Genomic DNA, 72,089 nt, shown 5'->3' with positions numbered 1-72,089 from the left:
TTCCAAGGTAAAAACAAAAGTAATATTCTTAAAAATAATGTAAAAAGAATCAAATAATTACCTACTATTCCTTATTATAGTGCCGTCTTCAGACTTCGCCTAAACCTCAACTATTTCTGTACTCAATCTTCATGCTTTTGAAGTCGGTACCAGCGTACCTTAGCGTAAGTTCTATGTCAAGGATCTCAGAACTTTTCCGGGCTGGTAGCGACTTCAAAAGTACGAAGATTGAGTACAGAAATAGTTGAGGTTTAGGCGAAGTCTGAAGACGGCACTATTATAAGGAATAGTAGGTAATTATTTGATTCTTTTTAGATTATTTTTAAGAATATTACTTTTGTTTTTACTTTGGAAGTCGATTTTAATTTTTTGTTAAAAAATAATAATTGCTCAGCTGTAAACAAAATATTCGCCAATAACCCTGATATTATGATGTTTCAATTAATTTTTTATCGCGACTGGTATTGATTGTCAGTAATTGGTGTGGCGCCGCGGCTACATATTTCCAGTCGGCCTAGATCTTTAGAATTCATTGTCTAGAATCTAGATAGACTAAATAATTCAACGTACATAAAAAAATGGATATCTAGTATACACAAACCCATAGTTTAAATAATATTATATTACTGATGAAAACATTTGCACACCGTATAACTAAGTACTATCGAAATTCGTTGTCTTTGTCTGATTTAAGAGCCCATATGACCCTAACTTGACTACATACTTAAACCTAGATCTCAAAATCTGTAAGGTCTAGAAAACTGATTTTTTGACACAAGTAACTTCAGTTCATAAAGATTAAATGCTCAAGACGAAAACACGATTACTCAAAAAATGCTCGATAGTTTCTTTTTTACAAAAAACCTTGTTTTAGACACATTTTTGCTTGGATCTTCGAAGTTTGCTGTCTTTTCTTTAATATTTTTTAATATCTAAAAAGGTATTGATAAAACCGAAATTTGCTCAAAACACTTTTTTCATAATCATTATAGTTCGTCTTTTATTCAAGTAAAACTAACTCGGCGATGATTCCGCGCCGTCCTTTTTCACCTGGCATATGAAAGACGGGCGTGAGTGTGAAGAGAGAAGGGCGATGTTTGACTTAGCTCTTAATATGGATTTTTAAGCCTTGAATAGTTGATCTCTGAGTAAATAAGCTTTTGCATAGGTTTTATTGTTCGCGGGCTTTGAGTGCGGCGACCAAATCAAGAAATTCCGTAACGAAAATAAACTTAACATCATAACTCCGACACACCGTGCGTGCATCGACACTTTGCAAATTTTGATTGCATATGTTGATAAATAATGCTATGCAATAGCTACAGCCTACACCGCGGCAGTCCGCGAGTGCCACACGTATTTGTTATTAGTAAAGAATACTAATAAAATAAAAAAAATAGTAATTAATAAATACGTGCGTAAATAGTTAGTCAATAATAATTATATTCTGCGAAACGACACTCAAACGGTGATTCAAAATTCGTATCTGAAATCTGATGATACGGATTTATTATTAATTAGGCTATTTATTATTTATTATTAATTAGGTAGTGTATAGTGATCTACATATTACCTTAATTATAACTAAAGATCGTCCAATGGTCGAAAATCGACCTAAAATAAAAAATTAAATTATAAGTTTCAAAATGGTTTCAAATTTCAGCGCTTTTCTATTGATATTCTATTGTCAAAATATTTACTTTATTATTTTTAGACATAATTCCTGCGACAGTCTCAGATTAATGATGAAATGACTGAGTAGGTACTGCCCATCGACCAAGGAGCAAAACTAGCATAAAATAACATTAAACTTAACCCAGTCCCCAGACAAAGTTGTTTAGTAATAAAAAAATCTTGTTTAGGGAAAAATTATGTACTACTTTTCAAAAATTTATGCAGGCATAGAAGAATCGTACGCCCGCGCCAACTCGCCCAACGTACAACATAGTTTTTTCAAGGGTCAAACAGTAGAGTATGCATAAATTGTCCTACCAGACCTTTTTCATGTTTCCATAAAAAGCTGCTCTTATCATCTATTCTATGTGAAATATCAGATTTTTTACAATTTTTTTATTTTATATTTGAAAGACAAACACACCGAGAAGTAGGTAAATGTACATTATATCATGTAATTTATACACGATATTATATTTTGTGATTCATCATAATCTATTAAATATCATAATATATTATATTTTTAGGGTTCCGTACCCAAAGGGTAAAAACGGGACCCTATTACTGAGAATTCGATGTCTGTCCGTCTCTCCGTCTTTAACTCAAGAATGGTAATAGCTAGAGAGTTGAAATTTTCACAGATACCAGATATACACATATCTGGTGTCGCTATAACATTAAATACTAAAAACACAATAAAGTTCATATTTAAGGGGGGCTCCCATACAACAACGTTATTTTTACACACATCTGTGCGAGTGGGCATACCGCATAGGCATAAGACGCGTAAGAGCACTATGAGTAACAAAAACTATTGACGTATATTTACCCGTATCTATTACTGTCCCAGGGAAATAAAAAACTAGTTTTTATTATTCGTAGAAACAAGGTATATTTTTTTCATGTAGGTTTTCACTAACCCCCTTACTAATAAACGTTGTATAAGCTTTGAATAGTTATACAGTGTTTTGTTCCTGTCACACAAGTGACATTTTTAATTGGATTGAAGAAGACAAAACACTGTATAACTATTCAAAGCTTATACAGCGTTTATTAGTAAGGGGGTACATGTATAGGTCCTATCCTATACCTACTACCTACATAGTGTTTAAGAATAATAATAATAACGGGATGACTTAAGGCTTCATTAATTTGGAAAAAATATATTTTCAAAGTACATATTTTTACATTATTATAATTTGGAGAGGTATAGTTACACTAATCGCGAAATACTTGATTTTTTACTTTTGTGTAAAGATAATAATAAAATTTTTCATAGGATAGTAAGTTTACATAATCGCACCTACTTTTGTAAAGAAAGCAAAACTAAAATATCCTTTCCAAGGAATGCGAACAATGTTTTTATGTTAGTGTGAGTGCACACTGCAGCAGACGACACAAACATACATCAAAGTAACGGTAGTGTGGCCACGAAACAAGCGATATAATTGAGCGATTTTGACAGATCGCGATAATCATCGTGCCGATGAGCGCCACCAATGCTCTTTCTTTGCTGGTTTTAATGCTCCCAAGTTTCAACGTACCACTTGCGAGTTGCGACACATGTACGCAAATCACTAAGAAAATCGAAAGTCTAAATCACAAATTAGACACTTCTGACATTAACAACTTACTGGTGGATGATTGAATTTTTAACACATCGCATTTGCCATGCGGTTAAAGTCATCCATATACCATAATATGTAACCTGCATAAAATTTTATTGTGCTAGAAATTCAAATTTATTTATTTGCATGAATGTACATAAAGTAAAGGTCTTAAAAGTAATAATATGAGCTCCATACATTGTGTGAAGCAGAAATATTGTGTGAAGCAGAAAACTCAAAAAATCAAAATGACCGAGAAAATAATAATATTGATATAATTAGTCAACCAACTACCAAGTTTTACAGGTTTTGATAGTCCAGAAGGGATATGTAATTAAATTACATTATTTAAGCACTTCAGTCCATTTTCCAGTTGTATGGCAATAAACATAAACTGGATTATTAAAAAAACGCAATAAAGCTACATTAATGGCCCGATATGATTGTGCAAATTAAATAAACTTAATGGCGTCTGGCGCCGAGGCTGTGGCGAATCTACAATTTATTTATCTGCTCTAGCGCAAGTAAAGCCTAATTACCTTTTACCTGTACCTTTTGTAAAAGTCTTCGCTGCAAAATCTTATCTCTACCATACCAATATAGACTTTACGACACACACAACATATAATTCAAAATAAACCAATTTATGTTATAATTTTACAGGTACAAAAATGAATTATGTTGGCATTAAGTCCTAAGGCGCTTAATATTGAAAACATAATATTTTTTTAACAAAAAATATGACGTAGATGTAATGACTAATGTACAATAGTAAAAAGTTTAGGTTCACATAATATTTGAGTAGAATTAAGCCCGGCCGCACACTATCCAAATTTTTGATCAGAAAAATTCGGACGCTCATACATTTTGACACGTCAGAATTCTGACAGTATGCGGGTCCACAAGAAAATGTATGAACAGAGTGCGTTCCGGCGGGGCGTCCGAATTTTTTTCTGATCAGAAATTCGGACAATGTGCGGCCGGGCTAAGAAGTTTGTAAGCACATTAAGGTTTAATTATTATTTTTTAACAAAAAATTGAAACCGACTTCCAAGGTAAAAACAAAAGTAATATTCTTAAACATAATCTAAGGAGAATCAAATAATTCTTATTCCTTATTATTTTTTGTTAAAATCAATCAATCGGTTTCAATTTTTTGTTAAAAAATAATAATTTTACGCTTTTTAGTTACCTATGAGACCACAAGGCTATATTACTTATAGCTTGTTGTCTTAGAGTTGTACATATTATTACTAGCGGTCGCCCGCGGCTCCGCCCGCGTGGATGTTGGTTACGGCTGCAAAAAGCCTACCCAGGAAAGACTCGGTCAGCAAAATGATTCCCAGGTCAATTCACAGACTCCAACACTGACATCGACGACGCGGACGCAGCCATTATCCGAAGGGATGCATATAGTGCACACTGCATAGATTGTTTTCCTCCCGCACACGCACCCCGCTTGGTGACGCCCACTATCGTTATATTTTAATTTCGCCATAATTTTAAAACTAAACGTCCAATTTTAATCATTCAAAGACCAAATGTTATCTACATAAGCTGTACTTAGTGATGAAATCATTTATTTTCATAAGGATTAATAGCATAAGTAAAATAAACGCGTTTAAATGTAGTCCAAAAAATATTTAAGATTTTTAAATAAAAAAATGGTTATTGTGCCTCACTCGACATAGACAAGTATAGTGTGTCGCGGACTTTTTTGTAGATATTTATAAGATCTACAATTACTTAGTACATTTATGGTTCTATCTTTTATAGTTTCGGCAGCGTACGCAAAATAAGTAACTTTTCTGGTTGATTTTACACCTGGCGTCAGAAAAACCCAAATATCTTACGAAACCCAATTTTTTCCAAAATAAAATTTAGCCTATGTTCAGCAGAAATAATGTAGAATTCATTTGCTTTTGCTTGGAGTAGTTTAAATAAAGCCAAAATCCTCGAACTTGTATCTATAAGGATTCAAAAGTTCTGTTGGGTACCTTCGGAACCAGGGTACATCCTGGTACAAAATCTTACTTTTTGGTAGTATATGCCTGAAACACTTCAGAAAAAATTGAAATCACTATATGTTTCCATATAAATTTTGAGGAGTTCCCTCGATTACTCATGGATCCTATCATCAGGTCACCACTTTTATGAACATGGTACCAAATTCGAGTCAAACCCTATACAACACAAAAAGAATTTTGTAAATCGGACCACAAACGGCTGAGTAATCGTTGAACATACATAAAAAAAAATACATACAGCCGAACGTATTACCTCCTCCTTTTTGGAAGTCGGTCAAAAATAAACAAATTCTTATGACACATTAAAAAGTTGGTCAGTTTTTTGCGATAAACATGGAGGTCATAAGATGATGCATTTGCGTACTCCTTTTGCGCCCTTTAACCGCTACGTTAACGGTTTAAGGCGGGGATTAATCTTAATCCAAAACGATAACTTTGCACACAACCAAAGACCAAGCGTATACGCATCGCAATAAGAATCATTTTAGCTTAGCATAAAACTGTAGTCACTCGAGCGGATCTTCTCTATTTTTCATGTTTTTTTTTAAATATCTTTGGAAATTAATATTAAGAAACAAAATTGTTCGGTTAAATAATTTTTAATATAGATTTACTAACAATTTATTCAAATAAAATGTATAATTATCCTAGTTAATACTTATATTTCGATGAAATAGATTTTTATCGGAGGTGAGTTTGTAAATTAATTACAGCCAAAGTATTACATTTTATTAAAATGTTTATGGTTTAAGGTATTTTAAATATTGTGCTTTATATGTCATATTTTTTAAAACTTCGTAATTATATTGGAACTAGGTAAACCGGAAGTCGCGGAATAACAATTTGAGGTTTATCCTCGCCTTAAGAATGTAACATTCATAATTTTAGATCCCAAGAACCCTTCCGAGAAAAGTTCTTTGAGTAATGTAAGCTGTAGAGTTCTGCAGAAACTTACAACTGAGTTAAGGTAATAGTATAAAAGCATCCGTGGCCTAATGGGTAGACCTTTGGTTGGCACTTGTAGAGGGTGCAGGTTCGATCCCGGGTGGAGGCGTGTGACCAATGAGACATTTCCCGATCTCAAGTACATAATACGAACGGTCATACGGTGAAGAAAACATCGTGAGGCCAAACACCCGCACATAGTTGGTCCCAGACGTATTGACTAGTTCTTTCGTCTAAACTAGGTTGCGAGAATGTTGTTTTTTTTTTTTTTATGAAATAAGGGGGCAAACGAGCAAACGGGTCACCTGATGAAAAGCAACTTCCGTCGCCCATGGACACTCGCAGCTTCAGAAGAGCTGCAGGTGCGTTGCCGGCCTTTTAAGAGGGAATAGGGTAATAGGGGAGGGTAGGGATGGGAAGGGAAGGGAATAGGGGAGGGTAGGGAAGGGAATAGGGTAGGGGATTGGGCCTCCGGTAAACTCACTCACTCGGCGAAACACAGCGCAAGCGCTGTTTCACGCCGGTTTTCTGTGAGAACGTGGTATTTCTCCGGTCGAGCCGGCCCATTCGTGCCGAAGCATGGCTCTCCCACGTAAAAATTGTATGTGTTTGGGCAACCATACAGACATTTACTTAAATCCTGTCCCAGGCACTACCGTATTTGCAGAGGAGTGGTTGCTTCGCTCTGAAAATACTGTATAAATCATCCACAACGGATGCAAAAGGCCTAGTTTTTTAAGGCAATAAATATTTCTAGCAATGCATTTAATTGGTCAGTTGAAAGTGACTTTTTACTTTCGTACATTATCCATAAACAAACTTGTAAAAGTAGCTATGCAAATGAAAGTAACCAAAAGTAGTCCGAAATAACGGAGCGATTGAGAGGACATCTCGTTTTATTCGGCTACAGTGCCTTTATTTCGTCCTTCATTTTACTGATTTTCGAAAAAAATAAGTTTTATGTAAACTGTAAAGCTATAGCTGCCAATACACTTTTTTTTGCAGCGATTTCAAGGAGCCCCGTCATAATCATGATTTATGAATTGTGATCGAAAATTTTGAAAATTACCTGACCCTTTCAATAATTACCTATTCACTGTATCGGTATAACTACCGTATACCATGTCATCTAGCCATTCTCAAAGTGTGCTGCGGACCCTTGCAAGGGTCGTCGCTCCGCGAGCGAAACATATATGAATTGTTTTTAAAAATGTTTTCAGATACCAGTATAGAGACAATTAATTTAAGGACACAATGTTCTTTTTTGGGGAGTCCGTCAAAAATGTCACTTCTTAATAGAGTTCCGCCATCAAAAAAGTTTAAGAACCGCTGATCTAATCAATAATACTATCAATAATCAATTAGCTAATCGGGTGAATCTCTCTGGCGACGCCGAAGGCGCCACGAAGGAGGCTGCTCCCTGTAACTAGTCACTAGAATGCATAAATTTACATAAAATCGACCAAGTGCGAGTTGGACTTGTTTACTTCCGTACCATTATAGAGCAAAAAGAGACAAAAAATTGTGTTTTTTGTATGGAGACCTTTATTAATTTTATTTTATTAGAATTTTATTATTAATTAATTATTATTAAAATATAGAATATACCTATAGATACAATTGAGTATTTTGTGAACATTTTCCAAATCCCAAAAGATGAAATTTGTTGTAAGTATGCCATAGATAGGTATTTAATTTATTTTCTTTTTAGTATATTTTGTTGTTACTTATAGTGGCAACAGCAATACATAATCTGTGAAAATTTTAACTCTCTAGCTATTACCATAATGGGGATTGTCCATGTTTTTTTAATTTTGCTCATTACAAAAACATTTCGAGGAATAGGGTCAGTGATCGTTTTTCTGTATATAAACGAAAAAAATACCCATTAGTTACTTATATTTTTGAACAAATACGTTTAACCTTTATTTGACCTTCAATGGCGTTAAATTAGCAATAAATTCGACCAACATTACGTTTCGAACTTTTTTTAAGCTTCTCGTATCACATAATGAGAACTTGCATTTGACGAAACAGCCATTATAAATAAGATTGAAAGGGAATTTAAAACATATGCAGAGGTCAATTGGCGGCCGATGATGACGTCAGAGCGAAACTTTAAAAATTTATTGAGAAAAAACTAGCCAATGAATTTCAAAATTATTTAATTTATATTCTTAAAATACCCTATTTTAACGAAAAAAAAAAGTACATGTGATTTTTTGGACAATGCCCATTGTTGAGATACAGCCTGGAGACAGACAGACGGCAGACATCAAAGTCTATTAGCAATAAGGTCCCGTTTTTACCCTTTAGGTACGGAACCCTAAAAACCGGGTACATCACGTGTCGTTTCGGATTCATTATTGAAAGTTATATATATTGGAATATTTTGCATTTATCCAAAGCACAAGGCAAAGCAAATTTTTATGAAAAACTACAAAATTTGTATGAAATGTTGAATTTAATCTCATGTTTTGGAGTGTTCCACTTATGTATGAAACTCAGACCTAAAATATCAGCGGGATTTGCAGGTAGGTCGCGATAATTTACACTTTTGAGACCAGAACATAATGAAAGTCCCACCAATTTTCATGAGTCGCACTGTAAGAATGGTATCGGGTCTCACGTAGAACCAAGCTTTTAAAGCTTTTACCTCTACGACCGAAGTTTACAAATTTTACACCCTAGTCAAAGTACTACACACATATTTCTAAATTTCGCATTTATTGTACAGACTAGATATTATGACCGACATGACCTGCTTGTAAATTACGAATTAAAAATAATTGAGTGGAATCTCTGTGAAACAATTTATTGGACAAAGCAAATCGATTGAACATTGTCTTTTACGATGTCATTATTCGTTAGCCTTTTAATTGCTCGTTAATAAACGATAATTATTTTTATTTCGTTCAAGGTGAGCCATTCATGGAATATTATTTACGTTTTCACGAGGGCAACGAACTTTAAAAGATTTATAAAATCTACTTGTAAGAACACTATTTAGGTACGGTAGGTTTACAGTAGGAACCTCTAGAGCAGCGGTAGGCAACAAGCGGACCGCGAAAGGTCGAATCCCGGACCGCGAAATATTGTATACTTACTAATGTCACAGAATATATGTATATTAGTAGTATCAACTAATGTATTTTATACCAAGTATCAATAATTATTACATAGATAAGGTATACTCGTAGGTACGTATACCTTTATTAATTAAAATAATATTTTTAAGCTACATAGGACAAGAGTGTTTCTTCTGGACCTCGTTAAAATTTTCCAACAGTATCCGGACCCCAGCAAAAATACTTGCCGACCCCTGCTCTAGAGTCTAGACTTTAGGGTTCGGTTGTTATAGTTTAATAAAAAAATGTTGGGAAGAAAAAAATGTGTTGCTAACGGGTAGTGGCAAACCAGCTTTCGAGGTTTAAAGAAGGCCATGCAAGTCCTGATTTCAAGGCGAAAACGTTGAGGAAAACACAGTAGCTGAATATGAAAATCTATCGAATGTTCGGTGATCATTTTCATGTTGATCGAATTGATTTATAAGGTCAAGCAAGCGACTGGCAAGCGAAGCCAGCATTCTTATCATAAATTAAACGAATTTCCTTAAAATAACCGGTACGTGCCAGATTTGTAAATATCAATTGTAACTAAATTAGAATTCCGTGAAAAGAGGATCAATGATCATGTTGAGATGCATGTAATCAAGTAATCAGTAAAAAATAATATTTATTTGTGGCTGTTAAGCTTCAAAATCGTTGAGCAAAAAATATAAATTGCAGTGATAGAATTCGACAACAACAAATAATAATTAATTAAAAATACGGAACACACAACAATTTGTTGTTTCTTCTTGATAAATAATAATAATATCTATGGACGCTTCACACCAATGGTTTGCAAACATTTATATTCATGTATAATTTCTGACCTTACACTTTTTGGTTTTGATTATTTTATGTAATATAATATGTAATACATACGATTCATAAATTAACTATTTATTATTTTAGCATTATGTACTGACGAATAAGATTTTTTTATGTTAATTTTTTTATTGCAATCTTGTCACAGTGCATAAATATTTTTTCGAGGTCGAAATATTTTATGTTTAATACTTATAATATAATTTTATGGGGTTTACTCGTATTCCGGCTTTATCGTTTAGGATTTTTTTAATGAAATAAGGGGGCAAACGAGCAAACGGGTCACCTGATGGAAAGCAACTTCCGTCGCCCATGGACACTCGCAGCATCAGAAGAGCTGCAGACTTGCGTTGCCGGCCTTTTAAGAGGGAATAGGGTAAGAGGGGAGGGTAGGGATGGGAAGAGAAGGGAATAGGGTAGGGGATTGGGCCTAGTAGCGCTGTTTGAGGCCTGTTTTCTGTGAGAACGTGGTATTTCTCCGGTCGAGCCGGCCCATTCGTGCCGAAGCATGGCTCTCCCACGCATAGGATTATTTAGGATTTATAAAAATGGAGGTTTGCAACTAAATTTTAGGACTTTTAAAGTATTAAGTAGACCTACTACCCGCAATTTTCGAGCAGTACTTGCAAGTGTTGTGTATTTTCTGTTCATATAACTTAGTTCTAGCTACTATCATTGTTTAGTGAATTTTGCGATTATCTTTGCATAATTAAGAGATATTTATATCCAATTTTTAAAACAATTAATCATGATAATGTGTAGTTTATGGGAGAGGATGATAAATTACTCCCGTGACTGATAAGAAGACAATGATTCTAGATATATACTATGACAGCTTGCCTAGTGTTTACGGCATAGAAATACCAATTAATCTCGAAAATCGAAATGTAAACAAAGCTTTTGCAGCTATGACGCTACCAATTTAAATAATATGTAACGATGAAGAAACACATTAGTTTAGTCGAGTTTTAATTTTTTTATTTACATGTGGATTAAAATAATTGTAGCAAAGTTTATATTCTGGAGACAAGGAGGATCGTTTAAAAGACACCACATATCATCTATGGTCGAATTTGCAAACTACAACTACAAAAACTACTGAAGGCGTCACTATTAATTCTTCGGCTGTCTCTAACTATCCTTTAGATCTTTCGATATTTAAAAAAGTTAAAAAACCCTTGGAGAATTCAAGCAGAAAGGTACATGTAGGCCACCCTTGCTTTGGTGGAAGTCCGATCCCTTTTGAGGTAGACCGGCCTATCGTGGGCCTGTATTTGACAGCTACAGGGACTATATACTTCTGTCTACTCTGACTAGGGCATTCCGACATATACGGCAAATGGCAAATCGCAGATGGTCTAGGACGGTTTTGGCGCTTCTCGCCTGTCAGTCCGGAGTCCCACATACCAGTAGACAATATGTTCTTAGCTAAACTTTTAATGCTTAAAAATTTTACTTTAATTACGGGCGATTTCTGTCCACAGGATCTCTCTGTATAATAAGTCATATAATGTTATTTGATTATGCGCGCTCTAAACCGCTGTCAATCAAAGTTTGCAGTCATGTGATATCTGATTAACTGCGCAATTAGCTGTGGTACTGTCAGGTATACCATGTAACATGAAACTTGGCTAAGAATAGCCCACAGATGTCTAGAACGGTTAGGAAAGAACGCAAAAAGTAAACTGTATTAGTAGTCCCGTTTTTGTTCTACACTCTAGAGATTTCTATTTGTGTCCTGTCTAATGAGTTAATGACCTGTGTCGTGAACTAGTTAGTATGAGACTGGGATGACGCTTCGTTGTTAAAGGTTCCGCAGAGTGATTCAGTCTGGAAAAAATAAGACATTCTACCATTGTCTTCAGCAATATAAACTTTTTTTTCACCTTGAAAAACTAATAGTACTTACAGGTTCCCTAGAGCTTTTTTGACCTTTATTACTATCAAGCTAATTTTTCGTGAGTAGCTTCATTTTGATAAGACGAACAACAATTTCCTCTGCGAAAATTCTCGAAAGTGGTAGCTAACAGAGACAGCAAGGATGGTTCGATTTGATGGTAATAAAATATGGGTTGTTTTATTTGTAGGACAATGTAACTGTTAAATTATATAAAGGAGATGAGAGGATGCAGAGGAAATTGTTGTTCGTCTTATCAAAATGAAGCTACTTACGAAAAATTTGCTTGATAGTAATCAGGTTAAAAAAATGTTCTAGGGAACCTGTACTTATAACCTCAGCTTATAAAAAGTAAGTAATTCTAATGTCCTATTGGCTTTTAGCTAAAGTGAAGGTTTATGAGATTAACGTGCCAATGTGACAGTCAGGTGCTACAAAGTGCAATCGATACAGTCGTCTAGACAACATAATTTATCAATGGAACGAAATTTCGTCTTTTTTCTTCTTCACGTTTAAATAATTGTATTATTCATAAATTATTTATATACCCACATTTTTGTAAACATAATATCAAAAATCCATAGTTTTAAATTGTTTTAAGTAATAATTTTCGTTTAAAAACTTTAGAAACCTCCTTTTTTAAAAGATTTTATCTAATCTTCGATAGAGAGGTTTGTTTGTCGATCTATTAAAAACATATTTTATAAGTTAAGTAACGTTAGCATAGCATTCACTTTTAAATCCTTCCGCATTAATACAAACCGACCTCGATTTCACTGTCGTGCGGGCAAAAACACTGACACACCTTAAAATACAACTTAAGATGATGGCAAATAATAAATTGAGTGTTTGCGAATTCTAAGAACAATTTGTTTTAGCGAAAATGTTTGAATTGCTTCTTTTATGGTATTCACGCACACTATCCTATAATAATAATAATAATAACTCCCACACCTGTTTCGGTGACGGTGGCCGGTTTCATTGAAACCAAGCCAGCTACGCAGGAGTAATTTTATAGTGCGCAAGTGTGTGCGCAGTACACAAGAGCACTCTCTATTCCTTTACTCTCATAACCCAGTGGGACGGAAGACCGACACGTCCGGCGAGAGATCAGGCGATCAGGCGAGATTTTACATGCCCATCCGACGCATGGATCATCTTACTTGTAAGACAATCAGGTGATCAGCCTGCATTGTCCTAACCAAACTTGGAAGTAACATGTTTCCAACGCGAGAATCGAACCCACGACCTCCGAGTCAAGAGCCGCGCTCTATACCACTAGACCACGGAGGCGTTAAATAAATGCGAAAGTGTCTCTGTCTGTCTGTTACCTCTTCACGATGAAACTTGGTATGGCACTTTAAGTCTCGGAAAGGATAAGATACTCTTCATCTCGGAAAATGTACGGTTCCCGCGCGACAACGACTTTTGGCGCAACGGAGATGCGGGCGTTATCTATTAAGATAAGACCTAACGAATTTCTTAGAAATCAATTAATTCTAATTAAATACCAATCCATCAAGATGTTAAAGATTGTTACGGTGGTATTTAAGATCAGGATCAGCGGTATTTCCCTAATAAGAACAAGTTATATTAATTAATAAGTATAGCATAACATTCATTATCTTAGAAATATTTTATAGAATTTTTGGTATGTTAATTTTATTATGACCAGGTTCTGGTTTCTGTATCTTTAGTTTTATTAATATTCCCTATGATGAAAGCGATAAGCTGCATTGTGTAATTAAAACTTTTAGGTACAGACTTTTGTTTTCTATTAGATACTTTAAAAATAAATTACTAAATCAAATTGAATCCTCTGTACTTTGAATCATTATATTAAAAGAATGTAATATATATAATATTTGTATTGTACTGGACAAAGTATAATTCATACTAGCTCTACGTTATTTTTAAAGTATTCTATACTTCATTTTATTATTATATATTTATAATATATATCACTGTTTTTTTGTTGTCCTCTTTTTGCTAACAATATATTTTTTTAGGGCATCATGTATTTCTAAATTATAGTCATTGATCGTTATAATTTGTAATTTATTGTTATTGCATTAATTTTATATCTCACGTGTCCTACGCGGTACATTTTTCTCTATTTTTTCTTACGTAGCGATAGAAGGTAAATAAATGACCAGCGGGGCTAAAATGGTCGCTTCGAAGAATCATGATATGAATCATTATGGGATTCATTTTTCTAAAATTGCAAAATGCAACTCTGCTTGCAATTCATTTCTGTATTTTTGTACTTTTTTGACATTTGTCAGTTTGACAGTTTTGACAATTCATTTGCTGAATTCATTGAGAGGAATTGCTAAATGTGACCATTTTAGCCCCGCCGCTTACATCATTTCATAGCAGTAGCGTAGAATAACTATTCCTGAGGCCTTAGCCAAAGTCCCTTTCGTTAAAAACGATGACGAAATTCTTTATCAAAATGTATGGGATTTGACATTAGTCTTCGCAAGCGAAATGTCATTTAGGGATGACGTATGTCAAACCGCATACATTTTAATAACGAATTTCGTCATCGTTTTTAACGATTATATGCTTTGTGTAGGGCCTCAGTATTGACTTCACCTACCTCCGACATATTATCGTCATCCATACTAGTATTATAAATGCGAAAGTGTGTCTGTCTGTCTGTCGGTTACCTCTTCACGGCCAAACCGCTGAACCGATTTTGCTGAAATTTGGTGTGGAGATACTTTGAGTGCCGGGAAAGGACAAAGGATACTTTTATCCCGGAAAAAGGTACGGTTCCAGCGCGATAAACGTCGAATTTTGGCGCAATGGAGTTGCGGGCGTCATATAGATATTTGTCTATAATATATTATGCAACCTGTATGCAAAACCTTTTTGAAAGTAACTACAAAATCTAACCAATTTTTTGTGAAAATCTATACAGGGTGTAACAAAAATAAGTGATAATACTTTAGGGTGTGTACGTGTTCCTTGTACAGAGTTCACTGTGAAAGTAGCAGCGCTGAAAGACCAATTTTTTTTTTCACTTGTGTATGGGAAAACTCGTGACGCTCGGGCCCTTGCCCATACAAAAGTGAAAAAAATATTTGGTCTTTCAGCGCTGCTACTTTCACAGTGAACTCTCTACAAGGAACACGTACACACCCTAAAGTATTATCACTTATTTTTGTTACACCCTGTATATATATAAAAATGGATTAACAAATGTGTTAGTCGCGCTAAAACTCGAAAACGGCTGGACGGATTGGGCTGATTTTAGTCTTAAAATATTCGTAGAAGTCCAGGGAAGGTTTTAAAGTGACACAAAGTTCACCGGGACAGCTAGTCTTATAAATAAAAATGGATTTTCAAATGTGTTAGTCGCGCTAAAACTCGAAAACGGCTGAACCGATTGGGCTGATTTTAGTCTTAAAATATTCGTAGAAGCCGAGGGAAGGTTTTAAAGTGACACGAAGTTCACCGGGACAGCTAGTTATTATATAATAATAATAATATTGTTAGTTTTTTTTTAGATTTTGAATTACTTACGATAGTTAAGCTCGTCCGTCCGTGGCCTAATGGGAAGGCCTTTAACCTTTGGTTCGCACTCGTAGAGGGTGCAGCTCGATCCCGGGTGGAGGCGTGTACCTATGAGACATTTCCTGATCTCAAGTACATAATACGGACGCTCGTACGGTGGTCGGTGAAGGAAAACATCGTGAGGAAACCCGCACATAGTTGGTCCCAGACGTATTGACTAGTTCTTTCCTTTGGACTAGGCTGACTATGTTGCGAGAATACCGTATGCACTTGGGCAACTATACGGACATTTAAATCTTGTCCCAGACACTACTGCAGTATTTGCGGAGTGGTTACTTCGCTCTGAAAACACTATATAAATCATTCACAACGGATGCAAAGGCCTAGATTTAGTTAAGCTCTTCGTATTTAAGGTGACGCCACGTTAAAGTAAACAACCGTGTTGGATATGTTTTAGATTGCTTGTTTTCTATTAAAGGCCGGCCCGGCCTGTCATACAAAACAAGCAATGGAACAGCAAAAAAATGGAAAGGGCGTAAGCGACAAAATGATTTTTGTCGCGTAATTTAAAAACCATAAATACATTTCATATAAGCTATGGGCAAATTAAAGAGTATGCTTGAACCAATATATGTACAAATTTTGGAAGCTTAAATCACTCTCCTCTGTTGGCAAAATAGGAATCCCTTTTTTTACAGAGGTCTTTTTGATTGATTATTCTGTGTTATAAAAGTTGACCAATCGTGTTATGCTATGGGTAATTCAAAGACAATGAATACTGACTGAGGTAATAACATGAGTTACTACAATATACATAATATAATGCTGTTCTATTTCAAAAGAAAAAATATGAACAATTCAAACGTGACAAGTATTTGTATTAGTGTGACATTCAGAATAGCTATTAATTTAACTCAATAATATTACACCTTGTTATAGATCCGTGTACAAAAATAAGTTTATAATTTATTGTATGGTCCTAAGTCCTAACTTTAGCGCGGCCGCAAGTCCTATTTTGAAAATAATTGCTTCTATCTGAAATAAAAGACATTTTTATTTTTATACCACTAAGTCATAAATAGAAGTAATTATGTAAGCATGTAGAGAAAATAGAAATGCATAACCTTTATGGTAATCCTATCTTTAATACATATTGAGTACAGCACCATTATGGAAAATAATTATATTAAATAACTGACGTCTGTATTCAATTATTGTTTGGTTAATTAATATTAATATAACAATTATTTAACCACGGATATCTCACGTGTTGCCGCCATGAGGTAAATAACGCCATGCTATGCTCACGGCATTTGCACGAGCCTTCTATTGTTTACTACATAATCAATTTATTGCCATAACGAGAAACTGTTTAAAAATTCTTTCAGTTTTCTTTACTTTCAGCTAATAATAACATAATAATAAGGCACGAGAAGGTACACAGTGGACTCTACATTCTACATGCATTCTAGTTCAATGTTTCATGTAGAGCCAATAGCAAAACCTAAGCGTAAACAATAAACATATCCAGCTATATTCTCCACAATTATAGAGATTGGATCCATATATTATTATGATTAGTTTAGTCTTAGTGTTAGTCTAAGGACTTAAAATGTCTTAAAAATCAACATTTCAGTATTATTCTTAACTTCACGTTGATTTAAGGGCTGGCCGCATACACGCGTTTTCCGTATTCGATTTTCTAATGTGGAATTTTGATTTGGAATTCCGTGAAACAAGCGCAAACGTTCCTTTTTTCTGTCGCGAACTCGCGAATGCGCTGGCTTGCACTCAAAACATACCCGTTTTGAAATTATTATTTTTAACAAAAAATTAAAACCGACTTCCAAGGTAAAAACAATAATAACATCCTTATAATATGAACTAAAAGGTATTAAATAATTTTTCCTATCTAATAGTGCCTTTTTCCGAATTCGGCTAAACCTCAACTATTTCTGTACTCAATCTTCATCATTTTGAAGTCGGCTGCGCCCCCCGAACCCCCCCTTTAGGGGGGGCTCTGCCCGGCCGTCCCCCCCCTTCGGTATCCGAGGTTGAGTAGTTAAGTAAGACCCACTTATCACAGCCTTGAGATTCCTTAAAAATACTTCGTAAACATCAGAAAACAGATGATCTTATCTGAAGATTACGAAAATCTCAAATGCGAATTTCTTCTAAACGGAGACTTTACTGGCGGTGGAAACGGTAAGTAGGAGTTTTTCTCACCCAAAACAATCCTCCTTAACCCATGTCACCAACATTTAATTGACGTAGGTTCTTAAACCTTAGCCAAATTTTTCTAAGTATGTTCGCCATACTAACAAGGGTCACATTTCAGCCTGTCATTCGACAGGGGTTGATTTTTGAGAAAAGTTTATCGGAGCTTTTTTGCTTCCCTTGGCGCCCCCTATCGATTGGTATAATAAAAAGGGGTGGTCATAGGGGGTTGTATTTTTGTCGCAAAATTTTTCAAAGTATTTTCGCCATACTAACGAGGTTCGTATATTGGCCTGTATCTGGCCGGGGGTTGATTTTTGAGAAAAGTTTATTTGAGCTTTCTTACTCCCCTTCGCGCCCCCTATCGATTGGTGTATTCAAAAGGGGTGGTTATAACAAAAAAAGGACATGGACGAACAGTCCATAGACGGCCACAATTTTATAATAAAAAAAAAGGGGTGGTTATAAGAGGTTGAAATTTTTGTCCAAATTTTTTTAAGTATTTTCTCCGTGCTAACGAGGGTCACATTTCGGCCTGTCTTTCGACAGGGGTTGATTTTTGAGAAAAGTTTATCGGAGCTTTTTTGCTCCCCTTGGCGCCCCCTATCGATTGGTATATTCAAAAAGGGTGGTTATAAGAGGTTAAAATTTTGACGAAAAATTTTTCGAAGTATTTTTTCCATAGTGCCCCGTTTCCTTCAGTCCAACCCAAATGTGTGCCTTACCTGGAGTAAAGGTTGAATTTGTTACTTATGTTCAATTTTGTGGTACTTGAAATATTATTAAACAACATTATGAAACAACATTAAGTATATTTTTTTATATTAAAATCGCTTTGAAATATACCAAATAAATAAGGACATAACGTGATGACTGATGATATTTTATGGTGTTGTGTGTATATTTATCCATATACAACCATATGGGTTGTGACATTGGTGACCCTGACATGGTAGTGATGATGATGATGATGATGAATGTAATTTGCATAGTAGCATATGCTTTCAGTTCTTAAAAACAACGCCTAAACCCCCAAACTTGTATCTATAAGGAATCCGGAGTTCTCTTAGTATCTTCGGATCCATAGTATTCCTTGGTACAAAATCTTGCGTTTTGGTAGCATATGCTTAGGATGCTTCTTATAAAACCAAAATCACCATATGTTTCCATATAAATTTTGAGGAGTTCCCTCGATTACTCATGGATCCCATCATCAGATCACCACTTTTGTGAAAATAGGACCAAATTGGAGTGAAACCTAATATAACAAAACAAAAATTTTGAAAATCGGTTCACAAACGGCGGAGTAGTGGTCGAACATACAAAAAAATAAATAAATATCCACAGCCGAATATATAACCTCCTCGTTTTTTGGAAGTCGGATAAAAAACGAATGTGTGCGTCAGTTAATGTATTTTCTACTGACTCCATGCATTCGAATTTTCAAATACAGAAAACGAATACGGAAAACGTGCGTATGCGGCCAGTCTAATTTGTTGATTTCACATCATTGAGTACAGCGGGGCTAAAATGGTCGCTTTGAAGAATCACGATATGAATCATAATATTATTCATTTTTTTTAATCGCAAAATGCAACTCTGCTTGCTATTCATTTCTCTATTTTTGTACTGATTTGACATTTGTCAGTTTGACAGTTTTGACAATACATTTGCTGAATTGATTGAGAGGAATTGCTAAATGTGACCATTTTAGTCCCGCTGTACTGTGCACTAGCTTTTAAGGGCGTTTACGTGCCGTTAATTTGTAATCACTTATCACCCCCTATAATTTTGTATCAGATGGTTGATAACACAATCTGCGTAATTTCTTTGCATTGCGACAACCTTGAAAGTTTTTTTAGATAATCATGCCGGTCATAATTTTTGCATGTCTGAGCACCGAGTTCGTAATACTTTTAACGTAACTGTAAGGGAGAGAGAGATCAGAGAGAATATATTTTTTAATAAAATGTGCCATATATACTCCATTTTAATCGTTAATTTATATTTACTCATCAATAGCAGAGCATAAGGGGAAATGACATAGGGACCTCTTCAGCATCTCGACATTCCTTTTCTCATTAAATTTTGTATTTATAAAAGTACTCTTAATCTATGAAGATAGAGATTTGTATTTTACTAAAATACAAATCTCTATCTTCATAGATGCTCTGCTTATGCTCTGCTATTACAAATACTATGCAATTTTTTGTTTTAAATCTTTCATTAATGATAATAATTATCGAGTCAATTTAAATTTTAATATTATTTTTACATTAAATATGACATTGTGTAGTTAAATTAATTGTAATAAAAACCGTCTACATTATCATGTAAAACAGTTTTCTGTTCTTCAGCACACGCGGACCTAACTATTAACTAGAAATAAAACTACATCTTAGAATACAGTATTTATTTACCAACTTATTTGCCCATGCGCTGTATGGACCATTCCTGCTGGCAGAGAGGGCAGCGGTTGTTCTGCTTCACCCAGAGTGACATACAGCAGAAGTGGAAGCTGTGGTTGCACTCGCCCCACACTACCACGCAGTCCTGCTTGCCGTAAGAGTCCTTCTTGCTCTCGCCCTGGCAACGTAGACACGCGTCTGTGGAAGAAAGAAATCATGGTAAACATTGGAAAAACGCGGGGCCTGCGGGTGAAACAATTGAGAAAATACAATATGAAAATGTCCGAAAACGAAGTTGTGGGTAAGCCCACTAGGCCTTACCCGCAACTTCGTTCTAGTCGTATTCGTAGCAAGTCGTAGTTAGAACTTAGAACTATCTTATATTATTATGTTTGATGATAATTATGTGACGTTAATTGCGACTTTGTTGCAACAAAATTCTTAGCTGGCAGGAACTCTACATTTTCCGGACTAAATACTATTGAACGTATTTTTCAGAATTCATCAAAATTGGTTTAGCACACAGTTAGAGACACAGGAGGCATGATATACAGGGTGTAACAAAAATAAGTGATAATACTTCAGGGTGTGTACGTGTTCCATGTAGAGAGTTCACTGTGAAAGTAGCAGCGCTGAAAAACCAATATTTTTTTCATTTTTGTATGGGGAAACTCGTGACGCTGAGGCTCTTTCCCAACTCGTCGTGACGCTCGAGCCTTTGCCCATACAAAAGTGAAAAAAATTTTCGTCTTCCAGCGCTGCTACTTTCACAGTGAACTCTCTACAAGGAACACGTACACACCCTAAAGTATTATCACATATTTTTGTTACACACTGTATAGGTAAAGATTTTCTTTATCAAAGTTAGGCCTCTAAATTTTTTTGTGCGTTAGGTACATTTATACATTATGATTCACTCTGCATAATAAAATATCTACACTTTACAGTTTACAGCATTGAATTTTAATAGTTTACGTCAATTTAATTGAGCGAAACTGATATACTATAATTTACACGGAATAAAATATGATACTAATAAGACGTAATAACTTTGTTTACAGAAAGTTAACAATTACACTTAAAGTTAATAATGTATCATAATATTCATAATACACCTAATAACTATTAAATAATACTTAACATTAACAAACTAATTAAATAAATAATTTATAGCTGGTGCCATTACATAATTATTTACTTATTAAATAATAACATACATATCTTGTTATGGCTTTTACATATTTATTAATCTCAGATTGGTATCCAGTTATTCTGCGTAGTTATACTTCGTTTTTAACCACTGGATTAAAATTTGCTGGATGGATTGGATGAACAGATTTCGACTCTCATCTTAGACTCTATGTAACGGTGGCATAGGTCGAGTATCCAGGGTTACAAAATATAGACAGCAAAACATAAAACTTCCTTTTTTTTCGAAGCCCTCCTCATTTTCGGGTCGATTTAAAATAGGGGTTCAATATCATAGGGTTCAACAGAACAATCATCTATCGCGATTTTAAATCATAATATTCTTTAAATAAGCTTGGGACAATAGATTTCTTTAATTTTATAAACATTTGGTAAGTAATAAAGTATTACTATAAAATAACATAATAAAATATACAATAGAACGACCGATAGATGATTATAACTATTTTGCAATTTTGCTATCTCAATTCAGAATCACAGAAAACACGTATGGAACTACCGATTAAATGTTTCATTTAATTTTTCCATTTGCAATAATAATTGTTGATAAATTATTTTAACTATTGCTGTATAAAGGAATTTATAAGGTAAAATGACATAATATTTGTCATATGATGTCCAATTAACTTAGCAAACAACAAAGTAATTTACAACAAACATAACAAGTGACAAGATTGACATAATTGTTTGTTTGTCAATTTTAAGTTCATTACGTACTTAAATGCTTTTGTTTTAAGGCTTTTACACAACGCTGAATAACATTAATTAAGAACGTCTTATTATACGACGTGTTTTAAAACTTGCCCAAGCAAGCATCTTTCAGGGGAGCGGAAAAAGTAACATTTTTCGCTGCATGTGGTTTATCAGTTATCACATAGGAACTAACTTTTTTTTTTAATTTGGCCATTCATTATTTTATATGCCTTGTAAGAGCTGCACGATTTAGAGACTATTAGAATAATGTCTTAAGGACTTTTTATCTCTACCGTTCTTAGCCACTTTTTACCTCTACGTAATAAGTAATAACTAATCTTATGGCCTCAAGTGAATTATTTCAAACTAAAGCTATAACGTTCTTAAACGCCTCCGTGACCCAGACAGTTTCCTATAAGGGCACCGACCTTCACGATCTAAGGGTAATCATTTCCAGTAAGATACTAATTACTATGTGGGTGCTATTACAAGAACGTTTGTCTTACTAAATAGCTTTCGACTTTCTACCTAAAAGCTATGATAATTATACCTTTAGGACTACCTCCCGCACTCAGAGACTGCCGCACTCAGAAGACAAACAACATAAGCCCCTTATAATATCAGTCAAACTCTTCATTCTCAACGTCAACAAAGTTTTTGAAGTTTGAAAAAAAAAGTTTGAAGTGAATCTTCAAACTTTTTTTTGCAGTGCGTCAGAAAGCCTTATATATGACTTCTGTGAATGACATCACATCATTGGTATACAATACTTTGAATGAATAAGTAAAAAAGTAGGAACTCTAGGAAGCCTTCCTACAAGGCTTAACCGCTGAAATCAGTAAAGTTTTTAATGTTTTTCATACGGAATTTATGAAAAGGAAGTTTTGTTGCAATGAGCTAGCTAAATTGTTTATGAATGTAAAATATTATTGTTACTTCGACACCAATTAGAGTATGTGATTGAAGTTAATTAATAAGTATGTATAGAGTAAGGGCTCGAAGAAAAATCGGCCAAGTCAATTTTATTTATTTTATTTTATTAATATAACAAATCAAAGCCATTATAATTTTTGTTCTAAGTTCATTACAATATGAAGTTTTATGAAGTGCCATTAAAATTGTACAATTTTTTCGGTCAGCCAATTAGCTTAAAGCTATAAGCTCATCTTATTTGACCAAAAACGTACTAAAAGCCTCAATAACTCCAGACCTTCCAATGCTAAACCGCCTTTTTCCACGTCACCAAGTCATGCATTTCAAATAATGTTATTAGTAGTTAAAATTTTAACTACACGGAAGTTTATCAAATAAACTGAAGTTACGCAAACCCACAAGGACACCGGAACATGGTTACAGAATTATCGCCTCCCAATATAACACGTTTATACACAAGTGTATGTAATACACAAACATACATACATGATAGGTAAATAAGATATATTTGGAAGTCCTATAAATATCACTATAACTAATTATATATATATGAATAACAAATCAAAAGCTTAACTTTAGCAAAATGTGGTAAAACTTAAAAACGAAGAATTCGATTTCATCTGTGTGTACGCATGTTATAGAGCAATTTTCTCACTTAATTTAATGACTGTTTAACACATATTAAATGTACAATTTAATTATTAACATATTATGCACATAATGTATGTGCGCAACAAAACTATTGCGTCGCAATGCATCCTTAGTCGAATATTCTATGTACATTGTAAAGTCGTTGACAACCAAGAGGTAGCACTTTTGGTCCTTATAGTCGCTATCATAAGGTCTAAATTCGTTAAAACGGATTTGTCGGCAACTGTACATAGTTTAGTGTGCATACATTGTGTATTTATGCAATATCTAATGTATCTTTATGCATTGATTACAAAGAGGTGTACGTCTTTATAATCAATTGTGATAAACAGTGGAAACTTTAGGGCGCAGTATGTAGGAGGATCTACCCACAAATCCATATTCAATCAAACACTTGTGGATGCAATAGTATCTGAGGACTTAAGAGCGTTTACACCTTTCACGCTCAATTTGGCTTAAAACTGTACTTACTTTTCAAACTTGAAAAAAATCATCAACCACTTATCTTGATAAAAATGTTGATAACTTATTTTTATAGGAAATTTCACTGTCTATATAGTTAGCAGAGAAAAAAATACAATTTATAGAGTATTAGTACATTAAATCTCGATACCTTAACAGAGGTTTTCTTAAATTCCGTTTTAGTATCAGTTTCGAAGCTTAAAATTTACGAAACCAGCGACAGATCTATTAAAAATAATAATAACCTATACAAAAAATTACTTTATGTAATTTAAATTCAAAGAATGAGAAATATCAAGGAATTAAAACTTTTTTTACCTATTTATTTAACTTAATTTAATATAATAATAGCTTAATATCATAGAATAACACTTTAATTAAAAAAATGTTTTTAAATATCAACAAATCTTTTGTTTTTTTTTTCTACAAATATTTTAAAATAACTATAAATGGCTGCGCGCATTACATGGCAAATCAAATAGTCCTCCGCAGGTTTGTATGGAAACTTCAAATTAGGTGTAAACGCTCTTAATATTTAACATTGAAATGTTCAAACGTTTTTCGTGAAAATTTTCACGGAGAACGTTCGAAAACAGAAACGAATATATCATTTGATCGTGATTATGTTTGGAAAATTTATTTCAGCGTCTACTCTTTCTTGAAATATTTTTGCTGTACATAATATTTAATGATACGCGAAATTTCGTTGTGTCATCAAAACCGGCGTAACAACGGACAAGAGATGAAGTTTGCTTAGGACTCTATCCGTGTCTGCCCACCAAGTAAATTTTGACAACGGAAATAAAAACATATTATATTATGTAAAGAGTGATCTTTTTTTAAAAGTGTAAAAACTTCACTTAGTACGATACTCCCAATTATCAGCTTCAAAAACTGAGTTCACACTAAACAGTTGTAACTGAGAACTGCGTCAATTCGCGAAGGTGCAAATTTGTAGAGCAAATTACCGTGAAATGTTAATGGATGTACTCGATAAATGTGTTTTATGGTAAAAACTAAAAAACCTTATTAGAAACTATATACTTTGTTTCTACGTAACGAAAAAATTGACAATTCGTTTAGAAATGGTTTCTGATAGTTTAGTAGATTACCTAAAGTGGCAAGATTAATTTGAAAATTTCCAATTTTAATTTATATAAAGTCTAAGGAAACTAAGATGTAAAAATGAAAATAAAAGCCTAATTATTTTTAAAGAACAAGGCTAATAATAATATTATGTTTTACTTTAGCTGAAGGTTATAATTTGGCGTAGCAACGTAGTGATGTATTTTTCAGCGCAGTAGGTACAAACTAACACTATTTTGTTGTAGTTGTGACGTGCAAAGTAAACCTATTACATATTTATTATGTACAAGCAGGTCATAACAGAACTATAAAATTCAAATAGCGTCAACACATAAATAATAACAAAAGGAGAATTTAGGACATCACAGCTACAGCGGCTACGACAATGCACTTTTTGAGTTTCAGCCTAGGTCAACTTTTACTAGAGAGAATAATTTAATTGGAGTGGTTATTCCTTCAAAGAAACTTCATCTCTATTTGAAGTTGGTAAGGTTGACATTCGAATGTATTTTTGGTGTTCTAGCGTTTTTCCGGATGGTCTGCATTGACCGTAATGCTCGAAAGGCGTAACTCCGTAATTCCAATAAAAATGCAGCTATTTTCCGAGAAAGAACTCTGAATCGTCTTAATGATGCTCCAATAGTGACCAATACATTATTTATTATACTGGGTGTAACAAAAATAAGTGATAATACTTTAGAGTGTGTACGTGTTCCTTGTAGAGAGTTCACTGTGAAAGTAGCAGCGCTGAAAGACGAAAAATTTTTTTCACTTTTGTATGGGCAAGGGCCCGAACGTCACGAGTTTTCCCATACAAAAGTGAAAAAAAAATTTGGTCTTTCAGCGCTGCTACTTTCGCAGTGAACTCTCTACAAGGAACACGTACACACCCTAAAGTATTATCACTTATTTTTGTTACACACTGTAGAATCAAATTGCTGTTATTGTTCTTTCCTACACTGCACCGTTTTCTGTAAATCAACACAAGTCTCAAACCTTAATGCTAAAGTATGTGAGATATACTTCAAATAATATTGAACTTTTTTGACTGAACAGACAATAGCCATTGCCCATTTCTAATAGTTTTGTTACACCTAGATAACGGAATGTTATCCATGACAGCGCCTCCTAAACTACTTTAGGAAAAAGTTTTAATCTAAAGCCCAATTATAACAACACAAAGCTAGGATTTATATTATGGGCCCATATCTGCGTTAAGGCTTGACAAGTCGCAGAAAAGAGATGGAAAAAAGATTATACTTACAAATTGCATAGTTATTTTTGTTGGAAAAATGAAAAGTTTATCATTTACTTGGAGGATTTTCACCGTGCAACCGAAATTTATGGAAATACAATGAAGAGTAATTACACTACCTTTAAATAATACCTTCTAGGAATTTTTAAAGTTTTGACCTAACTATTAGCATTTGACGTAGGAATTTTTTTGTTAGATAATGTATTGCCAAAATTAATATTGACCGTCTGATTCTTAAAAATACAGATTAGCCTTTGATATTGTCGGCTATATCGTTGTACTAATATTGGCTTCGACGTCATCGAAAACACATTTGAAAGTTAAACACTGGTGTTCTATAGACACAGTTTTTGCAATGCCTTCTTCGTCTACAATTAAGATTACATATTTTTTAAATTAACGAGAGGGTAGTTTAAAAAATAAATTTTAAAAATTTCCAAATCGAAAGGAAACGTCCTTTCTATTTAAAGCTATGAAGGTTAATTTATCATACAACTTTAATAATAGGATTAGTATGCAGTATAATTTAGACTAGCCGCACTAAAGGCGCCTTGATTTACACTTTCATACACACACACATAAAACAAGCGTGTGTGCTCATATATTTACTAATCGTTAAGTGGCGTATGTGTGCGGGACGCATACTTATTCAGGTCCTACATATATGCTAAACCTTTTGAATAAAACCGAACGAAAGGCGAGGTATTGAGGCGTATCCAATTATTAATATTATTCTTCCTGCTAATTGATAAAATATAAGAAAATTTATAAACATACAAATATAAGTATATACGAAATGCCATTTTCATTACAATGGTATTTCATTACATAATACATTCAACGTGTATAGCATCAATATGTATAATTATTATCTAAAGCGTGAGATCAGAATTTTTATGTAAAGTAAAATGTAAAGAATACATGTATATGTAAAGCTCAATTCTGATTAAGCTCTAACACACTCGTAAAATTTTGGCAATGTGATTTTTTATTTACAAGCTTTCTTAAGTCCGGGTGCCCTCGCAATTCTCATACAAACGTAATACCAAGATCGCTTCCCATACAAGAATATTTACCTTATTTAAGTTATTATTCAGCTTAAGATAGTAATTACCTAGGTTCCTGTACAAAGATTCACTGCAAAATATTTACATACCAAAAAATATTACTATCTACTTTCTGCCGCGCACTGCAAAAGTCTGAAACGAACTGTCACCAGCAGTATTTTCGGACCTATACAACCTGCAAACCTTCAAGAAAAGAGCGTATTCCTTCTTAAAAGGCCGGCAATGCACCTGCAGCTCTTTTGATGTTGCGAGTGTCCATGGGCGACGGTAGTTGCTTACCATCAGGTGACCCGTTTGCTCGTTTGCCCCCATATAACAAAAAAAAATACGATGGCACCCGGTCCCCGGACTCTTAATAGTTTAATTTACGAAAAAGTTGAACACCTCTGGCTTCGGACGGAATACGGATTGCTTGTGCACTTTTCTTCCAGTACTTTTCCGTCAGCATGTCGTGGCATCTACATTCTACAAATTAAGGAGATGAACGTTGTACACAAAACGTTTCATCTCCTACCGCTCGCGGATTAAACAAAGGTTCAATCAAACTCTTAAAAAATAGTTTTGAGAAGTGTTCGTGGTTTTAGTACTAGAATAATTTTGAATGCCAATAGTAACGGCAAGATTTTTTAATTTGCATGTAATAACAAAAAAAAAGTTGGCTTCTATGAGTTCTGTAAACCGATGCTATGCAAAGATTGCATAGAGACTAGGCTCATTAACATTGAATAGTTTTGGTGGGTCGATGTTTAAAGAATATCTTACTTTTTACACCAACTAAATATATTACTCCTTTCTCTGAAATGATAGCGCCAGTATGTGAGGCGATAAAAACTTGTGTTAACCAGTCCCCATTAGTTGTCGCCTTCACTAATAACTTGTGAGTTTCTAATTGGTTTGAATGAGACGGTATAGATAAAGCCCATATGGTTTTATATAAGCCCATTATTCCATAGTCTAGGCCAGGGGTCACCAATTAGTTTCGTTCGGGGTCCATTTTAAGAAATGAAATGACCTTCGCGGTCCGCACATTACGGAAATTACAAAGGTTTTTCTTTTCATCATCATTTACAATTATATCAATGAGAAAAGTGTCAATTTTTGTAGCTAATTACGAGGGCTGCTATTTATGTATCCGAAATTAAAAAAAGAAACAAACATATATCATTTAATATGGTTTTATTGCTTTTCAAAATATTCGCCGCGATGATTGACAAACTTTTGCATACGCTGGAACCAATTTTCATAGCACTTTTTCCATTCTGATTGAGGTATCTCCAAAACGTGCATTTTGAACGCATCAACAGCCTCTTCGCGGCTCGAAAAACGTTGACCACGTAATTTGTTCTTCGCGTATGGAAATAAAAAGAAATCGTTAGGTGCCAAATCAGGGCTGTACGGCGGATGACCAGTCAATTCGATCTTTTGACCCTCCAAAAACTGAGTTGTTTCAGCTGAGGTGTGACAGCTAGCATTGTCGTGATGTAATATGATTCTGCGTTGTCGGTTGTCCTTTCTTATTTCTTCAAAGACTTCTGGTAAACAAATGGTCGTATACCATTCAGAATTAACCGTTTTACGATTCTCTAATGGCACTGTAGCCACATGTCCATTAATTCCAAAAAAACAGGCGACCATTTGCTTCAAAGTACTTTTTGCACGAGTAACTTTTGTTGGTTTCGGCTCATCTTGGAACACCCACACCGTTGACTGTTGTTTAGTTTCGGGGTCATATGCATAGATCCAAGATTCATCACCTGTGTAGATATTATAAACGGCTTTTGACGTACCACGGTTGTATTTTTTTATCATTTTTTTGCACCAATCGACACGAGCCCATTTTTGATCGATTGTCAAGTTGTGCGGAATCCAACGCGAACATATTTTTTTTACAGCCAAATGTTCGTGTAATATCTTATGTATGCTCGTCATACTTATGCCTAAGGACGCCTCTATCTCGCGATATGTAACATGACGATCACGCATTATTAGTTCCCGCACAGCATCTATATTTTGTGGGACAACAGCTGTTTTTGGGCGACCTTCTTTATTTTCATCCGTGAGCATAGACCGCCCACGATTAAACTCACTGTACCAGTGATAAGCAGTGGTTTTTGATGGTGCTTCATCTCCAAAAGTTGCGGTGAGTTGAATAAAGCACTGTTGTTGATTTAGCCCACGCCGAAAATCGTAGTAAATCATTGCACGAAAATGTTCACGCGTTAAATCCATGGCAAATGAAGACACGCAATTTTCAAAATGACGCCACAATGGAAAAATAATTGACAGTCACATGAAACAAAATGTATTCTTCAACCAAAGAGTTCTATTTTCAAATGTTGTAATTACTTTTTAAATATTGTTCTTGTAAGTGGCCAGTTCCGGATACATAAATAGCAGCCCTCGTATTATCTCTCTGATGTTTGGAGTGAAATTGGTGCAAGCTATTGAATCCTGGAGATGTTGATCAGTAAGTCGAGACCGAAATTTATTTCAACGAAGTTCATCTTCTAAAACGCTTAGTCCGCACACCATGGGTCGGCGGTCCGCCATTTGGTGACCCCTGGTCTAGGCGTAGTAACAATTTGCTTCAAATGATCGTACAAGGATTTAAGGACGATAACATGAGGCCTTTATGCTAGTCAGAAAATTCCCTATCGTCCCAATTTCTACTTTTTTTAAACAGTTCCTCAATCCATCAAGATATAGAGCTAATTATCTACTGTTACATTACGAGTATCCTCTACATCTTATGATACATCATCCGGGTTCTAATATATGCAGTTATTTATAATATACGAAGTTTAAAGATTAAAGAGAAGAAGAAAAAAAAATACAAAGATTTGTGACTCGCTTCGTTAATGTGATTATAGAGTTCCGACCGGTTTTTAACTTTTTAAATGTTTTGTCGTTTCGATAACAAAACTATTTACAAAATATTATCGCGATAGCTATGAAAAAAGTTCCACGATGACGGTCGGCACTCGGCGCCATACAATTTTGCTTCAAGGTCTGCTGTATTGTGAAGCCGATCGCCCTACGCACATCTCGCTAACAACAAAACAAACAAACTGACACAAACATTATCATGAATTTGCCACAAGGACTAACTTCAAACGTTCAAAGCCAGTTATTACCCGAATCCGATTATAAGAACAGTGTGGTGAAAGATCTAGACATCAAACGTTCTATTCTTGGTACTATCCAGATTATGGCTGAAATTCGTACTTTCGTATATTTACCATAGTAAAATTCACTTTTAGATGTTATAGTCAACATCTTATCATGTTTGGACTTTGAGTACAACACGATCTAAGTATGAGAACTTTTAAAGAATGGCAAGACCCGTAAGACAAAATATGTAGAAAATGAGAATCATAATGATTTTGTGAGTTCTCTTTTCTACTCTTTCAGTAGTCGGTACTGCAGCGCCAGGATTTTCGATGAAAATTCAGTACAACTTTTCTCTATCACTTTATTCACTTGGTAAATAGTTAAATTTTAAGGTATCTGTAAATATCCATTGCACATTTTGAATTCCTCGCCAATAAGGCGGTTAAAGAAACGGTGTTTTATAAATAAATCTGAACCGATCATAAATTATACTTTTTTATATTTTTAGATATATATATTTATAGAACCGGAATGTTACGTGTTCGAGCTGGCGTGCCACATCTCTCTAACCTTCTTACCGCAGTTGTTCACCTAGCACAAGGACGGCCGTTGCCTCCGACTCTGCTACGGTGCCAAGTAGAGCACTGTCCGTCGTCTATCTTTACACGCTGAATATAGCTTATATTTTCCCTTTCAATAGATGGTTTCGTAGGTCCAATGGAAACGAAGACATGAAAATTCACCCTTGGAAGGAATCCTTCTTTCGCGCATGTGGATTGTGGGATCAGGAAACGTTGTTACGTTCTTTATCGTCGTCCATCTACCGGATTTGTGCATTCTGGGTTTCTGAAAAAAAAACCCGACGTCCGGAAATCTCCTTATACAATCAGGGTCGGTTGGTGACTCGCCGTCGACTTATGGTACTGCGGATTAAACTTAGCTCTGTAAGTCAAGCGGTCATTCACTCGTCTGACCGTATTACCTAACTCAGTCTTTTGTTTTTGCTTCGCAGATTTTAGTGTGAGCTGAACCTTTGCGGAGAAAGTTGTAATAAATCTTAAGCTTACACGTCGCCATGAAAAATGCTCAAGTCGAATAAGGAAAAACAAATTGTACGGTGATTGGTGCTCAAGACTATTTTTTTTTGCACTTTTAGGGTTCCGTAGTTTATTGGTACAATTCATACTTTGGAAAAACAGCTTCACGCTTCATTTAGTCGCTGGTAATTTGGTTTGTTAGGCAGCCTAGAAGCAAAGTGAGCGGATGTGACGACTACAATGGCGTATAATTTCTCATCCGCAATGGTTTCAAGTTTTGAACGCAAAAAAACGTTGTGGTTAAAAAATTTATTAAATTCTGGAATTATCTAGAGTCTAGACTAAAACGTTACCGATAAAATCGTCGATGTTATCGTAGCTCCAAAAATAGCTTATCCGGACAATAACTGGTGAAAGTAAATATGTTTATCGTGTTTGTGGTAGTGTTTGTGCAATGATTTCAACCCTGATAGAGCCACCGTCTCGTAATATAATTTTTCCCTCGATCTCATGGAAATTTTTAATCGGTTCATTATCTAAAAACTGCTGATAAGATAAGACACTCCCGCTGAGCGAAACGTGTTTGCAGCGAGTGACACATAATACAGTCTGAAAATTTTAACGATAATTTTCCATTTATCGGGGCATAGGAAATAAACTGAATTATGTCATATTACTGAGACTTCAATGTATGTCCGCCTGTCTGTCAGTCTGTCTGTCCATCTGTGATGAAAAGTTTATGTGATTTTCGTTGCCATTTTTCAAAAATATTTACATTATGAGTTTTACACAAGTTAATTTCGTAGGGAAACGAGACACAATAGATATTCTATTGTGTCTCGTTCACCGGTGAGCGTATGGGACTTGATGAATTAAGGTGACGCCTTGATAATTTGGTTGTAGCTATATCGATTTTCCTCAGAAATAAGCTAAGAATTTAAAGTTCATTGTCAGTATTCATCATGTCCTTGTCTTTGAATTACCCATAGCATAACACGATTGGTCAACTTTAATAACACAGAATAATCAATCAAAAAGACCACTGTAAAAAAGGAATTCTAATTTTGCCAACAGAGCTTGATTTAAGCTTCCGAAATTTGTACATAGATTGGTTCAAGCATACACTTTAATTTGCCTATAGCTTTTATAACAAAAAAATTAAAACAAGCAATCTAAAGCATATCCAACACGGTTTTTTACTTTAATGTGGCGTCACCTTAACCCGTCGATCGTGAGAAAACGAGACACAACAGATATTCTATTGTGTCTCGTTCATCAGTGAGCGTATGGGGCTTGATGAATTAAGGAGTTAGGAAGCTTTTGACTCATAACAGCAATTTGCGAATAGGGTTGTCTCAAACAAACACAAAATATTTTCTGTTTCAAGAATTACGGCAGATAAATATCTTCAATATTAAATATAGATTATAGATAAGTAGATGGAACTGATCATGATGATGATGACACATTAATATTTGTGAGTTATGACATAAATGTGGAAATTAGGATTGCGCGAAGTCCTTGCGATCCCAAATATTTATTCACAGCGTGTAGTAAAATATAATCTCGAATATTATGTGACACAATGACACAAATAATTCAAACGCTCTTTTGACACGAAGTTCATTACTTTCAATAAAATTATTAGGTCCTGCTCGGCGTCTGTCATGGCGTTCGCTGCGGCTAGCATGTAAGCCACATTCTATAAAAGAACGTTCGAGAAACGGCCAGGTCACGCCGGCGGCTGGCGCTAGTAATATTCCATTGGCTTTTCGAATTCATGGCTTATGTGTGGGTTTTGTGAATGTATGTTTGTGAAGCTGCGTTTGTGTTTACCCGTCCCGCGTGCAGTTTACTTCGCCGCACTCACTAGTCACTGAGCATACAGTGACATAATAATATCAATTCTATGGAGCTATCGATTACACTTTAAATTTTTAGCAACAATTTCCAAATCTCACACACCTGTAGGTGTCATGTTTAAGAAAAGTAAAATAATTGTTAGTTTTTATATTACTGTACCGTCTACATTAGATTATACCTAATGTAAAGTAATTAATAATATTATTATTTTAAAATTACAATACAGTAGCTGCTCCTCATTAGCAATTAGATAAACACGTAATTTCCATACACGTGATGCAAGGTATTGCAAAAATCTATTTACGTATTGGTTAGCCTTTTGTTTTTCACATACATCACGAGAAATCGCGAGTCGTGTCAGTGATGTCGTGGGTAACTTCCAGAGGAAGTTATTTTGAGATATTTTGAATACATCACGTCGAGAAATTGCAAGAATCATGTGGGTATATTTTGAGATCATACGTGACGTGTTTGGGTGTTTTGTGTGTGTGAGATGCGAGGGTGGGGCGCGAGTTTTTTTTGACAGTCTTGTATCACTGTGTGTTGTCCCGCCTCCCGATGGCACGCGCACGTGACGCGGTACACGCGCACCGAACTGTCACAGCCGAGCCCCAAAATTCATTGATAAATGCGGGGGTTCGCCAATTCGCACTAGGGCAACACACTTGCAACAAAAATAGAGCGACACTAAAAGTGAATCACATTTTTAGTGTCATTGTCGACTTTAATATTTTGCACAAATATAAATTTAAAAAAAATTATACTTAAGGCCTGATCCACCACTCCATGATAAGTGCCGGATAGGCTATCCACCACTTAAATGTATGGAGAATCTGTAAAAAAAGTTGTGGGTAGCCTATCCGGCACTTTATCAGGATGTGGTGAAACAGGCCCTTAGTAAGTATAGCTAATATTAATTTCATTATGTACGATGCAGATTGGTATTTTCAATTTTGTAATTGCTTGGTGTACTGTCTTGCTTATTGCAATTAAATGGTAGAGCTTCTTCAAAACCAGACCCTCGTAAGTCGTAACAAGAAGGTAAATGTTAAAACACGCCTTCATATTTGACGAAAGTTACGCTCCATAGACCATACAAAATATTATGGAAAATGTTAAAATTATGCACAGACCAACTGAAAAAAATTAAGGAAATTAGCACACTTATGTCTCATATAAGATAAGGTAAAAAGAAAACAGTTTCATGAAACTATAATAAATACATCTCAGTATTATTTAAATACATTTTACGTGCAACTCTACATTTTTAATACTTAGACGAAATATTAACTTTACGCTGATAACAGAGCTTTCTGAATAAATTATGCTTAATGTTTTCCATAAGTATGTTGTTCACAATAATAATAATGTAATTAAGAAGGTATGGCGTTTTAATCGTTTACGTAACTAGGAAAATTTATGCAGCAAGGAGATAATTGCACATTTTTCTTCCTGAACTTGTGTCGTGACACTCGTATAACTCGTATATGACTAAGATTCAGCTGATAATGCTTTGTTATCAATTTGTCTTGCCGCAATAAACTTTAAGTTGATCTGCGATCGCATAGGGCTGTGAGAAGGGAAAAAATTGGTAGAATTTTATATTGTTAAACGTTTGATTAGGATATACTTTTATACTCGTAGTCATAAATGTAACATCTATCACGCCTTAAGAGGATACACCAGGGGCTAGAGAAATGAAAAAAAAGTACGTGTAATATCTATAGCTGTCACCCTTACCTCAAGTCTATACCGCAGAACGCGATAGAGACAACTGCAGAAAATCCAGAAAATCAACGATTCGTTGTCCCCTGATTCCTTCTCCAAAACTTAACCGATTTAAGTACTTCTAGCCAAATCTGTTTTCTGGACGTTTGAACACAGCAGAAAATCTGGTCTGTGTTTTTGAACGTTCATATCTTAATTAATAATTAAATTATGAAAAAAAAAAAGAAAACATAGGGACATTGTATTAGTGGCCGTAGATATTCAGGAAAAAAATTATGACTCTACTAGCATTATCCAGGGAGGAAACAGGGGACAACGTTTGTATGGAAAAAAGGGTGGTGTGGACTCCTAATATTGCTTTCGTAAAAGTGACAGCAAGTAGCGTGAAATAGTATAAAAGTATGTTAAAGTACGTCCTTTATCATTATTAAGGTAAATACTAGCTGTTTGACCGAGCTTCGCTCGGTATCCGATGAAAATGACATTTTCTAGAAATGATTCCTAGCTAGATCGATTTATCGGCCCCGAAACCCCCTATAAACTAAATTTCATGAAAATCGTTGGAGACGATTCCGAGATTCCATATATATATATATATATATATATATATATATATATATATATATATATATATATATATATATATATATATATATATATATATATATATATATATATATATATATATATATATATATATATATATATATATATATATATATATATATATATATATATACAAGAATTGCTCGTTTAAAGATATAAGATTAGCTACCCAAATGTTAAGTTTGTTTACAGTACTAATGGTCAATAGCAAGTAAGTAACTTAATACCAAGTACCAACACGGTATTTGTTCGATAATTCGAGTCCCCATCAATTACATGCATTATTAAAACTTTTCGAGGTAAAATCCATTAAGAACGCTTCTACTTTTCCATAGCGGTAAGGTCGCAGAAAATTAGTCACTTTACAGAACATTTACAGTGAACCATCAAGGACTACGGGGTTTGAATATTTAACCTCTGAGGTAACGACTTCTAAAAAAGAACACAGACATACACGGGTATTATAAAACTTTAGCTATAAATAAATTTTCCCATCTACATATAGCCTTTATGTGACTCACGGATACGTCATAGGAAATACCGAGTTTATTTTGGATATTGGCAACGAATTAGGCTTGAAATCGGCAAGATTCTTGCACACCACAGGTTTACAGCAGTTACTAAAGACAACTAAAATATTAACACTGCATCTTAAACTCTAAATTATTTTTATAATCACAGGAATTATACCCATAGTTTAGTAATAGTAAAAGTTTTACTAAAATAACTTTTATATTTTTGACATCCCTAGTATTGAGTAATAGAATGGAGGCCGGGACGGACGTGCGAGCCAATACGTATGCGTTAGTATGACGTCGCCTCACGCCCTCCAGATAAATTGTTTAGTCAAATGGGATAGAACAGTAGGCTGTAGGTCGCCATACGCCATCTACCAAGGTAACGTATAAAACATGTAATAGCAGAGATATAAGATAATTTATGTATGTAGTAAGAAAAGCTTTGTCAGTAAAAAAAAACCTGAAATTTAAAAGGAAAACTTTTTCTTTGACTGTTATGAGGATGTTGGATGAAAGTCCATGAGTCAAGTGTGCACACCTACGTAAGATATCAGGGTCTCAAAAATACTCCTCCTGAAAGGTGAGAACCATATTAGTACAAAAGTAGGCAACTGAGAACGAAAAACGTATTTTTTTTATGTAATAAGGGGGCAAACGACCAACGGGTCACCTGATGGAAAGCAACTTCCGTCGCCCATGGACAGTCGCAGCATCAGAAGAGCTGCAGGAATAGGGGAGGGTAGGGAAGGGAATAGGGGAGGGGAGGAAGGGAAAAGGGTAGAGGATTGGGCCTCCGGTAAACTCACTCACTCGACGAAACACAGCGCAAGCGCTGTTTCACGCCGGTTTTCTGTGAGCCCCTGGTATTTCTCCGGTCGAGCCGGCCCATTCGTGCCGAAGCATGGCTCTCCCACGTCAAATTCATCATAGATCATAATCAGCACTTTTTAGGTCAACGTCATTTATTGATGATGATAATTACAAAGAGGTGTGTCGTTCTAATCGTCTTCAAAAGGACATGATTCAGCGTAATACCATGTTATTATGTATTATGTTGATGTACGTGATTTCTTACGACTGTTTTGCATAATATGCTGAAAAGCACATACCCGTTTGAGTTACAGAACTCTACCAAATATTATGTATTTATATAAAACAGGCTTATAATCTTAGTAGCACTTTTGGGTGTAATTTCAGTGCGTTTTCAGCACACGTACAACGTAGTAATGAGTAAACAAAATGTTAGTTGGTTAATATATAGAGTTCCTGAAAATGTTTGTTACCAAAATCAAAAAAATTCAGAAACTCTACATTTTTGTATTTAATTTTATTGATGACTAGCTGTCCCAGCAAAAGTTTCTTTGCCATGTAAAGTATTTCGCCCGTATTATTTTATTGAAGTGACTAAATAAGTATGTCACCATGGCAACGTCCATCGCTATCACGTCGCACAAACAATGGTCGCCGTCAGTCTCGAGTTGTAATAATTTATTTGTTCAACAAATGCACTTATCAATATAAAAAGTACCCAGCAGCCGATTCTCAGACCCACTGAATATGCATATAAAATTTGGTTAAAATCAGTAAAGCCGTTTCGGAGGAGTGCGCGGCCTAACATTGTGACACGAGAATTTTATATATAAGATATATAAGATTGTAATTTAATTTTTAGGTTTCGAGTTTTACTAGTCTTTTGGCATCAAAAATAACATAAAATAGTGACTCGACATTCCACCTACATAATGAAATACCTAGACGCTTAAATTAGCGTCAGTGATGCGTACTAAACAGCAAACAATGATGTTATCACGAGGTACTTTGCGTCACTCGCGAAAATATTACTGGCCAAGTAGAGCGGCTGTAAACTGGAAAGTCGTATCTTTCTCTAATCTTCAGGAATTAGCCTACAAACTCTACATTTCAAAAGTCACGTACAGACATCCTGAGTCGTGACTAATGAGCTCTACATTTAAGAAATCCAACTATTATAAAAATTATATTAATACTATTTAATATAAAATTCAATTGGTTAAATAGGTACCTCCTATATATTTTATCTTTTAAAAAATTTAAAGTCTATCAATTTTAAATTTTTAAAAAGATAAAATTTAAAATACTAGTAATAAACTAATTATCTCATGGCTCATACCTATTCACAACACTGTACTAAACATAAACCATATTAGTATTTTTTATCAGTTCACCTGGACTATACAGTTTTATATATTTTCTGTTATACTCTACAGTCTACATTTTATTCATTTTAATTAAATTGTACACACATGTTGAATAATAAGGTATTATAATATAATAATTTATTATACCTTTTCCTTCACGTGACAACTTTTTTCAGTTTTTCAGCAAAAACATAACGTTATTACAAATAAAATATATTATGTTACTTTATGAGTCAACGAGGGTTTGAATTTCAAAATCATATTTCAAATTTATTTTTATTGTGGTTTACTTTAAATGCACTTTAATACAAACTTTGATATTTTAGAATATTGTGCTCGATTCTATAGTGAACTCTGAAACACAACAATAATTACAATATGTTTAAACACTCATTGAAAAGTACAAATATCATCTCTTTTTTAATTTTATATTCCTGACTTTTTTGGCTGAATAAAGTTAAAACTAAAAACGTACACCAATCAATAATAATATAAATAATTATTGTAGAGTGTGGACTGTGGAGTTTGCAATTATTTTTATAAATAAAGAAATAATAATGGTATAGTCACGAAATGAAATATTTTTTATTCATTTAGAAGCAAATATATTATTGTAAATATTATTGTTATTTTTAATATTTGCCGAAAATTTTTGAAACGAATACTTATGGTGTGGTATTTTTTCAGGTTTCTGCAAAAGTGAGTCTGAGTACATGTACTAATTACGACATTGTTTCAGTTATTTAACTACCTAATAGTTTATCTAGTCCGATGACTGGATATCTTGGATACGTTCTAAAATCTTATCTTCGTCGAATCTAAATGGAAGTTTTAAATACACAAATAACAAGAATTAAGTAACAATCAGATATGGAATTATTTGATTTATTGATTGAATTAGAAAACGTGACCCTACTTATATGAAAATTAAGAAAATTACCGAAAAGAGTGTTTGCTCTACATCGCAAAATCTTATCTACCGCATACGAGGAATCGTACTCAGGCCTCAGCCAGTTAAGAATTCAGGTGTAGGCTTCGAGTTTTCGTGTGCGTTACACACACAAGCACAGGCGCGACGACACGCACACAGGCGCGCTCGACGCCGGCCGCGGGCGGCGGGGGAGGGGCGGTCGACGGCGCATTACAAACTTCCTATAAAACACTGCGCTGCCATCTGCAAGTTTCAATAGATAACTTGAATCCGAGCTGCCAACATTTAAGTTGTAGCGACGTGAAAAAATTGAATGTTGTGTACCCTTGCGGGTTACCGGCGCGAAATAGAAACTGTTGAATGAACATTGAGACATTACTAAATAACAGTCGTATAACACGCTTCGTACGTTCGAGTGGTGTGTTAAATCGATTCGCAGCTGTTCCCGCGATATCGTTCTTTACAAACTGAAACACGAGTGATGTGCGATTTACTTAGCTGAAATTCGCGAATCTGGATTTTAAGGAACAATTGGAGTACAGGAGAGAAACTGATACTCAAAGTGTTACTCGTATAAGACTCTACCACTTCGACGTTCCTTGACGACTGAAAACGGACTTATAAAGTGATCAAGATGAGTTTTAATAAGAATAATCCCAACGCGGTGGGGAAGATCATGGGCTACCTCAAGCAGCTGTCCACCGAAATGGTAAGTCAATTCAACAATTTACATAGTTTATATCAGTTAGATTTTTTTTGTTGGTAAACATATGGGTCGGGTGCACTGCCGAAATTTCTGGGTGACCGTCAAAACATATACGCAGTCGAGAAAATTCGTTTCCATTGGCTGGGAAACTTACGTGCGCGCACCGGGAGTGGGTCGATCGCCCGTTGCCCGGCAACGACACAGCAACACATAAAAATAAAATAAAAAAATATAATAATGAAAAAAAAGTAAATTAGAAACAAAATATAAAGCCATATAACTGGCTGTTAAAGTCAACGTCTTAATTAATACGCGCCCATAATTAACTAACGTCAATGCAAGGCCGAAAGTTTAAACTCGTGAAGTATATTTATGAAATTGCCCAATTACATAAGTATTAAGGAACAAAAATATCTACATACCTATTTAAAACATGTCTTTTAATATTCAACACTTTCATTAACATTGAGCTAGTGCATTACCTTCAAGTAATTGGAACTGTACTTGTAATATAACATATTATAGGTATGTAAATATTTAACATGCTTTAACGTTTCCGCTGCGCGCTACCTAGTTTACTTTGATTTGCATTTTCAAACTTGAAATGGCGATAGTGGCTCCATCGCGTGGGCTGTCAGTTAATAAAATGCCGATGAAGTGTTTTGTTTACTAGTTGTCAAAGTAATTCGATAAAGCTACAATAGATGGCGCTTAATGAATAATTTAACTTTATAAACTTTGAAGATAAAAGTAAACATGATAATTGATAATATATAGAAATAGACGAAGTAACAAAGTACTTACACAATTTTTGTAAACAAAAATTGAAGAAAAATTAGGAGCTAGAAAAGCAAAAGCTTTTTGCAATTTTAAAAGAGCTTATTTCAAAAGCTGTTATCAAATTCCAAGTTTAATCAAAATGTTAAAAATGTTTGTCAAACGATAACGATAATATTAAATACCAATAATATACAAGCAAGAGAAAAGGCAAAATATGATGGAATAATGTGGCTCATTGTTATTTTAATTAGATATTAAGCTAAAGAGGGAATAGAGTGCGTGAGCGGGACCTAAGCGATTTCTGCTGGAACTTATTTAGGGTGATTAAGGACAAAACATACTAAAAGTCCTGACGTCTAGGAGGTGAGCCGGAGGGAGGGGGGGGGGGGGGGGGGGGAAGGTCTAAATTTTTGTTTTTTCGACAATAACTAAAAAACTATGCATTAAAGCTTATTAAATTCTCTATAAATCTATAAATTAGATTCTATACAGTTTTTCCAAATTCTCATCCGTTTTCGAACTACACGCTCAGGAAAAGTGAAAATTAAAAAAAGCTTTACTAAGTTTTAATTTCATCAAATAATACTTTTTGCTACAACGCATCGTTTTTTAGTTATTGGTGAAAAACCAAAAATTGACACCTTTGTCGCCCCCCCCCCCCCCTCCGGCTCACCTCCTAGACATCAGGACTTTTAGCATGTTTTGGTCCTTAACCATCCTGAATAAGTTCCTGCAGAAATTGCTTAGGTATCGCATTCGTGGCTCACGCATTCTACAACTACTTTGTTGACTGAGCTACGACCAGAAAAACAAACTCAATTCTCTTAAAATGAAAAGAGTACCTAATAATAATTATTGTAGAAATTGTAGATTTCATTTTGAATATCGACAAAAACAGCAATTTTCATACTGAAAGCATTCTGGGTCGACAAGCGTTATCATCGCTTGATGGCCATGAAATAAGTATTGGTGTCATATGCTTTTGTTTATATACATCTCTGTAGACATCTGATTATTATCAGCTCTAACCCGGACCAACGAAGTTCATTGTCGTCACAAGAATTCTCAGTAATTATGTAAAGGAAAACTATTAATTATTCCGCGTATAATGTACACATTACAGTAAAATATTTATTAATTATTGTGGACAACTAATTAAACTATCGACAATCAATATTGACATAGGTGTTTATTTGTTGTCTATATTATATTCAAACTATTCCACACAAAATTCAGTAAGCACGCAACGTCAAAGAAAGCACAAAAATGTGACAGAAGTGTAAACATAAAATCAAAAATAAATAAAATATATTTTAATGCAAACAAATAAATCTGATCCACAAAAGGAGGACGAGATGAAGACATATAATACGTTTAATAACCATCAGGTAATGAGAACGGATTAAGAATATTAAGTTTCCAAAGTTTTTCTAAAATGTATATCAGATATCCATAATATTAACTATAACAAAATCCTTGTAAATTATTTGAGGTATACAAACCTTTATTATTCAGAAACATAATAGTATAAAGCTTAATAATTGACCTGAAGTTATTTATAACTTATAAGCAATAGGAATAAATCAGATTCTCAAAATATTTACCAATCCAAGTTCACACATAGAGGCAAATGTTTATAAACACCATTAAAACTACTTGACAGCAGTATGATAATATCTGATCGATATAAACAGAAGAGCGCGACTCTTTATATTGTTTACTTGGAAAGCTTAATCATGGCAAAAGAGACGTATTTGTTATTTGTTCAAATGCCTTCTTCCAGAAGGATAAACGGTGGAACCGGGTTAGGACATAATATTATGCATTGTGTGCAAGTCATTAGGTTATCAGAAGCATGCTCTGGTCGTATGACCGTTGGAAGTGGTCAATAAGCAGTGTTTTCTCTGTCTGACCTCAGCCTCTTAAGTTCACAAGCTTATCAATATAAGTTACGCACATAAGATAGCGGATATAATAAATGTAACTCGCTTGCGGATGTTTTAGCAGTTCTGTCTCAAAACTAGGCAACTGACCACTCGATTAATTACATACGGGGCAATTCGCATCCAAACAATAACATTTTTAAGATTATTCGTTCAGAGGCAATAAAGTGTATTTATTTTCTCCAGGGTGGAAGCGAGACTGGGCGTCGCGGGCAGGCGGACGAGGAACGACTGCACCGATCGAGATCAAAGTATTACCGAGTCCCTTCGAGACCTACACTCTCAGCTTCGACCACTTGCACGTCTCTGGCGACATCGTGCGGCTCCCAGGGCACCTTGGTCCCGAACTACGCCACTATCCCAGAAAACGTATCCACGGAGAGCAGCAGCGAGGACGAGCAGGACTCCTTCGAGAAGACCCGTCTTCACTTCCAACAGCTACGTCAAATAAGTTTGGGCAACGAGTTCAAATACAAGATGGAGATGGAGATAAAGAATGAAAATCTCCGAAACTCCGTGCCATACGTGAAGCAGCTTAGCACCGACGGTGCTAAGACGAAGGGTGATTACAGTATAAATGGTGATGCAACCCCGTATGGAGCAACAACCAAGAGGATATACCTTTGGACTCAGGTGTGTATTTTTTTCTATTGATCATAAAATACATATATCTAAAACTCAGTAGATGCAGATAGCAAAAATATATTAGGGTATTTTAAAATTTTCATACTCTAATGTAGGAAGAAACCTTCCAAGTTTAAGAAAATATTGAAAGAGTATCCTTAAGTAAAGCCATCGCTGGTTATTTCTGTGTATACAGTCGCACTTATGGGGTTAAACAGCCAACGTAGGTGTATGTATACATAGCATGGGCTTGTACATAAAAAGATTGGAACGCCCACTGAACTTCAGAGCTTTTGCGTTCAGGTTTAAGTGATAACGTTTCTACCCCTCGCGATAAAAACGAATATAAAAGTTAACTGTAAAACTGCGTTGTAATATGCCCACATCCGATTCGGAAGTATGTTTTAATAATTATAATTTTGCATTTTGTTTTAAAGGATTCGGTCTTGAAAGAAAAAGAGATTCCAGATTCAAAGTTCGCAAATAAAGTTTAGATAATTTTCTGAAGTTTAAAAACTCCGCTCGCGCTCTACATAGTTTAAAATTCATAAAAATAAAAAGTATTTAAAAATGTCGCTAAGTTTTATTCATATATTGTTTCAGTTCCTGGCGGCAATAGCAGTGTCCATGGGTTCTCTTATCGTCGGATTTTCATCGGGCTACACCTCACCCGCTCTACCGAAGATGAACGCTACACTTACTATTACCACAAGCGAGGTAAATATCATTGTATTGTTTTATAATCGTGTGTATTTTTGATTTTAAATAGTTTTTCGTATTAAAATATCAAAACTACACTACTATTATTAAGAGGAATGATTTGTATATTTGTATGTATGTTTGTAATGAATAAATTCAAAAACTACTGTGCCGTGTACTGATCTTATATCAACCCGTGCGAAGCCGGGACGGGCCCCAGTCTTTAATAAAGAGTTTTATTTTGGAACAAGAAAAACGCGAGTGATATTAATATTATGATAATCGCGTCAAGATTTTTGCAAACGTAAACTCATTTACCATTTTTTATTTACAGAGCAGCTGGATAGGCGGTTTGATGCCGTTAGCAGCGCTCGTCGGCGGCATAGCGGGGGGACCTCTCATAGAAGGTTTTGGACGGAAACTGACAATCATGGCTACTGCTGTACCGTTTTTCGTCGGCTGGGCTCTCATTGGCAGCGCAGTTAATGTCTACATGGTACTTGCTGGACGAGCCTTATGTGGAGTATGCGTTGGAGTCGGAAGTCTCGCTTTCCCAGTATACCTGGGGGAAGTAATTCAACCGGAAGTCAGAGGCGCTCTGGGACTCCTGCCAACAGCGTTCGGTAACACGGGTATTCTTCTAGCCTACTTCATCGGATACTTCCTCGACTGGACGCATCTCGCATTCTTCGGTGCAGCGCTTTCTGTGCCCTTCTTCCTATTGATGCTCTTGACACCCGAAACACCCAGATGGTACGTGACCAAAGATCGTGTCCAAGATGCTCACAAATCTTTGCAATGGCTCAGAGGAAGAAACAACAATATCGACAAGGAAATGCGCGACCTCACCCGCACTCAGACCGAGTCAAACATGGCGGGAAGCAATGGACTGAGGCAATTGTTCTCGAGAAAATACGCCCCGGCTATTCTCATCTCCCTCGGTCTTATGATTTTCCAACAGTTCAGCGGTATCAATGCAGTTATATTCTATGCTGGAAACATTTTCGAAATGTCAGGAAGCACCGTTGACAAGAATCTGTGCGGAATCATCATTGGAGTTGTGAACTTCATTTCTACGTTCCTGGCTACAGCCATAATTGACCGTTTGGGCAGAAAAATGTTGTTGTATATTTCCTCGGTATCTATGATTGTTACTTTAGTTACATTGGGATCATATTTCTACCTTAGAGACTTAAATGTTGATGTCAGTAGCTACGGATGGTTGCCTTTGTTGTGTCTGGTCGTATATGTACTGGGATTCTCTATCGGATTTGGACCAATTCCTTGGCTGATGTTGGGTGAAATTTTACCATCAAAGATTAGAGGAAACGCAGCATCCTTGGCTACTGGCTTGAACTGGACCTGCACTTTCCTTGTAACGTTTTCGTTCCATGAAATTGTAAAGATGCTAAAAATGTCAGGCACATTTTGGATGTTTTCAGTCATTTGTATGGCAGGGTTATTGTTTGTAATATTCTTCGTCCCCGAGACTCGAGGCAAGAGTTTGGAGGAAATTGAGAAAAAACTAACGGGTGGGTCGAGGAAAATTACAATCCATTCCAGAGCTTAGATAAAGATAGATATAGATATTATCTATTGTGATTTAGTGAGAAGGATTAGGGTTGTGTAACACGATGTTGTCATCGTGTGTGATGAAGACTGACTTTGGATTCTCTAGTTATTAATTATTATAGTGTAAATATGGTAAATTATGTTATCTATAGATTAATTATTATATGGTTAAGTAAATCGATGGTTCCTTTAGCTGTACCGATTAAGAATATTTGTGTAGCATTAATGATATACTAATCTGTGTTATATCATTGGTCCAGTACTTTTCAAGATACAAATTTAGTTTTATTTAGACAAAATATTGATCTGTATCTTACTTAGTAATGTTGATCATGACAAAGTGAGTAACATAGTTATAATATATTTAGTACTTAGCGGAGTTAATCCGTGGATTATTAAACAAATTAATACTTATTTATGTAAGTCCGTATATTACGGGCTGCATGTTTATTTTTGTTATTTTTATTATTAAAATATAAGAAATAAGTGATTTTTATGTTGTGTTTTATTTTTAAATTATTTTAGGCCTTTTTAATTATTTAGAAGAATTTCGCTTGACTAGTTTTAACCTACATCCCTATCATTATGGTCTCTTATATCTTGAGTTCTGAGTAACGGCAAAGGTCAAAACATTGAGGAGATTTAAATTAATTCCCTCATTATCAATAACTGATTTTAAATGTGTCTTTGTAACTTTGTGCATAAAGAATAAATAAATAAATAACCCTCAATTTTAGTTTACAGTTCTACAATATTTAATATATTTACTACTAGCTGTTGCCCGCAACTTCGTCCGCGTGGACTTCAGTTTATAGCGCGCGATGTCAACAAAATTGGTGTCAAATTTAAAAACTTTTTAAAACCCTGGTAAGTGGTACCCCTCTTAGGGCCGCGCTACACCGGAATGGCAGCGCTGAAAGTGCTCGCCTCGCCGCTGCCATATATATATATATATATATATATATATATATATATATATATATATATATATATATATATATATATATATATATATATATATATATATATATATATATATGTAGCGAGTAGATGTAGCGAGTAGGCAACACAGTCGGGTGACGGTTGCTAGGCGACAGACTGTGAGGGATCGGAACTTGGTTCTTGGCGATATTGTATGTTTTGTAACCATTTCTAATTTACACTTTGTGGATTCTGTGGTAGTAAACGATTGCACTGCATTACACTGGCGCCCAACGTGGGGCTATATTTTTTTTTCAAAGAAATAACAGACCCAATCCCAGTGCTCCGTGAACTGTTTAGCTAGCCGCTAGCCGAACTGGTATCGAAAATGCCACGAAACACACGCCGACATCCCCGTTACGAGAGTGAAGAGGAGACACAGCAAGCAAGCGACGACGGAGAGCCCGGGAACGAGACGATGGTTTTCGCCGACCCGCGGCCCACCCCGCCTACATCCACCGCGGCTGCTGGAGCATCTACCACCACCTCGACAGAACGAGTGATGTCGGCGATGTTAGAAATGATGATGCAATCGCAGCGTACGCAGGAGGAGACCAACAGAGCCCTCCTGGAAACACTCCGAGCCCTCCCACGGTATGACCCATCCGGCAATTTCGAAGCTTTCACCCCTAACACGGCGACCTCAATGCAGAGAAGCTCGACTGCCCCTGCTGCAGTCGCCGCCCCGCCGGGCAATTTCACTAAATGCACCGCGCGGTTCAACGGGAAATCACGCGACGCCGAGAAACTGGAGGCCTTCTTGGACGCCGTGGAGGTATATAAGGAATGCGCAGACGTCAGTGAACAGCACGCGCTACGCGGCCTGAGCATGCTGCTGGAGGACGACGCGGCTCTCTTCTGGCGCGGCATCAAGGACAACGTCTCAACATGGGCGGACGCCGTCGCGCGGCTGCGAGGCATGTACGGCACCCAGCTGCCACCGTACAAGATCTTCAGAGAGGTTTTCCGAACTGAACAGTGTGAGACTGAACGTGCCGACGTATTCGTGTCGAGACTGCGTGCCCTAGTAGTGAAGCTACCCTTTAAGGTTCCGGATGCGATGCAGATCGATATGGTTTACGGGTTATTGCATAGGCGTATTCGTAAAAGACTGTCGCGAGATGATGTAACTTCTATGGACAACTTCATAGAGAAATTGCGAGCCGTAGAGGACGCGATCGCGGAAACCAATAGGTTATCTATTGTAATCCCTTCCCTCTCGCCCGTGCCCACGACCCCGGCTAAAATCGTAGATTTACCCGCGCACGAAAGAGTTACTACACGTTCGGCCCCTACTATGAATTCGGTTCTCACGCCAAACTCGAATCAATTATCGAAACGTAATCGGATACGTTGCGCGTATTGTAAATTGTATGGCCATATTATTGACAATTGCCGCAACCTGCAAGGTAAAAGCGAGAACATCGGTAAGTCAGAGTCTAATGATATTTCTAGTACTTTAAGGTGTTATGGATGTGGCCAGCAAGGAGTAGTAAAGTCGAAATGTAAAGTCTGTTCGAACACACAGAGAGCTGATTCGAAACCAGCTGATTTCAACACTTTTTCTTGCGATATCGATTTGCCAAATACTTCTTTAAGTACGGTCCCGAGCGAGAATAGTGTGAGTTCAAACTCACAAAATCTGGGGGCACGGCAGTGCCTCCGCCAAGTCGAGCACGATATATTTTTGAATCATAATAATCGCCCTTGCAATTTACTTTCGAGTAATGTTTATTGCGACGGCGACGACAAAGCCGCTTTTATAATAAATAATTCCAATGTAAAGGAATCCGAGGCTTATGATATTGATGCGACATCACTTCCTACCGTATGTATTAATGTTGCAAATCGCGAAGGAGTGGCTATTATTGATACCGGCGCAACTCATTCTATAGCTAGTACTAAGCTGTACTCCGTGTTAGTTGAACAGGGTGTTCGATTTAAGGAGACAGAGCGCACAATAGGATTGGCTGATGGAACGCATAGTAAAAGAAGAGTACTTACCGCTGATGTAAAAGTAACTATTGGAAATCGCGATGCAATTATTGAGGACCTGCTTGTCTTACCAGGAGCCTCAACTAGGACGTTGTTAGGACGTAAATTTGTTAAAGAGGCTAATATTATCCTCGACATTCCGCACGATGTATGGTATTTTAGGGATAAACCGGATCAGACTTTTGATTTTGTTAAGTCTTATTTCCTTATCAGTCCCGAGCCGATCGCGGACAGCAGTGGATACGGTTTGGGAGCGGCTTTAATGCAGGGGGAGAATCAGGTAAAAGATCCGCATATTAGGAAAATATTAGAAGACATTAAATCCGAAGATCCAATCCGTCGTAGACTATGGACGGATAAAGGTCAAACTTATTTTGTACCAAAGAGGAATAGCCCTTATAAAATAAACAAAATAATAAATACCTATGAGTTGGGTAGTATCAGTAATGGCACCTCCTTAGGCAAGTATCACGCGTCACTTCTCACCCCATTTGTTGGTCCCATCCAAGCTCCTCTAAGGGACAAGCGTAAACGTGGGCGGCCACGTAAGGATCCTATCCCAAACGCGGGGACGTCAGGTTCGGGATAGAGGGGGAGGATGTAGCGAGTAGATGTAGCGAGTAGGCAACACAGTCGGATGACGGTTGCTAGGCGACGGACTGTGAGGGATCGGAACTTGGTTCTTGGCGATATTGTATGTTTTGTAACCATTTCTAATTTACACTTTGTGGATTCTGTGGTGGTAAACGATTGCACTGCATTACATATATATATATATATATACAAGAATTGCTCGTTTAAAGATATAAGATTAGTTATTGAAGTAAAAATATTAAGGCTTTTATGTAAATAATTAAATATCAAGTGCCTACCTGTTGCCATTATTGATATCGAGTAAAAAAGGTAAAAAAAAATCACGTTTGTTGTAACTTGTATGGGAGCCCCACCTTAAATATTAATTTTATTTTGTTTTTAGTATTTGTTGTTAAAGCGGCAACATATATACACAATCTGTGAAAATTTTAGAAGTCTAGCTATAGCGGTTTTTGAGATACAGCCTGGAGACAGACATACAGACGGACAGACATCGAAGTCTCAGGGTCCCGTTTTCACCCTTTGGGTAAGGAACCCTAAAAAAAGAAAATATGAATAATTTCATTGTTTACTTATCAATATTGCATTCGAACAAGAACAATAATAACAATCTAAGGCAACATTGCAATTTGCAACGTATGAAGCAGAAAATTGCACGTAGGCGCTCGCCGCTCGGTTCTCTTTTGCGGATGCAATAATTTATGTCTTGTATTCACATCAATGTGGATTTATTCTTTAATCACAGCTCGTACCAGAGTATTATTATTTATAGACGCAAAAACATGTTAGCATGGATTCTGAACATAAAATATACCCTGAATAAAATCTCAGTTTGGGGAAGGGTAAAATAAAGTAGGATTAAGAACATTGGGTTTACAATTAGCACACTTGAATTTGATCAAATCTCAACATATTACGCAATTCTTATTTAAAATTTTGCTTTTGTTCATTTCAGATCTAGGGTGGGTTGCACCAGAGGCGCAGTTATAGTTAAGGTTAAGGTTATTGTCAAATATGGCGTCCATTATGGACTTTTACTAGGGATTTGACAGTTCATTTGACATTTTGTTAAGGTTAAAGTTAAAGTTATAGTTAAAGTAAGTTAAGCAACCCACCCTAAGGAATAGTAAATAGTAATATTACTTTTCGTTGTTACTTTTATTGGTAAAGTGACATTATAACTTTTACTGGGTATATATTTTCCAACAATGGAAAAGTCCTGAAATAAAAAATTGCACATGTGCAATGTGTTGAGACTTGATCAACTCATATGCACAGTTGTTATCGTTTCAACTTTTACGACAAACATAACTATCTTTTACGACGTTTGTTAACAGTAATATTATGTTACGAGGGCTGCTATTTATGTATCCGGAACTGGCCACTTACAAGAACAATATTTAAAAAGTAATTACAACATTTGAAAATAGAACTCTTTGGTTGAAGAATACATTTTGTTTCATGTGACTGTCAATTATTTTTCCATTGTGGCGTCATTTTGAAAATTGCATGTCTTCATTTGCCATGGATTTAACGCGTGAACATTTTCGTGCAATGATTTACTACGATTTTCAGCGTGGGCTAAATCAACAACAGTGCTTTATTCAACTCACCGCAACTTTTGGAGATGAAGCACCATCAAAAACCACTGTTTATCACTGGTACAGTGAGTTTAATCGTGGGCGGTCTATGCTCACGGATGAAAATAAAGAAGGTCGCCCAAAAACAGCTGTTGTCCCACAAAATATAGATGCTGTGCGGGAACTAATAATGCGTGATCGTCATGTTACATATCGCGAGATAGAGGCGTCCTTAGGCATAAGTATGACGAGCATACATAAGATATTACACGAACATTTGGCTGTAAAAAAAATATGTTCGCGTTGGATTCCGCACAACTTGACAATCGATCAAAAACGGGCTCGTGTCGATTGGTGCAAAAAAATGATAAAAAAATACAACCGTGGTACGTCAAAAGCCGTTTATAATATCTACACAGGTGATGAATCTTGGATCTATGCATATAACCCCGAAACTAAACAACAGTCAACGGTGTGGGTGTTCCAAGATGAGCCGAAACCAACAAAAGTTACTCGTGCAAAAAGTACTTTGAAGCAAATGGTCGCCTGTTTTTTTGAAATTAATGGACATGTGGCTACAGTGCCATTAGAGAATCGTAAAACGGTTAATTCTGAATGGTATACGACCATTTGTTTACCAGAAGTCTTTGAAGAAATAAGAAAGGACAACCGACAACGCAGAATCATATTACATCACGACAATGCTAGCTGTCACACCTCAGCTGAAACAACTCAGTTTTTGGAGGGTCAAAAGATCGAATTGACTGGTCATCCGCCGTACAGCCCTGATTTGGCACCTAACGATTTCTTTTTATTTCCATACGCGAAGAACAAATTACGTGGTCAACGTTTTTCGAGCCGCGAAGAGGCTGTTGATGCGTTCAAAATGCACGTTTTGGAGATACCTCAATCAGAATGGAAAAAGTGCTATGAAAATTGGTTCCAGCGTATGCAAAAGTGTGTCGATCATCGCGGCGAATATTTTGAAAAGCAATAAAACCATATTAAATGATATATGTTTGTTTCTTTTTTTAATTCCGGATACATAAATAGCAGCCCTCGTAGTAATGACTAGGTTACAAGTTTAGAATAATGTTCATTTAAGATAATGTTAGATATTATGATATAATAGCTCACATTTACCTAAACATACTTACGTACGTTTATTATGAAATATATTTGAAGGAATAGAATTAGGTATAAAATGGCAGAGCTTTACTTGTTTGACTTTAACTTTAACTGAGTTTTCTTTAGTTATTATACAGGCTGTAACAAAACTTAGTGATAATACTTTAGGATTTGTATGTGTCCCTTATATTGAGTTCAGCGTGAAAGTACCAGCGCTGAAAGAACTTTTGTTTTTGGTATTAGTGTGGGCAAGTGCCCGAGCGTCAGGAATTTTGCCATAGAAAAGTAAAAAAAGTTACTCTTTCATTTCGTTCACAGTCAACTCTATGCAGAGGACTCATACTGTACAGTGTACACTCTAAAGTATTATTACTTAGTTTTGTTACAATCTTACGGTGACAATATACAAAAGTTTTGGAAAACGTTTCCGAAACAGTCTAGTTTGATTTACTTTGTCAATCAATTTGTGCTCCTATAAATCGTTACGGTCATGCCACGGGGCTCATTTCTTCAATTGTTCAGCGACAACTTGGTTCAGTGGACGTTCAGTGGCAGTGATTGTGAATTTCAGAACTTATTTTTTTACATTTTTTTTTAATAATTTATGTTCGTATATTTAATTCATCATGAAGATTTTAATGAGAGCGGACACGCATTACAGTATTGTTGCTAGGGACAGTGAATATGAAAAACCCAAGTATACTTTTTCTCAGGTGGGTGATATTTTGTTTTTTTATGACTGAAATATTTTTATAGCGTGAAATCTTGAGATGGAACCAACATATTTCAATTATGATTTTTCTACGTCTAGTACTGTTTGGAATGTGTAGTAATTTTGAATGTAAATTGATTTATTTGTGTTTTGCGTTCAATTTATATTGACCTCAGAACGATGCCTTTTTGCCCAACCATCCCTTACGCTAAATTGACCTTAGAGGTCATGTATAAACTACTTAACTAAACTTAATTAAGTACTTACTAATCTAGCCTTAAGATAAAAACGTTTGCACAAATAATCAAATTTTTCAAGTCCATATCATCCGATCATTTAGATCTAATTTGCACAAATACTTAATTAAAATTTTCAAGTCCATAGATCCAAATAACTAAGGAGACATGGTACAAGCCTTTGTAAAACATTATTTTGGTTAAGTTGAAGGCCGTTGGACTCTAACGTCTCTAATTCTAAGTCTTATTGTCTCTTTAATACTTACTCTAACGGTTAAATAGTCTAAAAGGTAGAGATCATTCTTAAAATTATTGGTTCACTCTAATATGTTTTACAACTTATCCGTAGTTGTGGGACGATAATTAAAATTTTAATTTCTACAACCAATTAACTTACATTATGGTAGAATGAATTTCATTTTCATTGGCAAGTTAAGAATATTTTAAATTAAAAATAAAACGTTTAATATCCGAAAATGTGTGAAAGCCTGGAAAATATTCATGATGTAACGAAACTTTTATTTTTCAAATAAAAATCAGCATATATCATAAAATTAATCATGATAACAAGACAGCAATTGCCTATGATTGCCTAAATTGGTCGCAATACATTTGTATCGTTCAAATACGAGAACTAACTACTACGGGGCAGCTGCGACTACGCATAGTTTCTTAAGTGCTGCAAAACTTAAGAAGATGATTAAAAGTTTCACCATTAATTTACGAAATCCAAACTCCGAATTTGTATTTCGTTTAGAACCCTCAAATAAAAAATACAGAAGTGAGAATTTATAATACTTACTTCAAAATTTTGAATTCTTAGTTCATTACTGGCACTATTATTTTTTGAAGGACCTTCATCACTCATTACAATTAATTTAACTGGATGCTGATTGCTTTAAAAGCGAATACGTTTTTAATTACTTGGAACATTTACTTAGGTGTTGGCAGCAGTTGCGGTGTCCCTGGGGTCCATGATAGTGGGCTACTCCTCCGCCTACACCTCACCAGCCCTCGTCACCATGCAGAACAGCACGCGCATTTCCGTCTCCGATGAAGAAGTACGTACTCACAAAATGCTAATATTATAAATTTGAAAGTGTGCCTGCCTGTCTGCTTGAACGTATCGTCTTCACACTTAGACTGCTGATCCGATTAAGATCCGATAAGAGAAGAGTTGCGGGTGTCACCAAGTATTTTCAATAAATACTCACGTTTATCGTCTACATAAGAAAGTTTAATATTGCAGCTTTCAATAGGCTTGATGACTATTTTTTTTCTTATTGGTAATTGAAAGACAATTAAAAAATAGAAACATCGCTGAAAGAATGACTCTGATAGCTTAAAAATTCACCAAGATATGACAATTCAAACATCTCATAAAATAGACCTGCCCGAAACGCTCCATACAAAGTGCTACGAAAGACTGACGTCACTCTTTCGTAGTTTGTACGCATCGGGAGAGAACTTTGTTTGACAGGTATATTAAATATTGCGTTTATGAAAGTGGTTTCATAACAAAAGTTGCTTTTAACTGCATAAGTTATCGAATGGTATACAAATATTAAGAAATTTAATTGAAAAAAAAAATCGACTTGATTATCCAACTTTGAAGGCGCATAACAAAAAAAATAAAAATGCTATCGAGCTGAAATTTTGGGAACACTTATTTTTCACCATGATTTCTTTATTTTATTAACAAAATTCGCTAATCTTTGACCTTGTCATCATCCCTATTTGTAGTAACTTCTCAGACATTAAAATGCCTGCCGTGATTTTACAGGCAAGCTGGGTTGGAGGTCTGATGCCGCTCGCAGGGCTAGCAGGCGGAATAATCGGGGGCCAGCTGGTGGATTACATTGGAAGGAAGCGAACGATACTCTTCACCGCGATCCCCTTTTTCGTCGGCTGGATGCTGATAGCGACCGCGAAAGTAGTACATTTGGTTTTGGCTGGGCGAGCCATTTGCGGGCTCTGCGTTGGAATAGGCTCGTTGGCTTTTCCTGTATATCTCGGAGAAACTATCCAGCCGGAGGTACGGGGGACGCTGGGGCTATTCCCGACGGCAATCGGCAATATTGGCATACTGTTATGCTATTTAGCCGGAAAGTATTTGGACTGGTCGGAGCTGGCCTACCTAGGAGCTGCCCTACCGATACCATTCATGCTTATGATGTTTGTAATCCCTGAAACCCCCCGCTGGTACCTGTCGCGAGGCCGGACGGAGGAAGCCAGAAGAGCCCTGCAGTGGCTGCGGGGAAGGAACGCGAAAATAGACAACGAAATGAGAGACATCGCTCTTTGTAACGCGGAGTCTGAAAAGTTGACATCAGTTAGAGAACTTTTTCAGATGACTTATTTGAAATCGATATTGATATGCCTAGGTTTGATGGCGTTTCAACAGCTTTCGGGTATAAACGCTGTAATTTTTTACACTGTAAAAATATTTGCCATGTCCGGCAGTTCCGTCGACAAGCATCTATCCACGATCATAGTAGGTGTAGTAAATTTTCTGTCCACCTTCATAGCTACGGCTCTCATTGACAGGACAGGTCGAAAAATACTACTGTACATATCGTCAGTAACTATGACTGTTACTCTAGTGATATTAGGGGCTTTCTTTTACGTAAGAGATAGCATGCATTTAGATGTCGAAAGCTTAGGATGGCTGCCGTTGACTAGTCTGATGATCTATTTACTGGGGTTTTCTTTAGCGTTTGGGCCGATTCCGTGGCTAATGATGGGTGAAATACTACCGTCCAAAGTGAGAGGAGAAGCGGCATCTATAATCACAGCATTTAATTGGCTTTGCTCATTCATTGTTACGAAAACGTTCAGCAATATAATAAGCGGTATTGGACCGGCAGGAACATTTTGGTTATTTGGCTGTATTTGTTTCATCGGCTTGTTTTTCGTTGTCGTATGTGTTCCTGAGACACGCGGTAAAAGCTTGGAGCAAATTGAGAATACGATGACGGGGAGACTACCTAGAAGGACTCGAAGACTCAGCTCCATTGCCAATATAAAACCAATGCCTAGTGGATGTTAATTTAAGGATTTGTTGGCAATGTATACTTATTAATTATTATCTATTCACTTTGTTAATGTAGTTTAATTAAGTTGTTAACATTATTTAATTGATTGAAGACTGTCAAATACCTAGTAAAAAAATGTGCTATGTTGTATTTAATTGTCTTAGTCCATTGAAATGTTACATATGAGCTTTGCATTTACTAGAGGACGCAATTTTATTTTTGGGACATGTAGGGGGGTCAATAGAAGCTTAACCTCAAGTTTGTGGGGTCTCCACTCTTGTCCCCCAGCCGCCATAAATAAAATTGCGTTCTCTAAATTGACCCTTAAATTGTAACATTTCAATGGACTATCTGCCAAAAGCAAGAAATAATTATATTTTAAGTCATAGATAAGAGTGGCAATATGCTCCATTATATATTGTTACATTAAAAAAACAAAATGGAACTTATTTGTTTATTATTATGAACATAAACTTAATTGATTCAACTTTTTGTTGTTAAATTATTTATTTATTTTACAAAAAGTTATCTCTAATTCTAAAAGTTCCTATGTCAATATTGTAATTAATAATAGTTGTTTAATGCATAACTGGAAGCTGTTATAGTACAGTAGAAACCTGATTATTCGGCCCTCACTTAAATATGGATTTGCAGCTATTCGGAATACCATCAGAAAACATAATATATCTTTTAAAATTTTCTTAATAAACATTGATTTTCTGAGTTGCTTCACATAACAATTCATAATTCAATGTATAATGCATATGCACCAGATCCGCTTTCCCAGACTATCCAGATTTTCGAATTACAAAAGCTTAAAGTCAACCACTGGTCCAGTTAATCCTTCGATCGTGGAAAAACCAGACACAATAGCTTATTATATATCTATTGTTATCGCGGCCGCATGTGGCCGCTTGGGATTAAGTTCCTAATGTATGTATAAAGATTTTTGTACAGTTAGGTTTAGTTTAATTTAATTATGTCTCAATAAATATTTTTTCTTACCAACTGATGCTGAACAAAATATTCCAAAGAAAATACAAAAAACTATAGCTTATATTATGTATATCATATAGGCATCGCATAGACTCAAAGTTTATTTTAAGTGTATTGTAAAAAAAAACCTGCATTGAATATAAAAATTTACTGACTGTACATTACACCTTGATCAATCCAGAGTACATACTAGCAATATTTTTTAATTATATTGTTATGGTAAAAACAACAGTTGCAGAATATGGACATAATATTTCAAGCTTGACCTTAGTGTAGGTACCTACCCACAATTAAATACCTAGATATAGAGAATAGTTGTTAGAAACATATGTCAGTTATTCCTTTGGTTGGGTAACATTCCAATCTAATATAAGATTATAACAAACTTACCCATAACTTGTACACGGCAGATAGCACAGGTATCGCATTCTACATCCCAGCTCCACATAGCAACAGCATTCCACTTCTTCAATGTAAACATCTTGTCAGGTTTCTGCCCATCAGCATCCCCACGATCCATAGTATCACAGTCTTCCCCGGACATTTTAACTGTAGCCTACTACTATTCTATTCTTAGTTTTTAAGTAAATTTTTATTTAAAACTAATAAAGCTCACACTAAACAGAATATTGTTATGAATTTTGTGAGTTTTTGCATTAGCTTTTGTTTATCTTCTTCTTCTTTATATATTTTGACACTTGAGTCTTGACAGTCTACATGACATTGACTCACTTTTTTTTTCTCTTATAAATGGCACGTTGGCTATAACCTATGGCTATAACCATGGCCAGTGTCGAGTATAATAAAATTATGGCGGGAAAACAATATTCTTTTAAGTTGTAGAGAATCAAATTTGCGAGAAATAATTTGATCCTTATCATTTTCTTAAAAAAATAAAGAATGAAGGAGATGTAGCTAAAAAAAGATTGGAATTTGGACCTTCGATCTTTACGGCTAACGTACACATCGGATTTAGTCGAGTTTTCGAGGTCGAGAGAATCCGTAATTTGCCGTATTTAGAGCTTTATAAACTCATAATTTGAAAGCTACAGAGTTATAAAAAAAAATCCACAGCCGAATATATAACCTCCTCGTTTTTTGGAAGTCGGTTAAAATACAGCAATAATCTTCAGTGTCTTAACATTCCTTTCCTCGTTTTAAATTTTCTATTTTCGTTTATTATCTATACTAATATTATAATTGGGAAGAGTTTGTTTGTTTGTTTAAACGCGCTAATCTCAGGAACTACTGATCCGATTTGAAAAATTATTTTACTGTTGGATAGCTCATTTACCGAGGAAGGCTATAGGCTACATTTTATCACGCTAAGTATAATACGAGCGAAGAAATAGAGGAAAATGTGGAAAAAAACGGGGGGAAATTATTTGAAAGGGCTTATTTGATCGCGCTAATCTCAGGAACTACTTATCCGATTTGAAAACTTCTTTCAATGGTAGATAGCCCATTTATCGAGATAGGCTATAGGTTATATTTTAATACGCCAAATATAATAGGAGCGAAGAAATAGAGGAAAATGTGGAAAAAACGGGGGGAAATTATTTGAAAGGGCTTATTTGAACGCGCTAATTTCAGGAACTACTGGTCAGATTTGAAAAATTATTTCTGTGTTAGATAGCCCATTTATCGAGGAAGGTTATAAGCTATATTTTATTACGCTTAGACTAATAGGAGCGAAGAAATAGAGGAAAATGTGAAAAAAACGGGGAAAATTATATGAAAGGGCTTATTTGAACGCGATAATCTCAGGAACTACTTATCCGATTTGAAAAATTCTTTCAATGGTAGATAGCCCATTGATCGAGGAAGGCTATAGGCTATATTATATCACTCTAAAACTAATAGGAGCGAAGAAATAGTGGCAAATGTGGAAAAAACGGGGGAAATTATATGAAAGTGCTTATTTGAACGCACTAATCTCAGGAACTACTGGTCCGATTTAAAAAAATCTTTCAGTGTTAGATAGCCCATTTGTTGAGGAAGGTTATAAGCTATATTTTATCACGCTAAGACTAATAAAGGCGAAGAAATAGAGGAAAGTGTGGAAAAAACGGGAAGAAATAATTTGAAAGGGCTTATTTGAACGCGCTAATCTCAGGAACTACTGGTTCGATTTGAAAAATTCTTTCAGTGTTAGATAGCCTATTTATTGAGGAAGGCCATAGACTATATTTTATTATTCTACGACTAATAGGAGCGAAGAAATAGAAGAAAATGTGGAAAACCGGGGGAAATTATCTTAAGATTCTTAAGAACTACTGGAGCAATTTTTATGTTATTTGGCAAACATGAAGAATAGACCACGTTAAGGGACATAGGCTATTTTTTTTGTGGAAAATGTACGGTCGCGTGAAATTCCTAAATTACGCAAGCGAAGCCGCGCGGAACATCTATATATTATAATAAAATCGTAGGAAAGTCAATGCTGTACATTGAATATTTTTGTACAATAAATAATACTTGGGACATGATCTACTATACTAACGCGGACGAAGTCGCGGGCAACAGCTAGTAATCATGATATAAGCTTACAAAATAAAGCCAATTTATTAAAATTCAAGCATACATTTAGCAATTACTTTAATTAGAAACACACGCCAATAGATCGACAATATCATAAACTACATATTCCCCGTTTTAAATTTTTTTTAGGTCTACTTTGAAGTAAGATAAGTAAAAAAATAGGGTTTTGGTGCGATCTCGTTAACGCGGCAAATGTATGGCCAAGGTCGTTTGCTCGGGGGACGGCCTTAAGCTATTTGCTAAACACTAAATTCTGACTATACTTAATTAATTTTAATAAATAACTAATTCTTGGCGTTCATTGAGAGAGGCCTATGTCCAGCAGTGGACGACTATAGGCTGATATGATGATGATGATGATGAAATAACTAACGCTACTGGGCTTTTATATGGGTTAAATGAAAATCGTTATAACAATATAGCATAATTATTTTTTTATTGACTTTTATATCAAAATGTCTTAAAATATAATATTATGTAGGTGTTATGTATGTATGAATGATCATAGTACTTAGTATAATATATTTATTTAAATAAATAACAATCTTATTTTGTTTCTAGCGTTAAGTACCTATTTTTTACATATTTACTTCTTTGGGCATCTGACATATCAGTGATTACGGTGTTTAAATAGCAAAACCATAATAATTATAAGTACATACGAGTATAATATAAAAAATATAGTTTGCGGGTGTATATTAATAGTACTTAATTATTTTCCAAAGCAGCTCTCGAGAGTCGAGAGGTAACTTTTTCTAATAAAGTGACTAAACATAGGCGTATAATGAAGTATAGTCGGAGTAAATCTAGTTCGGAATCTGACTGAATCTGCTATTTGACTGAGTGACTAGCATGGAAGGCCAACTCAACAAGTCGTGCAACAACAGCTCTACAAGTCGTTGATTAGGTAGTCATTCAATGCAATCGCAGATTCAACCAGATGACTGCGACATACGACAATACTTTAGAAAATAAAAATTCTTAAATCTTAAATAGAGAAACCCTAAAATATTAAATTCTTATTATATAACTGGTGGGATTAAAAAATGCAATACTCTACAATCTTAAAAGATATACGAATGCCGAGACCAAAATCAAGCCCATACTGGTGCCAATGTTTGTTGCACTACTGAAACATCCGAACTCTTCAATTTGCACTTGGTATCTCATATTGTATGGGAATCTGCAAGCGTTTTCTGAAAAAAAAAATCAAAGTACGTTGATAACCTATTTTAGTCAATCAATAAGCTGATGAAACAGTTCCTTTTTAACGTAAATTAATTTTAAGAAAAATATTTTATCTTCATCGATTCATTAGCTTGGGACCTGGGAGTCACGATATCACAGACATTACCTAGATACTCCTGTGTAATTACTTATTTGAGTATGTTACTCAGGAAGAAAGTACCATCAGAGAAGTTGATTCTGGGCAGATACCTACGTAGTTTGGCCCCGTTACGTGATACGTCAAACCCAGCCGACAGATCACAATAATTAACATTGAATATTGAATTGACACGATCCGATCAAATAACCTTGGTTTGTCAACTGCCTAGGAATCAATTTTATCGATGGTACATAGTCCTGACTCTATTAGTTACTTAAGTTTCTTTATTCTTACCAGTGCAGAATGTGCTAAAAGTGTTTGTGCCATTAGGCACATTGGAGTGAACGGAGATGTAGAAGGGTGGGCAGGAGCCAATGGTCCAGCGGCCGTCGCAAGCGCCCTGCATGTTGATCTCCACGTTGCCAGTGGTGGCTATCGTCTGACAGATCACATCATTGGAGTCCTGGCTAATGTCTGAGAGAGGGTTTTGTCTGAAATAGTAAAAAAGTAAGTAGGTATTAAGTATCATTATTTTTAAACTTGGTAGTCGGAACTATTCAGTTCAGGACAGGACTTAGGTCTTCTAGCGCCAGCAATTATGAGGTGAAGTTTGTTGCGGAGTTTTATGTTAATTGTTTTCTCTCTGGCTCTTTGTAAGTGTAAAAGAGAAAGCAATATGATAACTATTTTGACGAAGAATTTGTAAGAACCCAGACATCAGTCTTTGCTTAGCTTTGCTTAAAGACAATTTATTTCCTGTAATACGAACCTTGGCTGAGCGAAAACTCGAGACTGGCAGACTATCAAACTACCAACGCCTGCCATCGACCTGGATATGCGGACCTTTCTGTTGTCGTTATTGCCATAGAAGTAGTTGGGGCTGATGGCATAGTAGTTGGTGTACCCGGGCTCAACATAGTCGTCGAATTGACGAGTACCCGAGGTCTGTTCATTGGAGTATGTCGAGCCACAGTTTGGATTTATAATTCTTCTGCCGACTGTAAAAGAATATATTTTGTTATATACAGCAATAATTTAGAGTAATAGATTCAAACCTTCTTCTTCATAAAAAGTAGGAGATTTATAATTATTATTTACCTTCATTAATTCGTTCAAGAACTGGATTCATAGCAAGATCCACATTTCTGCCATCGGATGAAAGAGAAATAGTTTTGATATCGTTGTGCATATCACGAACTAGATTCCACAAGTTATCGAATTGGTTAGTTGCCGTTGCAAAAAGTATTCTCATATCTAAAAAGATAAACCAAAGTTACATTCCAGTGATTTTGTAGGTATTTAGCGAAAAAGCTAGAAGGAAAAAATCCAGAAGAACTTAAGATTTACCTGGAACAGTTTCATTTAGCATTCGAGCCTGCTCCCAAATCGTCTGACTGTTCTGTAAGCTGCTAGAAATTAAGAACAGCAACACAGTTGAATTGCCTCCCACATAATTTGCGGTTTTCTCATTTTCTAACTCACTCTGCATCATTAAACGTATATTGCCAAGCGTGTTTTCAAGATTAACGCCAGTGAACACTGAAAAATTCAAGAATGCACAATCACATCACATAGAAAAGGCACATTATTTTATCATAATTAGTCAGGTCAGTTTATCTAAAAACATAACGATTAATGTTGTAGTTCAAACTTCAAACTAACTTACTCGATTGATGCTTAGTCAAAGTGTACTCCGCGTGGAAGTGAGCTAGAGAAAATGTTTTCTCCACCACAACTCCTCCATCAAAAGCATTAAGTAGGGTCACACTTGATCCAAACTTTCCAACTTCAATGTTATCGAGCAAGTATGAAATAGCTGGGTAAATGGTCTGATACTGCCATGTAGCGTCTACCACCAGGTAGAGGTTGGTCTTCAGACGGAAATCGGATGTTGATGTCTCCGTGTTAAAGCAATTCATGTCATTCAGATTGCTAGCTAAAAATAAAAATAAAAAACATTGATATTAAATTAGTTTTAGCAATGAAGTTACAGCTCATTCAAACATTCAACGAGTAGTGCAAGATATATTTTCCAGCCACTTACAGGTGTAAGATTGGAAATTGCTCACAGCGTTGTTGGATAGCTCTTCAAGTCCTCCCATTATAGTTCCAGGGAGAGGTATGTTTGTGTCCAGAGCTGTGGCAAACGCGTATGTCTCAGTGACCAGGTTTGTGTTGATTATGTATTGTTGGCTAAGCTGTCGACGATTGCAGGCTCTTCTAGACGGATCATTAACGCCATTCTAAAAAGTTGGGTAGAAACATTCATTCGATTACTTAAGCTGCAGGCTAATAATAAATATATTATTGTATGCGTACGCAGTGGAAAAAATTTCATACCCTTGGCGAATAGTACATGTCTAAGAGTTGAGATAACTTCAATTGGTTCGAGTCAAATCCCGATGACAGGAGACTGCCCAGAACGAATCCATCGATGTCCCCCCTAATTTCTGGATCAGTCATTTCCACATTGGTCCGACTGTGTAGCATGAAGTATCTTGGAGCCTGAGTAGAGTTCCAGTTTCCTGCTGCACCGATTTGGATGGCTGAATTGGCTCGTTGCGTCCCCTGTATTAGTATAGCCTCAGCCAAATCTCCTGCAAAGGCCAAATACATTCAAATACATGTTCATTCATGGTACTTATATATTCATTTCTTTACGTTCTTTACGGAATACAAACCTGTTAAAGTAGCTGGATAAATTGAAGTGACATACTGCTGAACATTCGGATTGTTCAGGACTGAACCTTTGACCAGCTCCAAAATGGGTACGTTTTGCAGTTGCGCGCCCGCTGCAATACCCGCTATGACGTTGCCGGCGGAAACTGCACCCCATTTGGTATATGCCACACCATCAAGTAATGGGCAAGTGCTGTCCCCTAGCAATTGTTTCTCAGATTGCACTCCGTTTATATTCGAGAACTCAACATCATCTTTGGGATTCCATTGGCGCATTTGACCGTTAGTGTTTGCTGGATTTCTGAAAACGAAGCATAAACTTAACAGCAAACTGGCTTTAGTAGAGACTCGTGAGTCGTGATTGATGACCTTGCAACAGTAATGCAACTGCAGGCTATAACTGTTCATTGTTGTTATAAGATAATAAAATAATCAACCTGCCGGGATTATGGTTCGACTTCGATCCCTGGTGTGAGACTTTAAGATGACTATAATGCTATTTAAAACCAGTAGCTTTTTAGATCTGGATGTGATGATATGTTAAAAGTACTTACAAAGTTTTCAAATCCAAAATCTCGACGTCGTCCTTCATGAGACGGTGTCTTAAATCCCGCGCGGTTCTGAGCGCACGGTACTGGGACAGCTGGTTGCAGCTGCTCTCGTCACCTCGAAGCCGGGCGTCCACTGTGGTAGACAGCATGTGGTGCAAGGCACACTGAAATTAAAATATTGGAAGGTGAACAATATGAGGTGAATATCTAATGAATTTCATAAGATTCGAAATTAGAACAATATTAAAATCAATGTATTTATGATTGAACTATATTGTAACTATATTGTAGTGACGAATAACGAAAGTATGAAATATATATTATACAGTATACAATGTGTAACAAAAATAAGTGATAATACTTTAGGGTGTGTACGTGTTCCTTGCAGAGAGTTCACTGTGAAAGTAGCAGCTCTGAAAGACAATTTTTTTTTTCATTTTTGTATGGGCAAGGGCCCGAGCGTCACGAGTTTCCCCATACAAAAGTGCGCTGAAAGACCAAAAAAAATTTTTGGTCTTTCAGCGCTGCTATTTTCACAGTGAACTCTCAACAAGGAACACACTCTAAAGTATTATCGCTTATTTTTGTTACACCCTGTATATCCGATCAAATGATATCAAAGCTACGAAGTTACAGATGGCCCAGATCTCAGAATCAATTTAGGGATCTGAGAGTTTAATTTTTAGCTTTTGAATACACTACTTCAATCTCGATAAGATCAACTTAATTACTATTTACCTTCAGTTCCGAATTTATAGTGTTGCTCAGAGTGGCTACTTGCAAATTGTTTGGTATGATTCTCGATACCAACAGCCTGTGCCGGTGAAAGGCGTGGAAAGTTGGCGCGTATGGTAGGATGTTGGAAGATGTACCCATGTTCATCTCTGGCTGATGGTACTCTATACCATCCTGTCTAAACCTGTAATGAAATCACTTCTTCTTTATACTGACGCTTAATTCAAATTACGATTGTTAAAAATATATGAAAGAAGAAGATCTGATTTTGTTAAAAAAATACCTTCCTTCTGATGAGACATGGTGCATTTATAATACTAATCACTAATCAGCCTTTAGGTGTTTGCTATAGGTACAGGTCATAGGCAGCAGATGACTGATCTATGTTGTTTCAAATAAGATAGATCATAACCATAGAGATATATTGTTTCTGATATCTATGATCATAACAAATAACTTATTTGGCGAGTCAAGCTGGAAGTCAAATCAAGACCATTCACTTGACATAGCCCGACCAAATTACGCAGCTGCAGTATCTGCTTATGAATCAATTTCCTTGATGGTATAAGACGTATACTAACGTGTGCAGTAGCAAAACAGCTAGTTGTCTTAAATCTACGTTAACATTAGGGTTGTCTTCGATCTTCCGGATGATATCTATAAGCACAGCCATGGTGGTAGGAGGTAGGTTGTTTCTGTTGAGCAGGGTGGTGTTGGTGTAGCACTCCCTCAGGTCAGGGGCGACACTGGACTGAGCTGTCATCTGGCCGTCGACAGAGCTCGCCACCAGCAGAGCCAGTGCGATCACAATTCTGGTCATCTGTAATGAGTTGACTGAGTTTGAGCTGAAATAATGAATATGTGATCCGAGATTGTGACATGATGTGCTTAAGTTTAGGAGAAAGTTAATTAGTCAGCTTGTCAATAGAGTAGTATACATTATAGGAGTTTGTGTTCAGTCCTATGCTCTGAACCTTTCCCCACAGCTCTTGCTTGTTTTGGGCTAGCTAGAGCCTAGGGCAATGTACATTGTGCACCAGTTTTGTTTGAAACCCACACAGTGTCAGAAATTGTTTGAATCGTCAATGTACGTGTCCCCAACGCTGACTCAAGGTTTCTCTTATTATGATAATCAAGTTGTGGCTGTTGTTGTCACCAACGGTCTCCTAACGCTAAGTGTTCCCTAGCGATCTTTGCGGGTCAAATATCTCTTAAAACAAACACATTTAAAAAAAAAGTTATGTTTTGCTAAAGTTCTTACGCCCTAAGGACGAACGTGACACTCAAAAATTCGTGAAATCTTGAAGGATATGTACCCTTAATGGCCGCTACCATCTTAGCGTTAGGAGGCGGTTGGTGAAAACAGGCATAAGTAACTTAAATACATCTTTTAACCAACGGGCAACGACATACGCAAGTACCAAATAAGTATCATTGTGAAAGTGATAGTCATACAGGATATCTGTTGTTTTCTAGGAAACTTCACGTGAACGGTGAAGTTGTGAGTTGATAAGGATTACGTTTGTATCGATGACAAATGATAAAGGCATGTATGTGGTACACAATATGTACACTGTATAGTGTTATCATCAAGGAGTGCCTTGATTATCAGGATGTTTAATACTTAATTACAAAATGTTTTACCACAGTTCTGAAACTACCTAGAGAGCGAATTCGTAGTAAGCTTACGGAAACTCTTATGCTTCGGGGATTTCTGAACTAGTACTTCTAGACTAGTACTTCTAGACTAGTAAAATTAGAAAGCAAAAAATCTGGGATTTATCATGTAGGAAGTAGGAACTCTCTAACTATTATATTTTTAGTTGTTGTTGTAACAAGTTGTAAAATGCTGTCTTCGTACGTACTTTTGGATAAAAAAAAACAAGGACTAAATACACTACTTTTAATTTAATTGCAGTTCTACAATATGAAGTTGGCATGTGCCTACTACAGTGGCGGATTTACCAATAGGCTAAGTAGGCTGGAGCCTAGGGCGGCAGATTTAGAGGGGCGGCAAATTTTGCCCCATTTTTTTTATCTTACAGAAATAAAAAATCCCACCAAAACATTTCTTGTAAAATATTGCCGAGACTACCACAAATTAGGTTTATGGTTTACCCTGTGAAAAAGATATGTGATCTCATGTAGAGCCAAGCTTCTGAATCAACACGGCCTAACTCTACTGACCCTAACTTAAACAAATTCTACATACCAGTAAATATATGTATGGCATCGCCGTTTCGCTACCGCACAGGGTGAAACCTAGTGTGGTCGTCTCAGCAAAAATTTTCAAAAAAATGGTTTTGGTGGGATATGATTGTGAACTAAACTAACGTATTGAATTTCAAAGGTCAGTTATAGGGGCGGCAAAAATTGAATAGCCTATAGGTGGCAAACTTGTAAATCCGCCACTGGCCTACTAGGCACTGCCTAGTCTTTACCAGCAGGCTCAGCATGCTCACAAGTTACAGTAGAATAGAATAGAATATGTAGAATGGTTTATTGCGTGAGTAGAAAATGGAAATACGAAAGTAAGGTTGACAGACTATAGATTATAATATTATAGATACATAATACATATATTTTCTTTGTTAATCTGTCACATTTCTAGAAAGAAACCTCTACCACAGAGTACTATAATACTGGCGTAACCTCTACTATGGTGATTGGTTTTTGGATTGCTTGCTGCAGTCAGCCATACCCATAACTGCCATAAGTACCAACATAAGTAGGGCAACAAAGTATTTACATAGAGCCGAAAATATATCAGTGACACACATAGACCAAGGTCAGTAGCTCCAGTATGTACTCACCTTAATTTTTTTATACGTAACAAATATTTTTCTACGAGTCTCTCACAAAATTATTTCACAAAAAATATATCACAGCACAAATTGCACAATTCACATATTTTTAACTTAAAAACTGTCGTGTTTGACTCACAATGAATACCTGCACTGGTAAAATAAAGGGCAGCCATAGATAAGATAACAAAAGCAGGTCTAGATAAATTCGTAACTACCGATAGCCACACGTTTATCTGTTTTTCGCCGCGATTACTGCGATAGCGCTCTGATTATGGCGAAACTCTATCAAAAATCATAAAAGTACAGTCGAAAACAAAACGTTTTGAATGGGTACTTCAGTAGACTGCTTCTAGTAAGAATTACGATAGGTACATATCTTGCATCAATTTCGATGCGATGACTTGACTGATGAGTGATGAGCGATGACTCGATTATCAGAAATTACCTTTCCAATAGTTTCTACGTAACTATCATTATTTTGCTTGTTTAGCGGGCAACAGTAATTATTATTACTAATGCTTGTTTAGCGGGCAACAGTAATTATTACTAATGCTTGTTTAGCGGGCAACAGTAATTATTACTAATGCTTGTTTAGCGGGCAACAGTAATTATTCATCATATTTTGTGAAAAATTCAGAAACCTAGCTATCGCGGTTCTTTAGATAGAGACACACAGATCACACTCAGACAGACGTACAGACGGACAGACACAAGTGAAAAGTCTTAATAATCGGGTCCCGTTTTTACTTTTTATCCTTTAGACACGGAAGTCGGAACCCTAAAAAGTAATTACTAAAGTATTATTACTTTATGCTTGTACTTATTTTTTGTAAGTACTTCTAATTTGTTATATTATTGCCAACTTCTTTGTGCAGAAATTCGCTTGTGTCGCGGGAACCGCAAAATTTTCTTTGAAACTTATAGCCTTTAGGGTGGGTTGCACCAGAGGCGTGGTTAAAGTTAAAGTTGTGGTCAAAGTTATGGTTATAGTTAAAGCTAACTTTAACTTTAATCTTAACTTTGACCACAGAAGATGACAGCTGGTCCGACAAGACTTTAAATGAACGTGAGCGGGGGCGCTGCTGGTAAAGGAGAACTGTCAAAAATGGCGTTTTTGCATGAAGAGAGCGTTAGTTCCTTTTTTTGCCACGTTTTTTTTTTTTTTTTTTTTTATGAAATAAGGGGGCAAACGAGCAAACGGGTCACCTGATGGAAAGCAACTTCCGTCGCCCATGGACACTCGCAGCATCAGAAGAGCTGCAGGTGCGTTACCAACCTTTTAAGAGGGAATAGGGTAATAGGGGAGGGTAGGGAAGGGAATTATAGGGGAGGGGAGGGAAGGGAAGGAAATAGGGTAGGGGATTGGGCCTCCGGTAAACTCACTCACTCGGCGAAACACAGCGCAAGCGCTGTTTCACGCCGGTTTTCTGTGAGAACGTGGTATTTCTCCGGTCGAGCCGGCCCATTCGTGCCGAAGCATGGCTCTCCCACGTATCGTTAATTTAAAGCCTTGTCGAGCTCAAGGTTATAGTTAAATATGGCGTCCGTTATTGACTTTAACCAAAGATTTGACATTTTGTATTGTAGTTAAAATTAAAGTTATGGTTAAAGTTATAGTTAGGTACCCATACTTAGTTAAAGTAAGTTGGTGCAACCCACCCTAAGTCTAAATGCATCTTTATACTTAACTGCATCAAAATCAATCCAACAACGCGACAAGTACGGACATTTTGTTAAAATATCTAATATCAGAGCTATATTTTCTAATAGATGATAATAATATTATATAGAATGTTCTTTACTCAGTTACAAAGTTACTCCATGAATTATTAAAAACCTCCGAAAATATTATTGTGTATTCTGTGTACGGCTAAGGCCCTACGGCGCGGTCACACAAATTGTAATAATTAAAATTGACAAAACATATCGACGAGGATGGGATTCGAACCCACGCGTGCAGAGCACATTGGATTAGCAGTCCAACGCCTTAACCACTCGGCCACCTCGTCACTTACGCAATGGGACAAATTATGAGAATACATTATAAATAAATACAAAACAACCACAAATATACGAAATTAAACAAATAAAAACATATTTAGTAAGTATATCAGTATAAATTCTAATGTTTTATATTTAGGCAGCATGAAACTAGAAAGACTAAAGTATTGTGTGCTAAAACGTTTGCAATCTTTGAATCTTGTCTGAAGTAATATTTGTTTCTTTAAGTTGGAATATACCCAACTTATATTTCTTTTATTATTCTAAAAACTTATATTTCATTGTTAAATCAAAAAGAAATAAGCGATATTTAAATATTTTTAGAAAATATCAGAATTACAGCGCCATCTAGCGCCGTCAAAGATAAAACTTGTTATAATTTATTTTAATTTCAATGTATAAAGTCCCACAGAACGTCTATTTTTATCAACTAAATACAAATTTTATACAAAATTGATATTTTTCATGGAATGATTATAGTATAAAATGATTTATTTTATTTTTAATAAATAATTTAAGAAATGTGGATTTTAAGCGTCATCTACGTGTGAAACTAAGAACTAAGAAAATGATTTTAATGTTCTACATAACCACTAGATAGAGCGATATTAAGCTATGAGCAAATAAAAGTTTTTAAAATGATACACGAAGACTGTATTTTTTTAATTCGGTGTTTTTGGGATCAGCTTTGGATATTTTATAATATTATGTGTGCAGTGTGTAGCCTGATACGCATTTGGCCAGGTTGTTGCTGTAGTCCTATGTTCTTGGTCTTCTTCAGACAGTTAACTTCAGCTTCAGACAACTAAAGTATTATTAATAATATTTGCCTATTATAGACTACAGTGCTATTATAAAAAAGCTTATTTGCACACGTACAGATTTATTGTTTCAAAAAGCAATATTTTTCTGTTTTATAACCTACTGTCCTTGCTAAGGTGGCATCTTTTTAGGTCAAGTGTCAAAATTAAAAAATTCGCTATTTTGTCTTAGGGTGGGTTGCACCAACTTATTTTAACTATGGCGAAAAAAGGAACTAACGCTGTCATCATACAAAAACGCCCTTTTTGACATTTCTTTACCAGGAGCGCCCCCGTCCACGTTCATTTAAAGCCTTGTCGGACCAGCTGTCACCTGTCAAATTCTGTGGACTGAGCTCAAAGTTAAGGTTAAAGTTAGCCATAACTATGCCAATAACTTTGACCATAACCAACTAATATGTATTCTGTAGATTTTACACTTTCGTAGGTTAACCTTAACCACAGTCCACAGATTAAAAACAGTTCAACATAACCTCAGCCTTGTTGACAACACAGACAAAACAACATCTAGACAAGCCAAGCTTGTAGGTAATTCTGTTGTAGTCTCATAAGTCCTAACATTGATTTGTAAACATGGTCCCGGCCTCTCGGAGTCCGGGAACAAAGGACCCGTCGTCGCACCGCCTAGCTGATTTATTATGACATATCGCACAGTTTATTACAAATTTTGCGATAAACAGTGACATGACATTTTTTGTGCTAGAAATAATCTAGAAATATTACTAATTTTAAAAGAAGTTTGGTTGGAACTTAACAATTTGAGGTCAATGAACTTTCTTGGAATCCTAAAGTTTTATTCGGAAGTACGTGATTTTTTTCCTGAGAAAATAGACAGTAGATATTATAATACTACTATAATACACAGAAACTTTAACTACGTACTTAGTTGACGTCTTTATAAAGCACTTTTTACAGTATTATATTATTATTTTCGAAGGAAAAAATTATACTTTTTGTCGCTAGCACGTTTTCTTCTCAGAAAATTATTACTTCTAGACATCCTTAATTATCTGATAACTCATTATAGTTGGGGAGGGGAAGAGGGGATTTCGGGAGTAGCTCCAACGTGTCAGATTAAGCTTGCATAGGCTTCCGACATATTGTGTATAGTTATCATGGTATAGAAATCAGATTTCTCATGTGGTGGGTTAATTTTTTTTTACATTGAAATGTCATCGGATCTGTCAGATTAAATACTGGATGTTTAGTATACCCCAAAGAAGCTTCCATATAAAGCACTGACGATTCAAAGGTTTGGTAAGCCTGTAGGTATATTTTAAAATATAAAAAAGTAAAGCTTCATATTTTCCTAACTAAGCTTCGCAGATATTTTATTTTGCACTAAACTAAATGATTTAATCCTTGCTTTCTAAAATATAAACTGACTTAAATAAGCAATTTTCTGAATATATTTTCTTTTTCAAAACTTTAAAATGGCTGCAGTTGCTGAATCCACCACTAAAATAAAAAAGGCTCTTATTATTTTTTAA

General features: G+C 35.7%; 4 protein-coding genes and 1 non-coding gene across 5 annotated transcripts; 2 read left to right on the top strand and 3 right to left on the bottom strand.

Moving 5' to 3' along the window:
* Window positions 1–20,223: 20,223 nt before the first annotated feature.
* LOC121730042 (RING-box protein 2) lies at window positions 20,224–57,821 on the bottom strand. The gene is made up of 2 exons (XM_042118825.1): window positions 57,528–57,821; window positions 20,224–20,427 (listed from the first exon to the last, which is right to left on the bottom strand). Exons 1-2 carry the CDS (start codon window positions 57,679–57,681, stop codon window positions 20,246–20,248), a joined length of 336 nt encoding a protein of 111 aa, XP_041974759.1. The 5' UTR covers window positions 57,682–57,821; the 3' UTR covers window positions 20,224–20,245.
* Window positions 39,809–46,376, top strand: LOC121730040 (facilitated trehalose transporter Tret1-like). The gene is made up of 4 exons (XM_042118823.1): window positions 39,809–40,265; window positions 43,172–43,618; window positions 44,213–44,326; window positions 44,643–46,376. Exons 1-4 carry the CDS (start codon window positions 40,191–40,193, stop codon window positions 45,876–45,878), a joined length of 1,872 nt encoding a protein of 623 aa, XP_041974757.1. The 5' UTR covers window positions 39,809–40,190; the 3' UTR covers window positions 45,879–46,376.
* Window positions 52,656–56,353, top strand: LOC121730041 (facilitated trehalose transporter Tret1-like). The gene is made up of 3 exons (XM_042118824.1): window positions 52,656–52,871; window positions 54,048–54,167; window positions 54,890–56,353. The coding sequence occupies exons 1-3, from the start codon at window positions 52,785–52,787 to the stop codon at window positions 56,153–56,155; spliced, it is 1,473 nt and encodes a 490-aa protein (XP_041974758.1). The 5' UTR covers window positions 52,656–52,784; the 3' UTR covers window positions 56,156–56,353.
* Window positions 57,822–60,233: 2,412 nt separating the features above from the next.
* Window positions 60,234–67,802, bottom strand: LOC121730583. The gene is made up of 13 exons (XM_042119691.1): window positions 67,784–67,802; window positions 65,552–65,790; window positions 64,974–65,154; window positions 64,239–64,399; window positions 63,687–63,985; window positions 63,346–63,602; window positions 63,050–63,248; window positions 62,672–62,941; window positions 62,353–62,544; window positions 62,104–62,259; window positions 61,775–62,003; window positions 61,300–61,496; window positions 60,234–60,874 (listed from the first exon to the last, which is right to left on the bottom strand). The coding sequence occupies exons 2-13, from the start codon at window positions 65,788–65,790 to the stop codon at window positions 60,735–60,737; spliced, it is 2,520 nt and encodes an 839-aa protein (XP_041975625.1). The 5' UTR covers window positions 67,784–67,802; the 3' UTR covers window positions 60,234–60,734.
* Window positions 67,803–69,704: 1,902 nt separating this feature from the next.
* Trnas-gcu lies at window positions 69,705–69,786 on the bottom strand. The gene has a single exon. It is a non-coding gene; the product is annotated as a tRNA-Ser (tRNA).
* Between the last annotated feature and the right edge of the window lie 2,303 nt (window positions 69,787–72,089).

This window comes from Aricia agestis, chromosome 9 (assembly GCF_905147365.1).
Source record: "Aricia agestis chromosome 9, ilAriAges1.1, whole genome shotgun sequence".
Classification (NCBI taxonomy): domain Eukaryota; kingdom Metazoa; phylum Arthropoda; class Insecta; order Lepidoptera; family Lycaenidae; genus Aricia; species Aricia agestis.
This window is presented reverse-complemented; position numbering and strand designations above follow the sequence as displayed.

Bases quoted from the DNA above. Each gene is read 5' to 3' on its own strand.
- LOC121730040 (XM_042118823.1), top strand. From the start codon at position 40,191: ATGAGTTTTAATAAGAATAATCCCAACGCGGTGGGGAAGATCATGGGC. The intron at 40,266-43,171 runs GTAAGTCAATTC...TATTTTCTCCAG, and splicing joins AGCAGCTGTCCACCGAAATG to GGTGGAAGCGAGACTGGGCG. The intron at 44,327-44,642 runs GTAAATATCATT...TTTTATTTACAG, and splicing joins TTACTATTACCACAAGCGAG to AGCAGCTGGATAGGCGGTTT.
- LOC121730042 (XM_042118825.1), bottom strand. From the start codon at position 57,681: ATGTCCGGGGAAGACTGTGATACTATGGATCGTGGGGATGCTGATGGG. The intron at 20,428-57,527 runs GTAAGTTTGTTA...TTTCTTCCACAG, and splicing joins CTGCCGTGTACAAGTTATGG to ACGCGTGTCTACGTTGCCAG.
- LOC121730583 (XM_042119691.1), bottom strand. From the start codon at position 65,790: ATGACCAGAATTGTGATCGCACTGGCTCTGCTGGTGGCGAGCTCTGTC. The intron at 64,400-64,973 runs GTAAATAGTAAT...TTTTAATTTCAG, and splicing joins CTATAAATTCGGAACTGAAG to TGTGCCTTGCACCACATGCT. The intron at 63,249-63,345 runs GTATGAAATTTT...CCAACTTTTTAG, and splicing joins ACATGTACTATTCGCCAAGG to AATGGCGTTAATGATCCGTC.
- LOC121730041 (XM_042118824.1), top strand. From the start codon at position 52,785: ATGAAGATTTTAATGAGAGCGGACACGCATTACAGTATTGTTGCTAGG. The intron at 52,872-54,047 runs GTGGGTGATATT...ACATTTACTTAG, and splicing joins CCAAGTATACTTTTTCTCAG to GTGTTGGCAGCAGTTGCGGT. The intron at 54,168-54,889 runs GTACGTACTCAC...GTGATTTTACAG, and splicing joins TTTCCGTCTCCGATGAAGAA to GCAAGCTGGGTTGGAGGTCT.